The sequence below is a fragment of the Notamacropus eugenii genome, chromosome 1 (assembly GCF_028372415.1).
Source record: "Notamacropus eugenii isolate mMacEug1 chromosome 1, mMacEug1.pri_v2, whole genome shotgun sequence".
NCBI classification, from domain to species: Eukaryota; Metazoa; Chordata; class Mammalia; order Diprotodontia; family Macropodidae; genus Notamacropus; species Notamacropus eugenii.
Genome location: NC_092872.1, coordinates 429835410 through 429899846, shown reverse-complemented (window position 1 = coordinate 429899846; position 64437 = coordinate 429835410). Strand labels below are relative to the sequence as shown.

General features: G+C 38.4%; 1 protein-coding gene across 1 annotated transcript; it reads right to left on the bottom strand.

Moving 5' to 3' along the window:
* Positions 1-36366: 36366 nt before the first annotated feature.
* LOC140526470 (uncharacterized) lies at positions 36367-47798 on the bottom strand. Its single transcript, XM_072642692.1, has 8 exons — positions 46386-47798; positions 44055-44187; positions 42630-42728; positions 40507-40641; positions 38647-38722; positions 38223-38286; positions 37449-37522; positions 36367-36611 (listed from the first exon to the last, which is right to left on the bottom strand). Exons 1-7 carry the CDS (start codon positions 47770-47772, stop codon positions 37488-37490), a joined length of 1929 nt encoding a protein of 642 aa, XP_072498793.1. The 5' UTR covers positions 47773-47798; the 3' UTR covers positions 36367-36611; positions 37449-37487.
* Between the last annotated feature and the right edge of the window lie 16639 nt (positions 47799-64437).

The window sequence follows — 64437 nt, the reverse complement described above, 5'->3', positions numbered from 1 at the left end:
TTAGACAGGAAGGGATCCATTAAGGATTTTACTTTTTGAAAAATAAAAAAAAGATCTAGAGTGAGGATGAGAAATCACTGAAGATAAATTTCAGGGACTTGATCCCATTTCTGCCACTCTATCCTTTCCTCCTTGTTAGTAGATATTCTGTTCTTCTTTGGAATAGTTCCTTCTCCAAAATTGTAATGAAGGTCCTGGACCTGGATTATTTAGGCTCAATACATTTTCTGAGACACTCATCTTGGTGTAGAGAGCTGTATATCTCACAAGGTGGTTGTGAAGAAAGCACTTTGTAAACCTTAAAAGACTACAGAAAAGTGAATTTTTATTATGGATGTTGTTTTAAGAGGAGCAGCTGTGATGGAATAGGAAAAGCCCTTGACTTGGGGTTTTAAACTTCAACTTGACCTCTGCCTCTAACACTGTTTTGCTATGGGTTCTTAACCAAGTCTCTTCTCCTTTTTAATTCACATTTTCTCTCTGTATACAATGATAGTGTTGGACTGGACCAGGGGTCTTTTTTGTGTGATGGAAGCCAGTGGCAGTCTGGTGATGTCTATGGACCCCTTTTCAGAATCATGTCCTTAAATACTTAAAATAAAATACGCAGTATTAAAAAGGAAATCAAATATAATGAAATTGTTATTAAGACACTCTCAAGAAACAAATTTACCTGAGACTAGATGATTCCTGAGAGTCTTTCTAGTTGCAGCATTTTCTAACCTAACACTAATCTTTTTTCAGTTTCATGTTGCTCCCGTCTTCAAATCCTTGTCCTTGAAAAGAAAGACATCTAATGATCTCTGTCTTATCTGTTCAGGGTAAAGGTTCTAGACTCTGAAGTGCTCAAGGTCAAAGCTGAACTGAGTTCTGATGGCAAAAGTATCAACCTCAGAGCGCCCGTCAGTGCGACAGTTGGCTTGAAAGTGTGAGTACACATCGGAGAGCAGGAGAATTCATGGGTGGCAGCACTTTGCAGTGGACAGAATCCTGGGTTGGGGTGAGGGTAGTCAGAGAATCTTGGTCTGAGTCCTTGCTCCATCACTAACTCATTTGTCATCTTAGGGAAATGACTTCTTGTCTCTTGGGCTTAATCTTCCTCCTAAAATGAGGGTACCAGAGTAGATTGGCCTCTCAGATGCCTCCCAGCCTGGCATTCAGTCAAATTTAGGTCTTTTCTTTAAATTGGTCTCATTTGTTCCGGTTGTAATTGAGTTGTTAAAATAATTGTTAATGCTAAGAAATATTTTGATGTGACCTATCCTCATCTGTTCCCATTAAAAAGGATAAATAATGTAAACTTCTGGATTATATAAACTACTGAATAAGGGAAATATCTGGAAGAGGACAATGGGACAATGATAGAAATTATATAAACTTGCGGTTGGAGGAAATATTTCTTCTCTTTAAAATTAGGGTGTTGTATTTGGTGGGTGGCCTTCAAGAAATGCCCTGCCTCTGACATTTTGCGAATTTTGTTCCTTATCAAAAACTAGTCTTATGTGCCTTGGTTATAATTGATATCTCTTTTAACAGTGCATAATGCCATGCAAGATTTTAATGTGACTTTCCCTCTGTTCCCATAAAAGATATGAAGGATGTAAACTTCCCTATTATGTAAACTACTAGATGAGGGAAATATCTGGGTTCAGATGATGGTGTGGTGATGTAAACTTGTGGGGGAAACACTAGAGAAGGTATGAACCTGTGGGTTCTGGGTCTCAATGATTCTATTTCTTCCAGAAATCCTATTCTCCCAAACTTGATCAAAGTTAAGGTTGGTTTGGATATCCTTCTAAACATCAACCTTGGGAATGATGCCGTTTCTGGTGTCTCCAATCTGGTCCTTGGAGATTGTTCCAGTGACTCCGCCACTATCTCTATCTCTCTTTTGGATGGGTGAGCATTAGTTTCCATTTGTTCTGGGCTATTTCTGTCATTTGGGGTCAGAGGAGGAGAAGGACGTAACCTTGTTCATGTTTACAATTCTATTTGTGACTTACTCCCCAACACTGACCTTAGTTTCTCCCACTTTCTGGGTTTTGGCTTTTTTTTGAGAGCAGATTTTGATGGGAGAAGGGAAAGAGCAAGGAGTGAAGACAATAACACAGAACCGAGAGGCATTGACCTCGCCACCCTGCCATGCCGTGTGACCTTGGCCAGTTTGAACTTAATTTGGCTCTGTTCCTTTCCTTGTAATATCATGACAATGATGCTTCCCTCCAAAGATGATGTGAGGATCAAGCAAGATCCTATGTGAAGGCAGAAAAATGAGAACACTCAGAAAATTCAAAGCCATGTGATGCATTTGCTACCTGCTCATATCAGTCAGGCCCAGATGAGATGTGTGGTAGGCCTGGGATGTTCTGGTCCATTTAACGTTTGTAGTCCTGACATCTCTCTTTAAAAGTTCATTTGTGTTGTGGACACTCCTCTTTAAGACCTCAGTCCCTGCACTTTTTGACACTGAGTCTAACTATGGGTATGTTACCCAGCTAACACTCTTATGTCTCATTTTCTCTTCGCTAGCTTGCTAAGGCTTGATAGTTATGTCTTGAGAAGAGTGGACGGTCTTCTAAAGAAATTGCTTCCTATTTCAATAGAGAAACAGGTAGGTCTTAAGTCTGTTATTCTGGGTAGTCAATTCCACAAGCATTTCATTAACTGCTAGCAACCATGCAGAGGGCCTTGTGGTCTGTACCAGGGATACAGAGATTAAAAAAATGACTATCCTTTTCATCAAGAAATTCACAAGCTATTGGGTGGAGGAGATATGCCATGCATATGTATATGTATATATGTTTATCTAGCTATCTAAATATCTTTCTATCACTGTGATGAGAGGTAAAGAAGGATATTTTGGGCAGAAAAGAGGTTCAGGTAAAGTGCTATCTAAAATTTGAGAAGGGAGAGATCACTTTTACCTGAAATGGGTTTGGAAGGAAAAAATACATTCTAGACATGGAAGACAATGTCTTTAATATCAGAGGTTGAAGAGGGTAAGAATAGAATGGGGTTGAACAATACCTGTTACGCCTAGTACAGTTATCCCTTGCCCCTTGCAACTTTCCTCAGGGTGGTTTCAATATATCATGGGTCAGAATAAGAAACTAAAGGGGAATTTTTGAGGAGTTTTGTGGAAGTCACAGATGACACATGAAGACCAACAGATGATACAGAAAAAGTATAGAAACTCAGAAATGAATAAAATATATGTACACTACTAGATAATATCAACAGATGTTGTCTTTTAATAACACAATAATTTAGACTTCTTTGGTATGAAGGAAGGGTCAAAAGCTTTTGTGGATTTTTGCACCCCTAACCCCCTTTATATGTAAGGGAGAACTGTCTATCAGATGGAGTAGTGTGAGTTAAGGCTGAAAAAGTAGATGGGAAAGAGGCTGAGGGATCATTTAAGTTTTATTTTATATGTAATATACCAATTGGTACAGGATAGAGTACTGGGTCTAGGGTCAGGAAGACCTGAGTTCAAAAGTGGCCTTAGATGCTTACTTACCATGTGACCCTGGGAAGGCTACTTAACTTTGTTTGCCTCAGTTCCTCATCTGTAAAATTGATTGGAGAATAAAATGGCAAACCACTCCAGTATCTCTGCCAAGAAAACTCCCCATGGGGTCACAAAAAGACGGATATGCCTGAAATGATTGAACAAAAATAACAAACAGATAAGCACTGAAAATTTTTGAGTAGATGAATGAGAAGATCAGGGTGATAAATTATGAAGATTCTTCTTGAAGGGTGAGCAGAAAGGGTCAGTGAAGGGAAAGCCTGGAGGCAGGAATATGAGTTCAGAGGTTGTCACCATAGCTCATACGAGCAGAACTTAAGGTGGTAGCAACGAAGGTGGAGAGGTGGGGATGAGTGAAAGACATAAAAAAAGGACAGATTTTCTGGGATGTGAAGAGGACAAAGAGAGTAGAATCAAGAATGACTCCAAGGCACAAGTCTGGGAAACTGGGAGAATCATGGTACCTTTGGTAAACAGAAGTTACAGGGAGAAGCAGGTTTATGACTATAGAGAGGGAAAAGGCTTGAGATAGAGACCAATCAGGGATAAGAGCAAAAAGCAAACCCAGGAAGGACTAATCTCTTTGTTTCTGAGTGGATACGTTCAGGGATATCAGCATGCCCCTTTGCTGATTTTGTTTAGCTGCTTTTAGTTGCATCTGGCTCTTTGTGACTCCGTTTGGGGTTTTCTTGGCTCAATACTCAAGATGCTTGAGTGGTTTGCCATTTCCTTCTCCTACTCTATTAATAGATGAGGAAATTGAAGCAAACAGAGGTTAAATGACTTGCCCAGGGTCACATAGCCAGTAAGTGCCTGAGGCCAGATTTGAACTCGGGAATATGAGTCTTCTTGACTCTAGTCCCAGGGCTCTGTGTATTATGGTGCCACTTAGCATGCTCCTTTGGTGACTGTGATTCTAGTACCCTTCTTTACCCCTCATCACAGTGATTCTGTGGCAAGGGAAGGCCCGCCGACTGTGGTCTGTGTGTACTTTTCTTTTGGGTATGGTGAATGCCTTCCGCTTCCAACAACCTTATCATTTGGGACTCAGGTCCCATCTTCTATCTTCTCCATCCAGATCTGAAATTGTCCCTGTTAAAGATATTGCCTACTACTTTCATCCTTTTTATCAGAAAAAGATAAAGATTGCAAGTCACTCCAAAGTCCTAGGAGAGGGACAAACTTGTTCCTACTTAGTATAACTGAAGACTTTGTGTCATATCCTATGCATATATACACACATAAGCACACCTGCAAAGACAAATAAACATATACATGTACATTGGATTTGGAGCCTGGAGATCCTGGTTCAAAGACCAAATCTAATCCTTATTATCTGTGTAACTCAGGGCTAGTCCCTTAACCATTTTACCCTCAATTTTCTTTATAAAATCTTCACAATAATTCTTACACTATCCATTTAAAAGATTGTTTCAAGGAACATGTTTAGTCAACCTTATACTATAAAGTAAGTATATTCTTTTTATCATCAAATTATTACTGCTATTATAATTACTCTCTACCCATGTGGATCACTCACCATATATTCTGCCTTGTAGGCCTGTCCTGTCCTCAAGAATCTGGTAAACCTCTCGGGTGCTAATGTAGCTGGGGACTTGTTAAGTAAGTTTCAGTCTTGGTATTTTTCTTGTCTTCTCCAAAGCTCTGACCAGAAACGATAGAAGCCAAATACTGAAGTTCATTCTAGCTTATCTCTGTCCCCTTTTCCATTGAAGTCTGACCTGTCATCTCACTCTGATCCTGTAGTGGTACCAGTTATCAAAAACCAGGCTAAAGTGTTAATGATGCTGTAATGGAACAATTTGGGAGATTGAGCCTCAGAGTGAGAACTGTCATGTGTGTTTGGTAGTTTTAACTGAAGTATTTATAGGAGGATGGGTAAACTCAGTGTTTAATGAAGAAAAGAAAGGAGAAAAGAAAGGGAAGGATGGAGGAAGGAACAAAAGAAGGAAGGAAAGAAGGAAGGAAGAGAGAGAGAGATTGAGGGAATATATAGATTTGGAATATATAGAGAGGGGGACATTGAAACTCCTATTTTGAGCTATTCATTTTGAGATGGTTGGGAGTGGGCAGAATCTGTGGGACATACACTCCATCCCACATCACTTAGCTTTTTGCTATTTTGTGTTAGATTGCAGTAGCCCCAATCTTGGCCAAAGACAGACAGACCCTCTAACTCCTGTGTTATTGTTAAATGGTGGTAACAACAATGATACTTTGATCTATAGTACTTGAAGATGTACCAAAATGCTGCTTTTAGCAACTATAAGGGTATTATCATCCCCACTTTATAGGTGATGAAACGAAGACAAAGAGAGGTTGGGTTCCTTGCTCAGGTTCCTACAACTTGTCAGCATCAATACTGATGTTTGCCTCTAGACTGGTCCATCATCCAGCCCTCTTTCCACTTCACAGTTGCTTGTTGCTGTCGTCTGTTCTCAGTTATCAAAGTGAATTGGATTTAAGTGAGGCAGGGCTGTACAAAGTCACCAGCCTCACCTTCTCCTCCAGAGCCATCTGGGTCCAGTGGCCAGATATAGATCAGGATGGCTGGAGATGGTCCAGGATGCAGTGAAGGACCTTGGCTTTTTTAAGCTAAGTTCTTGCCCAGGTCTCAGTTCGACTGAGGCAATGCCCATTCAGTGATTAAGGCTAGGTAAGAAATGGGGCAAAGAATGGCCTCTTTTACCTAGTCAAAAAAAATCAATCTGAGTGGGGAAGACCTTCAAGGTTTCTGGATAAAATAGAAACAATTGCTATTTGCACTCACTCTGAGATATCAAAACCCAAACAATGACCACCTGGGGCATGGACTGGGAAAGGTCAAGATATTTTGTGAGATTTCAGTAATAAGGACAAATACGAACCTGTGAGTAGTATGAACTTCCCCAACTGGCCAGTTTCAGTTGGACAATGCAACTCATTCCTTTCTTCCTCCCTCCTTCCTTCCCTCGCTTCCTTCCTTCCTTCCTTCCTTCCTTCTTTCCTTCCTTCCTTCCTTCCTTCCTTCCTTCCTTCCTTCCTTCCTTCCTTCCTTCCTTCCTTCCTTCCTTCCTTCCTTCCTTCCTGCCTGCCTGCCTGCCTGCCTGCCTTCCTGCCTGCCTGCCTTCCTGCCTGCCTTCATTCTTTCTTCTTCATTTTCTTTTCTCTCCTCTCCTCTATTTTCTTCCTTCTCCCTCTGTACATATAGGGTATAATATCCTTACCTGAGGGTGCCCTGCCCAAAGGAATGTAAATTTTGGTCACTGAAACCTTGCAAGATAACTTGGGGGTTACAGGTTAGATTTCTCTCTTAAGGACCATGTCTTAAATCCAAATCACTCCACTCTACAGTACTGCTTCTCTAAAAAGAGGTGTGGATTTAGGATAAGAGACGCTGGATTCAAATCCCAGCCTTGCAACTCTGTGACCTTAGGCAAGACTTTTCCCTGAGACTCAGTATCTTCATTTGTGAAATTAGTGGGCTGAACTCAGTTACAGCCCTCTGACTCCAAATCCTCTTATTGACAATTATGGTTTTGTCCTCACTTAAGTCTCACTAATTGAACTAGGATGTGATCTGTTACTGATTTACATCAGAACTCTTTCCACTTGTGTCAAAACAAAAAGACTTTTCTTACTAGATGAATATGAGTCCCTTCCATTTCTGTAACGACTCATAGGCCTCTAGTCCACACGGGAGAATTATAAAAATCAGTAGAGAGCAAATGAGAGCCAGAGCTAGATAATTGTCTCCTGCCTGATGTTTCTGCCTCCTCTTTCATTGATCTCTACAACCATTGGTGGTTTTCCTTCAGGCCCCTAATATCTAGATTTTGCCTCCAAGGTGGCTCATACTTCTAGGGCTGAGTTTTAACTAGGGCATTGTAACGAGATCTGTTCCTCAGGGCAGTGAAATTTAGACCCTACACGTGGTGAGTCACTGTAGAGAAACACATGAATTTAGCATCTGATTACCAAGAATAAAGAGCTAAAACAGGAAGTTACCAGATGAACCACATACCAGTGAAATCCTCCCTAGCCTAGCCCTAACTTATTCTTCCTCTGAGTGCCAGCCTCCTCAGCAGTAATTTCCCAACATCCCTGTATCTCCATCTTTCACGACAATGGCCTGAATGTCATCCTCTCAAATGATTTTGTCTTAAAAAGTGCTTTGAGGGAGTGATTTATGCCATTTTGCTCCAAGCCTAGTTTATGATGTTTTCTTTCCTTAGGAACAGAAATTACTCTTTTCTGGTGTAATGGGAAGAGCAACGGATTTGAAAGCAGAATGTCTGGCTTCTAATTCTGTCTCTGCTACCTACCTGTCTGTGGCCTTGGGCAAATCTTTTCCCTTTTCTGAACCTTAGTTCAAAATGGAGTTGAACCAGATGGTATTTTAGTTTTCATCTATATCTAACTTCTGTAATCCTAAATCTTCCTTTCTGAGAAAGAAAGAAAGAGAAAGAGAGAGAGAGAGTCCTTTTATTGGTAAAGTTCAAGATCAACTAATCATTTCTCAACTTTGATCCTCTTGCTCTGACTTTCTCCTTAAATCAGCACTTAAATGTAGCACTACTGCAGCTCTGGGATATAATTTGTCAAATAATTTTCTTCTAATATCAGAGATTTAGATCTACACTTTGTGTTTTCTTCCAGACAATCTTCAAACTCAGAATCTGAAATTAGTTTGAATTCACCCTAATGAATACTCTATTCTGTACCATCTAACAAGTAAGAATACTTTTCTATCTTCACAAAGTCCTGAAGAAGAAAGGCCCTTATCTCAAGGGACCACAGAATCTTCATCCCTCATCACAGCAATGGTCAGAACCTCTGACTAGTTGTCCAGTGGTTAGAGCTAATGAGGCCAAGGTTCCATTCTAGTATGAATCTGTTCATGTCTTTGTTTCATAGCTGCAGAATAATTCTTAACCCTAATCACAGACTGGCCTCTGTATCTGGCCCCAGATCTAATCCTAATCTTTGCTGTAGGCTAAGTCTTGAACTTTGTTATAGACTGAGCCTTGAGCCACAGATTAATCCCTGGACCTGGGTCCTCTTTGATCCCAAGCAATGGATATAGATTGAAGATTGAACCTAGGCACAAATAGACTCATGAACCCATGCACAGATTAGGACAGAATGGTGATTTGGATGTCATAATATAATGTGGTTTTTTTTTTCTCATTACAGGTTCATGTTCTATGGTCTTTGATGATTTGCCTTATAACCTAGTCCATGGATGAGATGCCTTTGAGATCACTCAGTTTAACCTAAGATTTGGATTTTCTAATCTATAGGTCTCTCCTGGGGGTCCTCACTCAGGGATTGACTGTCTCCTTCTATTCTGTTTCTAAAACTGGGATCCTCTTTGTGAATGGTAGCTACTGTATTTGTTTTATTTCCCTGACAATAAAAAGATTTGTTTTCAATGAACCTGATCTGTGTCATCTTCTTGAATAGGAATACAGAAGTATAGACTTACTTGGAGGAGAAAGGTTCTTGGGCTCAGAAGTATAGTGGAAGAACACCCAAGCAGAAGTGGAAAAGTCCCACATTTGCCCCTCTCTTCTTGTGAAACTGTGGACAACCCTTTGACTATCTTGGACCTCAATTTCCCCATCTATAAAATGAAGATATTAGCCTAGATAATCTTTTTTAAAAATTAATTTATTTTTAGTATTCAATATACATTTTTATAAGATTTTCACTTCTAAATTTCCCCCTCCCTCCCTTATCCCCTCCCGAAGACACATGCAATCTGATATAGATTATACATGTACAATCATATTAAACATATTTCCACATTAGTCATGTTGTGAAAGAAGAATCAGAGCAAAAGGGGAAAACCATGAGAAAGAAAACAAACAAAAAAGAGAAAACAGTTTGTTTTGATTTCCATGCAGACTCCACAGTTCTTTCTCTGAATGTGGATAGCATTTTCCATCATGTAGACTAGATAATCTTAAAATATAATTCCAACTCTGAAGTTCTGAAACTATTTGAAAGTCTCATAAGTTCAATATCTCAAGAGAGAGAAATATGTGAGTTCCTAAGTTATTTGGAACCTGGAATAGTTGTGGAGCAGACATTAAGTCAAACATAATAATTTCCATGGCCTATGGTACAGAGACTGATTATGGCAAGGATGGGAAGTGAGACTGGCTCTTAAGATTTGTCATCTCAGAAGGAAGACAGTAGCAGTGTTAGATCCACAGAAGGACTCATGTAGAAGGCAGGATTTGAAGTGAATCTTGAAGGAAGGCGAGGAAATTAGGAGGTAGAGGTGTGAAGGGAGAACATTCCAGATGTGAGGGACAGATCCCATGAAATCTCAGAGGCAAAACATGGAATGTCATTTTTGAGGAAATTCCTAGAAGTTTTCCTTTTGGGGTCTCTTTCAGGAGGTGATTGATGGATTCTTTTCATTTCTATTTTACCCCCTGGTTCTAGAACATTAGGGCAGTTTTCCTTGATAATTTCTTGGAAGATGATGTCTAGAACTCTTTTTGATCATGGTTTTCAGGTGAACCAATAGTTTTTAAATTATCTCTCCTGGATCTATTTTCCAGGTCAGTTGTTTTTCCAATGAGATATTTTACATTGTTTTCTATTTTTTTCATTCTTTTGGTTTTGTTTTATAATTTCTTGATTTCTCATAAAAACATTAGCTTCCACCTGCTCCATTCTAATTTTTAAACAACTATTTTCTTCAGTGAGCTTTTGAATCTCCTTTTCCATTTGGTCAATTCTGCTTTTTAAGGCATTCTTCTCATTAGCTTTTTGAACCTTTTTTTCCATTTGGGTTAGTCTATTTTTAAAAGTGTTATTTTTTTCAGCATTTTTGGCCCTCATTTAGCAAGCTGTTGACTTGTTTTTCATTGTTTTCTTGCATCATTCTTATTTCTTTTCCTAATTTTTCCTCCACCTCTCTTACTTGGTTTACAAAATCTTCCATAGTCTGAGATCATTTCATATATTTTTTGGAGTCTTTGGATGTAGGAGCCTTGACCTTGCTGTTTTCCTCTGGTTGTATGCTTTGATCTTCCTCATCCAAAAGGATGGAAGAAAATACCTTTTCACCAAGAAAGTAACCTTTTTGGGCATTTTTCCAACCAATTACTTGACTATTGAGCCCTTTGTGAAATGGAGGGTATATTCCCCCAGGCTTCAGAGGTTTTATGCAGCTGTTCTCCAAGATATCTCTAGGAATCTGTAAGTTCTCAGTTCTTCCAAAGTGAAATAATCAAGCGAAATGTATTTACTCTTCTCCTGTCCTACTTTATGTTTTGTGAGCAATCACAAACACTCTTTTCTGCCCTGGAACTGTAAGTAGGATTCCCTCTCCACAGCTGCCACCAACTTTGCCATGCCAGTGCTCCTCCTTATCCCAGGACTTCCACTCAGGACTGAGACCCAGAGTAGCTGCTCGATTCCCTCACCATCTGTAGGCAGAGAGCTCCAGAAGCAATTGCTGCTATGGCAATGGTTGCCACTGCCCTGGGGCTGGGGCTGGGCCTGGAGCCTAATCATATACTCCTTTCACTCAGATTAAAGAGCTTTATCACTGATCCTTGAAGCTGTCTTTGGCATTTGTGGATTGAGAAATCTGGAAACTACAGTAGCTGCCAATGACTCAGTGCCCTAAAGCCTGCTCCAGTCCTGCCTATGTCAGCACAGTCCACACTTGGCTGTGCTCTGCTCTGGACCCAGTGCAATAGACCCTTTCTGCTGGTCTTCCGGGTTGGCTTGGGTTAGAAATCTGTTTCACCCTGTATTTTTGTGACTTCAGTTGTTCTAGAATTTGTTGTCATTTTTTTTACAGCATTTTAAGGGCTTTGAGGGGAGAGCTTGAGCAGGTCCATGCTTCTACTCCACCATCTTTGCTCTACTCCCTTAAAAGCTAATTTTTATGCTTCTAGATTTACAGTCAGTTTTTCTGGATAATTTATTCTTGATGGCATCAAGCTTATATCTTTTGCTTTTTGGATCACTGAGTGATAGCTGCTAAATATTATGTAATTCTGATTGTTGTTTCTTAGTGCTTAAATTTTCTGTGAGAAATTTTTGACATTTTTTTTTTAAACTTGGAAGGTTTGGATATATTGACTATGATGATCTTTGGAACTTTCATTTTGGAGTTTGTTTGAAGATGTGACTGATGGAATCTTCCCATTTTCACTTTACCCATTGGTTCTAAGAGATTTGATCAGGTTTTTTTTATAATTTCTTGAAATATGATGCTTGATCTTTTGGGGCTGGGTGATGGTGGTGGTAATATCATAGCTTTTAGGTACTAGTTCAATAATTCTTAAAATTCTCCACTCTTAGCACCAGAGGTCTCAAGCGAAAGCCCCATGTTTTTCAGGACAGATGTTTCTGATATGAGATAATTTATATTTTCTTTTTTTGAATCTTTCCACTTTGTTTTAATATTTCTTTTTTATTCATGGAGTCATTAACTTTTGTTTGGTCCAATTTAATTTTCAGGAAGTCTGTTGCTTGGGTAAGACTTTGTCCTTCTAAGGGCTAAGCTATTAATTCCTTTTACAAGTCTCTCTTCCAGCACTTTCATTTTTTCTAATTCATTCCTTCATCACTCTCATTTCATTTATAATATAATTTCAAACTCTGCAAAGAAATTCTCGTCTCATTTATTCTAAAAATTCTGATTGATCTTGTGAGTAAGGTCTGTTGTGTTTTGGAATTGTTCTTCTCTTATTAATTTGTGTCTTGAGCATCTCTGGCCCCATAATAACTCTTTATCTCTTTGTTTGTTTTGCTTTGGGAAACCCAGATGGCCTTGCTGGGAATTCTCAGTATTGAGTCTGAAATTTTGGCTCCTATGAGAGAAGTCTGAATCCATGATATGTTCTGGACACTGAATTCATGCTACTGGTCTGAGCAGGGGGTCAAGTCCATGGTCATCTCTGGATATCCCTGAATTAGTGACTTTACTTGACACTCTAGGTACTGAGTCCATATTAATCCCATCCCATAGATTCTGCTCTTTTCACTTGCCTATAAGTCACTTAGGCTGGAAAGATGATCTTCAGTAAATTCTCCTTTGATTCCCCAATAACTACATGATCCAGCATTCTTCCTGAGGTGTTATTACTATTATTATTTTTGAACAATTATTGGGGCAGCTGGGCTTCTTTCTGTTTCTATGTCTTACTGTTTCTGTACTTGCAGTATTTTTTCTTTAACTTGGAAGCTTCTTATTACAACATTACTAGTTGTTTCCAATCTGCAGTTTCTTTTAGGGGTTGATCAGTAGTTTCTTTCTATTTTCTTTCTATTCTTTCTATTTTCCTATTTTTCTCTGGTTCTTATATTTCTGGGAAATTTTTCTTTTATGATTTCTTGAAGTACAGTATCCAGAAGTTTCTTTTAGGGTCATGGTTTTCAGTTTGATGATTCTGAATCCATCTCTTTTCCAATTGTTTTCCAGATGAATTGTCTTGGATAACTTACATTATTTTTAAAAATTGTTGAATTTTAACATTTAACATTTCTTATTGTCTCATGGAGTCATTGAGTTTTGTTTCCTTGTTTCTGTTTCTCCAGGAGTTTACTACTTCAAGAAGTTTTTCCACCTTTTGTTTTGAGTTATTTATTTTCCTTTTCCTTAAGAGTTCTAATTCCATTTCTTAATCCTTCTTGAACTAGAGATCATGCCATATTAGGGCAGCTTGGAAGAATTGAGGATATTTAGCCTGAAGAAGAGGAGATATGGGGGAGAGCAGGGGGAAGTTGGGAGAGATCTTATTTCACATTTTCCTCCTTCATGATACAAATATCTGGAGGTCCCTGTTCACACATGGCATTCTGCCTCCCAAATTCATGCTTTTGCACAAGTGAGCCTCATATCTTCCTCTTCACCTTTGCTCATAACACTTCTAACTTCTTTCATAGAAAGTTTGGCTGCAGCCTCCCACATGAGGCCTTTCCTGCTATTTATCCCCTTCCTCCCCCCACTGCCCAGGCACTCTTTTCCCTTCACATTACTTTGTTTATATTCTTTCTTTCATACTTGTAGGTATGGTATATCCTCCAGTAGAATGTGGGCTTTTAGAGAGTGAGCCTGTTTCATTTTTTTTCTTCTTTGTATCTCTAGGATCTAGCACAATGCATTTCATTTAAAAGGCCCTTAATGGATGTTTGATGAACTGAATGAGTGAAATTAGAAGATAAAACTAGATGCAATTGAAGGAAGCCACAAACAGGTAGATTTTTACTTCATGTAAGGAAAAGTGTCCTAATTACACACAGTTCTCACATGATGCAAATTTGACTTTACATAAAGAATTCTGAAAGAAATACACGTTTTACTAAAATAACACCTATGTGAACTCTACTGTACAGTACTATGTTTTCTCTCTCTGCTCCAGCCCCTCAGCACTTTGTGACCTCCTCCTCTCCCCACTAAAAAAAAAACAAAACAAACCACTGAGCAAAAAACAACAAAAAAATCCTAAAAAAGATAATAAAAAACCTCTCCAAGTGAAAGCAGAAGAACAGATTCAAAGAGACTGCCACTGGCTCTAGATGGGGGTTTGACTTGAGACCTCTGGTGCTGAGAGAGGAAACCTATGTCCCCTGTACGCCATAGGCTGCCCCTCCTCTTCTGCCTGGATCTGATCTCCACATATCTGCCATCCTCCTTCTTCCTCTCCGTTCTGGTCAGGCCCGCATGTGAATGCTCCCCATTCATTCTACTGCTCTGGTTTCTCTGTTCCAGGTCCCCACCTATCCTTGAACCATGGGCCAGCATCTTCCTTCAAGGTGACTCTCTGCTTACCTCCCTCTGTCCCTCCCTCCCATCCTAACTTCTGAGGGGAAATTTGCATTACATAGTGCTTTACATAGAGGTCTGTGGAATGATCCATTTACATAAAGCAAGAACTGTCACTATTAGAGCCTTCCAAAAGGATATAGGCAACTTTAGGAGAGAATCTGTGTCCTGTCACAGGAAGTCTTCAGACACGTTGGGGATGATGACTTCTTTGACCTCTGAGACTTAATCATTTGAGGATTTTCAGTCATCATAAGAAGGGAGTAGTGGGAGAATGATTGTCCCTTCTAGAGGCAGCACCATATGCTGAAAAGAGTGTTGGAGAGGTGGACCCAGACCACAGGATAGCAGAAAACAGTACAGTTGAGTTTCACTCCATACAATTCCTCCAAACAGATCTAGGAAATCTGGCCCATTTCTGGATAGGGAGAGTCAGAGTGAATTATTTGTTCAGTTCAGTTTAGTATACCAGTCTGCACACACTGGGACAGGGTTAGGCCAAGATGTCACTACACAGAACACTCTAGTGCTCAGGGAGAGGCCATGCACCAGGGAAAAAGGAAGTCCCAGATGTATACTGTGGGGCAGTTGTTTTTGTCTGAGAATGGCATTCCTGAGTAGGAAGACGCTAGAGGTGGTACACTGAGAAAGAAATAAATTCAGAAGCAAGCATCAGTCTTGTGGATCAGACCTCAGGGGCAGAGCAGGGTCTTAGTTCCACCATCGAGGCCAGCCTTCAGAGGAATATCCAGAGCAGGTATTCTATAGCAAAGGAGAGCCCACAGGTCTGTTACTCTGAACTAGCAGAACTTCCTAGCTGGTAGAGAGGTATTGAATCCAGTATCAGTCTATTGTTACTCTGACCCAAACCCAGATCAGAAACTTGTAGAGGTCAAATGTGGGGGGCGTAATGATTGGAATTTGCTCTCAATCAGATCCTTTTGGGAGCATTGAAATCTTCTAGGTTCCCTTACTGTCCCTGAGATCTTAGACTCATAACAGTTAATACCACAAGAAAGTGGCAACAAGACAAGTCTAGACCTTTCCTTCAAAAGTACAGCAAAGTGCAACCTTAACTTTAAACCTGAAGTAAGGAAATAAGCTGGAAGAATGAACAAACAAACCAAAAATATCTTCATAAAGAGTTTTTATTGTGGCAGGGAAGCTCAAGACAAAACTGAAAAATATGACTCTAAAATATCTACAAGCAACACCTCAAGAAAAGTACAGCTTGGCCAAAAAAGCAACTAGAATTCCTGGAAGAAATGAAGAGTTAAAATAAAGGTTAGAAATATTTTTATAAATGAAATGAGGACATTTGGAAAAAAAGTGGAAAGGAAATGAGCACTATGGAGGAAAGAATTAGAAAAGGAATTAATAGCTTGTCATGAGAGATACAAAACCTTCCCTGAGAAAAGGAATGTACTAAATAGAAAAACTCTCCAAGACAACAAGAAATATTAAGACAAATTCAAGACTGACAAAAAATAGAAGAAAATTAAGGCATCTCACAGCAAGAGCAACTAACCAAACAAATCAAGGAGAAATATTTTTTAAAGAATCATTGGGCTCTCTGAAAGCCATGATAAAAAAAATAAAACACCCTAGAGGCCATATTTCAAGATATCTTTTAAGAAAATTGCCCAGATTTCTTAGAATCAGAAAACAAAAATGTATCAATCATCTCCTAAATCAAACCTCTAAATAAAACTCCCAGGAACATCATAGCCAAAATTCAGAACTTCCAGGCCAAAGAAGAAGTATTGCAAGCAGCCAGATAGAAAGAATTCAAGTAGTGAGGAATCAAGGTCATGTTAACATATTATTTAGCAGTCACTACTTCAAAGGAGTGTAGTATTTGGAATGCAGTATTACAGAAGGCAAAGGATATGGAATTACAGACAAGAATAACTTACCAAGGAAGGCTGAGTATAATGCTACATGGGGAAAAATGGATCTTTAATGAAATAGAGGGCTTCCAAACATTCCTGGTAAAAAAAACTCAGAGGTATACAGAAGCTTTGAAATTTAAGCACAGAGGTAAAAGAGAAATATAAAAAGGTAAATATGAATGAACAATGAAAAGGGACTAACCAAGTAAAAATTGCTTGTATTCAAATATAGGGAGATGGTATATGTCCATAAACTGACATATGGATGATCAAGTTATGATATATAAATATTATGGAATACTATTGTGCTTTAAGAAGTTATGAAGGGAATGGTTTTAGGAAAACATAGGAAGACTTATGTGAACTGATGCAGAGTGAAGTGAGCAGAATCTAGGAGAACAGTGTATATAATAACAATAATATCATAAAGGCAATACACTTTGAAAGAATTAGAAACTTATCAGCATAATGACCAATCACACTTCCAAAAGACTAATGATAACATATGCTACTCATTTTTTAATAGAAAGGTTATGACTCAGGGTACAGAATGAATTATATACATATATATGTATATGTATGTGTATATGTATATGTATATGTATATGTATATGTATATGTATATGTATATGTATATGTATATGTGTGTGTGTGTGTGCATTTTGGACATGGCCAATGTGGAAATTTATTTTGATTGACTATACATGTTTGTAATAGTTCTTTTTTTTTGTTATTGTTCTCAATGTGTATGTGGAGGGGAAATTGTTGGAGCGGGAGACTCAGGAGGCAAAATGTTTGCTGATTGAAAAAATGCAATTAAAAAAGAAAAGCTTGGACTGAAAATCATGAGAACGTGGGTTAAAATTTGATATTTCTTCATTGTGTGATTTTGGGCAAGTATCTCTGATCCTCAATGTTCTCCTCTACAAAATGAGGATAATAACACTTGCAATTTATATAATTCTTGTTCTTGGAATACTTTATAGAATTATTATGAGGACAATTCTTTGTAAACCTTAAAGTGCCATAAAATGTGAGTCATTATTAATTGATAAGAAAAATGAAACTGAGAGAAAGAAAGCTAAAACTTCAATTCAGTTCTCTTGAATCTGTCTAGGAATCTTCTTCATATGTTACATTCCAAAATGTTTGTCTTTTCTTCCCTTAATGAATATTTAATTTTAAATGTAATATTTTATTTTTCCCCAATTATTTGTAAAAGCAATTTTTAATATTAAAAATTTAGAGTTCTAAATCTCTCCCTCCCTTCCCAACTCCCTCCCCAATCAATTTGATATAGGCTATAGATGGGGAATCATGAAAAATATTTTCTGTGTTAGTCATGTTGTGAAAGAAGACACAAACACTGTCCCCCTATAAAGAAAGTAAAGAAAAAGTATTCTTTGCATTCATATTCCATCAATTCTTTCTCTGAAGATGTATAGCATTTTTAATTTTCCTTCAGAATAGTCTTAGATTGTTGTATTGCTGGGAACAGCTAAGTCATTCACAGTCAAACATCATATAATGTTACCATTACTGTAAACAGTGTTCTCCTGATTCTGCTCATTTCACTTTGCCCCAGTTCATATGAGTCTTTCCAGGATTTTCTGAGAGCATCCTGCTCATGATTTCTTATAGCACAGTGGTATTCCATCACAATCATATGAAAAAACTTGTTTAGTTATTCCTTAATTGATGAACATCTCCTCAATTTTTTAGTTCTTTGTCACCATTAAAAGTTGCTATAAATATTTTTGTACATACAGGCCTTTTTACTTTTTGATTTTCCTCTCTTTAAGGTACAGGCATAGTAGTGTATTGCTTGATCAAAGGATATACATGCTTTTATAGCTCCTTGGGCATAGTTCCAAATTGTTCTACAGAATGGTTGGATTAAAATACAACTTTACCAACAGTGCATGGTGTCTCAATTTTCCCACATACCCTTCAACATTTGTCATTTACTTTTTCTATCATATTGATCACTTTGATAGGTATGAGTAGTAGCTGCTAGTTGTTTTAATTTTCATTTCTCTAATCAATAGTAATTTAGAGCATTTTCCAATCACTACAGGTAGTTTTGATTACTTCATCTGAAAACTTCAGGTTCATATCATTTGACCATTTGAAGTTGATGAATGGCTCTTATTTCTGTAAATTTGACTAAGTTCTCTATATATGTGAGAAATGATATCTTCCTCAGAGAAATTTCTTGTATTTTTTCCAGTTATGAATACTATGTATTTTCCTACATCCTATTTCCCCAGTGTTTATCCTACTCTCTCTCTTCTTTCACCCTGTTCTTTCTGAAAAGTGTTTTGTTTCTGACTTTTGCCTCCCCCAATCTACCCTCCCTTTTATCACCAACCCCTTCTTATCCACTTTCCCTCCCACTTCCCTGCATGGTAAGATAGATTTCTATACCCAATTGAGCGTGTATGTTATTCTCTCTTTGAGCCAATTCTGATGAGAGTAAGGTTCATGCACTCCCTCCTCCCATCTTCCCCATCTTCCCCACCACTGAAAAAGCACTTTTTATATCAGATAATTTACCCCATTCTACCTCTCCCTTTCCCCTTCTCCCAGTGCATTCCTCTTTCTCACCCTTAAATTCTATTTTTAAAATAATCATCCCATTACATTCAACTCATAACCATGTCCTCTGTCTATGTATATTCCTTCTGAAAGTGACTTAGGGTAAGGAGTTAAGAGAGATGGTAGAATACCTAAAAAGAAATGGTTAATGTTAAGAGAAATTTTCCCCCAATGTGGTTCTTCTCCTTTTCCACATCATATCCTTCACTTCCTCCAAACTCCAACTTTAGAACTCAATATTTCAGGGGTAGCATAATCTGAGAAGAGTGGAGCCATCTCCAGCAGTCCTGATCTATATCTTGCTACTGGACCCAGATAGGTTTGGAGGAGAGAGTAAGGCTGGTGGTTTTGCATAGCCCTCCCTCACTTAAATCCAATTCACTTGCAAGTTATGCCACCCTCTTCCTGATGTCATGGTCCTCTTTGACAATGAAAGACAAACAATAAGCGAATAATGAGAAAGATTTTAGGAGTGATAAGTATCAATTTCCATGTAGGAATGTAAACAGTTTAACCTTATTGAATCCCTTATGATTTATCTTTCCTGTTTACCTTTTTATGCTCCTCTTCAGACTTGTATTTGTAAGTCAAATTTTCTATTTGACTCTGGTCTTTTCATTAAGAATGCTTTTAAGTTCTCTTATATCATTAAGTACCCATTTTCCCCCTGAAGGATTATATTCAGTTTTGCTGGGTAGGTGATTCTTGCTTGTAATCCTAATTCTTTTGCCCTCTGGAACATAATATTTCAAGATCTCTGATTTTTTGATGGAGAAAGTGCTAAATGTTATGTTATACTGACTGTGACTTCACCATACTTGAATGATTTCTTTTTGTTTGCTTGTAATATTTTCTCTTTTACCTGAGAACTCTGGAATTTGGCTACCATATTACTGGGACCTTTCATTTTGGGATTGCTTTCAAGAGGTGATTGGTGGATTCTTTCAGTTTCCATTTTATCCACTGACTCTAGAATATCAGGGCAATTTTCCTTGATAATTTCATGAAAGATGATGCTCAGGTTCTGTTTCAATCCTGGCTTTCAGGTAGCCCAATAATTCTTACATTATTTCTCCTGGATCGATTTTCATGATCAGTTTTTCCAATGAGATATTGTACATTTTTTTCTATTTTTTCATTATTTTGGTTTTCTTTTATTGTTTTTTTTATCTCTCATAAAGTCATTAGCTTTCACCTGTCCAATTCTCACTTTTAAGAAGTTCTTTTCCTCAGTGAATTTTTTCCTCAGTTTGTCCAATTCTGCTTTTCAAGGCATTCTTCTATTCATTGGATTTTTGTGCCTCATTTACCAAGCTACTGACTCTTTTTTCATGATTTTCTTGCACATTTGGGCAATGCAATAGAGTTCTGTCCCTGGCGCCAACAAAGAGACCACTGTAATATCCTTCTGATCAGTTGTCTGAGTCCCTTACCATCTGTGAGTTAAGAAGTACAGAAATTGCCACTGTTACATAGATTTAGTCACTTCCAATGCTTTCTGCTAGGTTTGCTAGGGTGTGGCCTGTGCTGGACTGCATTCTATTCTTACCCTGGTACCACAGACCTTTCCTGGTGACCTTCTAAGTTGCATTGTGTTGGAAAATTGTGTCACCCCATCACCTTGTGGGTTCTGTTGATCCAGAATTTGTTTTGAAGTATTATTTAAAAGTTGTTGGAGGGGTTTTGGGGGGAGCTCAGGAAAGTTCCTCCTTTTTCTCTCACCTGTTTTTTTTTTAAAGACATATTTCAGTATTTCAGTCAATCTCTATTATAACAAACTCCAAGAAGACTGCCTAAATTCTTTACTGTATGGGAACTCACAGGGAACTCATCTCAGAGGGGGAGGGTTGAGATTAAAGAGGTCTGCCAAAGACTTGCCTTCAGCTGATTCTTAAAGAAAGCCAAGGAAGCCTTCTGGTGAAGATGAGGAGGGAGAGGGTTCCAGGCATGGGAGCCACCAATGAAATCACTCAGAACCAGGAGACAGCATGTCTTGCTGAAGGAACAGCTTGGATGTCAGTGTTATTGGATCAAATGATATGCAGATGGGAGTACAGGAAAGGTAGGTAGGAGTTAGGTTAAGAAAGAATTTAAATCCTAATTTCCAAGTTTTTCTTTACCTTAAACAAGCAGTGACTTCCTGAACATGTTGAAGTGAATTAAACCCTATTTCAAAGAGAATCTTTCAAATGGACAGTTTTTTGACAAATGCATCAATTCAAATGCCAGTGGCTAAATGACAGCCTTTGTGGAGAATATCCTAGGGAAATGTCAGGAACAAGAGTTTGCTTATGGGAGATCAGGAGGCCCAAAGGGAGGGATATTTCTATCTCATTTGTTCTAATGCAGTTAGGTTATCCCCATAATTTCAAACTGTCAAGCTCATCTTGGACTCTGATATTGTCATCTAGCATATGAATAATTCTTTCCAGCTTGATTCACCTTCAAATATGTTAGGCATCCCCTTAGGTCTTTTCCTAGATCAGAGGTCAGCAAACTATGTCCCAGAGGTCAAATCCTGCCAGTAGCCTGTTTATTTATGGCCCTAAGTAAACAAACAAAGAAATAATGAATGAACTAATGAATGAATGCATGAATAAAATAATTTGCATATTAATATAAAGCGTTATTCTATTTAATAATGTAAAAACTACTCAGCTCATATGCCTTATAAAACAGGCTATGAGGAATAATTGTCAATAGGGATAGTGAACTCACTATGAATTTTAGATCGATAATGATAATAATGTTGAATAGAACTGGGGTGGGGGCACAAAGTTCTCTAGTTATCAATAGAGAGTGCCCTTCAGGTGGGTATTGGCTCCCTCATTTGTTTGGCTATTGGACTAGTTCTGAATCCACTAGCCATGTAGTTATGGATCATGTTTATCTTGTCCTTAAGAGTATTGTAATAAATCTTGTCAAATAGTAGAGTTAGTTCTGCTATAGCATGTCTTTCAAAGGAGTGAATTTTTTCTAACACATTTGATACTTTCAGGGAATATTTTGAGCATAACATGAATTTCTAGATTGCTTCTGTTTGATTTCTTCCCTGAGAAACAGTGAGAAAGTAGAAAATTGCATCACTTCACAATAACTCAAAAGCTACAGCCTTTCTGGTGCCTCCTTCCATAAGCCAGCTTCATGTCTTCTTTTAAGCAAAGTGCAAATTTGTTGTATACTTTCTGGAGCTGTGAGCTAAGGGCTCCTCTGTACCACCCCAATTCCTGCTCTTATTTTCTCTGCTCCCTTTGTCCATGGCTTCTGGTCAGGAGTTATGTATGGCCTGTCCACCTTGCTCCTGTAGTTTTGGGCAAAGGTCAGGATATGGCCAGTATTTATTGTAGCAGTTATATGTTTCTTAATCACTGCTTTTATCAGATTCGTTTCTTTTTAAAACTTATTTTCTGTTGCAAATTCTCTACCTCTCTCCCATTCCTCTTCCACTGAGAAGCAAGAGATATCCATTATCCATAAGAAGTCATGCAAAACATTTTTATGTTAGCCATGTTGCCAAAAAAAAGCAAGAAAAATAAAGTGAAAACATATACTTCAATCTACATTCAGACTTCATCAGTCTGATCAGACTTCATTCAGTTCTTTCTCTAGAGGTGGATAGCATTGTTGGTCATAAGTCTTTCAGAACTGCTATGGGTCATTATTTTGATCAAAGCAACTAAATCTTGCATTTGAATATTCTTACAACATTGCTGTCATTGTGTACAATGTTCTCCTAGTTCTTCTCACTTCACTTTGCATCAGCTCATTTAAGTCTTCCCAGGTTTTTCTGAAGCCATCTCATTTGTCATTTCTTATAGCACAATAATATTTCATAAAAACATGTCACAACTTATTTATTCATCATCCAGTTAATGATCATCACCTCAATTTCCAATTCATTGCCACTACAAAAAGAGAGTTTATAAATATTTTTGTGCTTACAATTCCTTATCCTTTTTTTTTCTCTTTGGGATATAGACCTAGTAGTATATAGTGTCAGAGGGTACACTCAGTTTTATAGGCCTTTGGGATGAATTGAATTAATAAATTTCAAAGTAATTCTTAAAATGTCTAAGGTTCACAAGGTAATCTGGGGTCCATTTTTATCTTCCATCAGCCAATGATGTTGTGTCTTCCTTTGAAAGAGAGAGAGAGACAGAGAGAGAGGTATTCACATTTCTTAAAGGAATCACTGGATGAACACCTTATTAATGCATTAACATCTTGTCTTTTGTGATTAACTTACCTGGGGGAAATCGCTTTTCTTATGCTATATTTATGGTTACCCTTAATAATAAACAATAATCATAATAATCAAAGAAACCAAGTCAGTCTGACTAAACATTTTTCTTTTTTAAAATAAATTTTTATTATATCTATTCTTATGTCACTTACATTTCCTGAAATAGCTAAGCCTCCTCTTTCTCCCAGAGAGCCACCTCTGGTAACAAAGAATAGAAAAGAAGGAAAAATATAGTTCAGCAAATATAATCAACCTGTTAAAAAAGTTTTGTGTGAGACAAGAAGCAGTGTTCTACATTGATTGTCTTCTCTCCACTGCAAAGAATCAAGGGGGAGGTGCCATTTAATTTTTTCTCTTTGAAGCCAAGATCAACCATTACAATTCCACAGAATTCAGTTTTGATGGTTGTTGACATTCGTTACTTTAATATATAGCTTATTCATATGCAGTAGTTTGTAGGTTTTCTCCCTCTATCTATAATTACTCTATGAGTTTCTTGAGGACAGGGACTGTCTTTTGCTTTTCTTTGTGTCCTTGGCTAGTTAGAAGAAGAGGTTGGCACAGAGTTGGCATTTAATAATATTGATTTTCCTGGTTTTGTTTATTTCATAATTTCATGTAAATCTGCCCATGGAACTCTGTTTTTATCATGTTACTCATTTCCTATGGCACAGTAATACTCCATTAATTCATATATTGCAACTTATTTAGTTATTCCCCAAACGATGGGCATTTATTTGTATTTAATTCATTCCTGCTAGAAAAAAGGATTGTTATAGATACTTAAGTTTCTATGGTGTCTTTTGCCCCCTTTGGCCTCTTGGGCTATATGCCAAGCAGTGAAATCTCTATGACAAGGACTAACTTTTCTTCTTTTATAAAAGAAAAAAATTATGATAATCAGAAGCCAGTGTAGCTTCGCTAAGAAGAAGTCAGTTCATGTCTTATTACATAAGAGCACCTACTTAGAATTTATATAGTGTCTAAAGGTTTGCAAGGGGCTTTACATATAGCATTTTTTTGAGCCTCTCAACAACTTGGGTGATTGGTGCTATTATTATCCTCATTTTATAGATGAGGAAACTGAGGCTGAGAGATGACTTGTCTAGGGTCACTCATATAGTAAATGCTCAAGGCATTTGAACTGTTGAATAACCTAGTACCTCTTCTTTGACCCTGTGTTCCCTTATGAAGCCTGAATGAATTTTTGCAGGCCACAGTCTAATATAAATACCCTAGTGTGCTATTTCTAATGAGTTATTATGTTTATAAAATAAGAATTGGTTACTGAAACCGTGGCATAATGGGTTATGACAATTCTGAGAGCAACCTCTTGTAGGACTATGGATGAATCCCCTCCTTCCTGCTATAGTCTGAAGATTATTGGATCTCTCTTTTCTATGATGAGACTAGTCAACTTCTCCCTTGACCACCATTCCCAGCAATTGAGGCTTGATGTAATTTTTTGTCTTGAATCTCTTTCCTTCATTCTTATTCTATCAAAACCCTATCACTGCTGTCTCAAGTTAGGCCTTATGCAATCCTCAGTGTGAGTTAATATGGACCATGATAAAAACAAAAACAAAAACTTTTAGCTTTGTGCATTATTGGTGTGTGTGATTCTTTCTTGAAATATCTCAAAGTTCCCAAACTACCGTAATTGACAGAGGCATCAACATTACTTTAAATAAGTTCTTTCATTAATCCTTAATATTCTGCAGGCCTCACTTCGTTCTGGGATTCAGCTGTCTTGACTCTGATCTTACAATAGCGTGCTCTTTTGCCAACTTCCTTGATTGCATATCCTTACTCCTTACTTCTGTCTTCTGTCTATATTGTTTTTGGACATGCTTATTACCGCCCTCCTGGATTATTACATCAGCTTCCTTACAGATTTTTCTATTTCTACTCTCTCCCAGATCCGATTTGTCTTCCAAAGACGGCCAGATGACTGTTTCTTAACTTATCAGTATTCTCATACCACTTCCCCTAACCCCTGTCAATAGTTTTCTATTTCCTTTCCTATGAAGTCCAAATTGCTTTGCTGGTTTTCCAGGCCTTCTACAATCTGGTGCCATCCTTTCTCTCCACCCTTATCACTTATTTTTCCCCTCTAAGATCTCTGTAGTCCAGCCAAACTGGAAGAATCTGCCTCCTAAAAAAGCTCTGTTCCCTCTTGCCTTCCTACTCTTACTCTTGATTTTCACATTTTCTTCTCATGATTTCTTACCCAGTCTTTAAAACTCAGTCTACAAGCCATCTTCTTCATGAAGCCTCCTTCAGTGACAACCCCAATCCATCTCAGGTGGTAATGATCTCTTAGTAACCTTGGAACTCACATAGCACTTGTCTTAACCCATTCTTTAATAAGCTAATCATGTAATTTGTGTATATATTTATTAGTCTATGAGGGCAGGGTCTATCTTATCTAAATTGACTGTATAATATTCCAGAGTTTCATGATCCCCACAGTGGGATACCTAGAATCCCATTCATGTAGTAAAATTGAGTACATGGAGAAGGTACTGTCTAATTGAGTTCACTAGATATTTAAAAAAATTATTTTAGCTTCAGTTCCTAATTATCTCTCTCACCCCAATCCTCCCCACCCATTGAGAAGGCAAGAAAAAAATGACAATTATGTGTGCATGTATGTATATACACATATATTTATATATTTTTTTCAATTGTGCCCACAGACTGTTTATTAAAAGTCTACTGTTTTGAGAGCACTGTGATAAGAAGTGGTTGAAACATTTAAACAAGTCACAATCCCTATTCTTATGGAACCTAGAGTCTATTAGGAAGCTAAGGTATCAGCACAGATAAAGAAAATATACAATAGCACTTTATGGGTACAAAAAGCTATGTGAAGCCCAAGGTGGAAAGTAATTTCCAAGAGGAGATGGGTATAGTGAGTATGATTACAGATAAGTCTTCTTGGAGGATGCATCTGAGTCAGCTTTTGAAAGCTGGGTAGGAGATCAACAGGTGACTGTGGTACAGAACCTGGAGCAAGGAAAAACAGAGTTAAAATCCAGTTTCCAATACTTCTTAGCTGTGGAACCCTGTGCAAGTCAATAGATAGAGATCTGCCTCAGTTTTCTCAACTGTAAAATGGTGTCAAGTGTTGTTGTAAGAATCAAATGAGATAATATTTGTAAAGTACTTAAGCATGATGCCAATTACATAATAGGCTCTTTTAATAAATGTCTTTCTATAGGAGATATAAATTTCCTTTCTATAAATTCCTTTCTATAGGAAAAAGCATGAGCAATGTCACAGGTGTGAGGGAAGGAGAAGGAAATTTTCAATTTACCTAGAGCATAGAGAGTATGAAAGGGTTATAAGAGATAAAGCTGAAAAGGTAGGGTGGCACTAGATTTTGGAGGAAGGTGGATGACATATTGAGGAGTTTGAATTTTACTTGGTGAGCCATAGAGAATCACTGAATATTTTTGAGCAGAGGAATGACATAACCAGATACATACACAAATAAAAAAAACTTACCCCCACTGAGGAAATGCAAAGGAGACTATGTTTTTGTATGGGTCATGACAGTTCAAATAAGGCTTTCAGGGTCCTGACAGCTAGTCAGCTGCAGTCGGCAGGCCTGGTATTTTAAGACTGATCCAGAGGCTGTAGCTGCTCTCTTCAGTCACTGGAAAGGAGAGGAAACACTGGCAAGAATGAGTGATGCTCCCGGGGACACAAAGATCTGGGTTCAATCCCATCTTGCACTCACCAGCTTTATGACTTTGGATAAGACATTTAAAATCTCTGAGTCTTAATTTCATCATCTGTAAAATGGGGATGACAATATCTGTAGCACTTTATCGCATAGGAATGTTGTGATGCTCAAATGAGGTGCTCAAATGAGATGCTCAAATGTAAAGTGCTATAAATGGTGTTGGCTGGGCATGCCATTAAATAGACCCCAATGTGATGCTTAGGACAGTGATTGCAGTGGCCAAATAATCCTTGTCACATCTTCTTCCCCAAACCAATGAAAAGGCAGGGTATCATTGAATTAACTGGCAAAGGGATGTAGTATTTAAATAATCCACCAGGTGGTGTGCAAATACAGCCACTTGCCAGGTGTTTTTCTTGAGGTGCTCTGGCTCACGTACAGGATGCACCTTCCTGGGATAAGACATCCTGGCTGGATTCGGAAATAGGCTAAATACGAAATGTTGTTCAGAAATGTTTTAAAAAACATTGAGAAAGTTATGGCTTGCCTACTTTGTCTCTGGAATTTCTTTCATCTACCTCAATGATCCTCTGTATTTATAGTATGTATGGTCAGTGGGCCACCTATGGTGACATATTTTATTCTACATAACAAAAATACAAGGGAAGAGGATGAAATATGATTTTCTATATGGAAAGGGACTAAAGGGAGAGGTCCTTGAGGCTGGGACCCATCTCTGGATCCTGAATTGAAATAATCAAAACAAGGGAAAAATAGGGAGTTCTGGGAGTTGGCTCAGCTTTTCCGTTAGACTAGGTTTTTTCAAAAGCTGCCAGTCTTGGAACATGGTCAAGCCTCTTTTTTTTCTATTCATCCATGATTGTCTACTCTTTGACCCTAGACTGCCCTAGTCCCTACTTCTGACCTGAGTCTGGAGTCAGTTCTCTTACTTATCTTACCTTTGCCTAACTGGCTTTCCTCAGGCAGATTTATTATGAAGACTGATTGAATAAAGTCAAAACTCCTTTGCCCCTCTTGTTCCTTGCATCTGTAGCAGGGAATCTATCTGGACCATTCCTGCATTGGATCAGAAAAGCACCAGAAATTAAGAGCCACTCTCTGTCACAACTGCTCTCATTCTCTAGGGAAAGGGCCTGAATATCAAAGGGGCAGACATAGGGCTGTGTGCCTACATACAAAATCCTGCCATGTTTCTCTGTCCTCTTGCACAGCTTTGCCCTCTCACCATAATCCTGATATTTACTCAGAGAGGGAAACTGAAACCATGGCAATTATTAGAAGCATGGTTCTTTTTCTCTCTGTCCCCCAAATTGCCATTACCTTGGGCCTAGGTAGGGGTATTGAGAGGCTCAAATGAGGTAATGGTTGTAAAGCAATTTGCAAACCTTAAAATGCTATATAAATGACAGTTATTATTATTATTAACCTCTAGGGTGAGGATGACTTCATTCTCTGAGTACCCTACTGTACTCCTGTTGAGCTCAAGTAATGTTTATAAAACATTAGAAAGGAGTGCTAAGAAATATTTAACAACTGGCTGGGAAAATGCATATGCAGCACACTTTTAAGTTTAATCTCCATTATTTACACTATCTTAAATCCACGTAATAAACAGAATAGCAAATTAAATCCTGATTGGGTATTCATTGATGGTTTCTGAGGTACAAATGCTCACACTGAAAATTTATCAAGAGCTGGGTCCAGCACACACCTGGTCCTAAAGTAGATAAAAATTCAAGAGGAATAAGAAGGCATGGCATGAACACTGATTACATATAGAAATGGCAGTTATTCTTAAAGGTCTGGAGTTTTCCCTCTCTTCTTCTGACCAAATTGTAGAATTTAATTAATTTCCAAATAAGAAAAAATGAGTCACTCAGGCTATTGCCATCAGGGAGTGTGTGTGTGTGTGTGTGTGTGTGTGTGTAAATAACCTTTTAGTATTAAAGAAACCTTCTTGGCAACCCTTTTCTCAGAGCTAAGTTGTGGGATGAATTAAATAAAGAGAATCTATTTCTTACTAATCCAATGTGATTAGGAGAGTAAATAGTCATATTCAATCATACTGGCTTTCCTCAGGCAGGTCAATTATGGTGATTGATAGAGTAAAATCAAAACTCCTCTGGCAAAAGTCATTCAAGAAGCAAAAAATAAAGTTAGAAGCAAGGAACAAAGCCAGGATTCAGTTTCAGGGCCTGTGGTGGGGCATTTTTTTCATATGGCTAGAGATAACTTTGATTACTTCATCTGAAAAGAGTTCATATCTTTTGATCATTTAGGGAGTGGATTTTATTATTTGTGAATTTGACTGAGTTCTGTATACATTTGAGAAATGAGGCTTATATCCGAAAAAAAAAAACTTCCTTCAAAATTTTTTTTGCAATTTCTATTGCTAATTGTATTTCCCTCCATCCTTCTCCCCTATTTATTCTATTCTCTTTCCTTTCACTCTGTCACTACTCAAAAGTGTTTTGCTTCTGACTATCCCCTCTCCCAATTTTCCCTCCTTTCTATCACCACCCTCACTTCTCTGATTCTCTTACCCTCCTAGTTTTCTGTAGGATAAGTAAAACTTCTCTACCCAATTGAGTGTGCATGTTATTTCCTCTTTGAGTCAATTCTGATGAGAGTAAGGTTCACTCACTTCCCCTTACCTTCTCCTCTTCTCCTACATTGTAAAAGCTTTTCCTTATCTCTTTTATGTGAGATAATTTACCCATTCTACCTTTCCCTTTTTGCCTCCATCCTCAATTACCTCTTAATTTTATTTTTTTTAGATATCATCCCTTCATATTCGACTCACACCTGTGTCCTCTGTTAATATATGCTCCATCTAATGGCCCTAATAATGAGAAAGTTCTTATGAGCTATCGGTATCATCTTCCCATGTAGGAAGGAAAACAATTTAACCTATGATGCCCCTTATGATTTCCCTTTCCTTTTATGTTTCTCTTGATTTGTGTATTTGAAAGCCAAATTTTCTATTTAGTTCTTGTCTTTTAATTAAGAATGCTTGAAAGTCCTCTCTCTTACTGAATGTCCAATTTTTCTCCTTAAGGATTATACTCAGTTTTGCTGGGTAGGTGATTCTTGATTGTAATTCTAGCTCCTTTGCCCTCCAGAATATCAGATTCCAAGCCCTCTGATCATTTAATGTAGAAGCTGCTGAATCTTATATTATCATGATTCTGGTTCCCTGTCACTTGAATTGTTTCTTTGTGGATGCTTGCAATATTTTCTTCTTGATCTGAGAACTTTGGAATTTGACTATCATATTCCTGGGAGTTTTCATTTTGGGATCTTTTTCAGAAGGTGATCAGTGAATTCTTTCAATTTTTATTTTACTCTCTGGTTCTAGAATATCAGGACAATTTTCCTTGATAATTTCTTGAAATATGATGTCTAGGCTCTTTTTTATTACAGTTTTCAGGTTGTCAAATCATTTTTAAATGCTCTCTCCTGGATGTATTTTCCAGGACAGTTGTTTTTCCAATGAGATATTTCACATTGTTTTCTAGTTTTTCATTCTTTTGATTTTGTTTTATTGTTTCTTGATTTCTCATAAAGATATTAGCTTCCATTTGCTCCATCATAATTTTTAAGGAATTATTTTCTTCAGTGAACTTTTGGACTTCCTTTTCCATTTGGCCAATTCTGCTTTTTAAGGCATTCTTCTTCTCTTTGGTTTTTTGGACCTCTTTTCCTATTTGGCCTAGTCTGGTTTTTTTAAATTGTTACTCTCTTCAGAATTTTTTTGGTGTCTCCTTTACCAATCTGTTGACATATTTTTCATGATTTTCTTGTATCATTCTCATTTCTCTTCCCAGTTTTTCCCTGATTCTTTTGTTTGATTTTAGGTTTTTTGAGCTCTACTGCGGCCTGAGACAATTCATATTTTTCTTGGAGGCTTTGGGTGTAGGAGCTTTGACTTTGTTATCTTCTTCTGAGTATGTATTTTGATTTTCCTTATTATCATAGTAACCTTCTGTGGTTAGAATTTTTTTTTTTGCTCATTTTTCCTGCTTATTTCTTGGATTTTAACTCTTTGTTAAAGTAAAACTCTGTTTCCAGAGTGGAGGTTGCACTGTCCCCTTCATATATTAAATATGTTTAACAAATATACTTTTTTTTTCAGAAATTCATCAATCTGGTTCACTTTTAAAACAGCTTCACTAAAATTTATTAAGTAATTTCCAAAAATTCATGAAAGACTAATCTCAAGAATTTTAGGAGATCTCTTTAGGAGATCTTTAGGAGATCTGCCTGATTCAGTCTGAAGCTCCAATCTAGGAGCAGAGGCCTCAGGAGTTTGTGGGAGGGAAGTCTCTACAAGTTCCTCAAGGTGTTGGAGCCACAAAGAGACTTTGTACTTTAGCTTTGGAGTCTCTGGAAATGGCCAAGTTGCAACAGATTGTCTCACCTGAATTTCTTATAGGTAGATCATCAGGAATTCAAGCTCTCTTCCTCTCCTTTTTTCTTCTAGTCTCTTTCCCAGAGAAGGCCCTTATAAATTTAGGTTGATCAGAAGAATCGGGAAGAATAGGATCTGGTGATCAAGAAAACAGACTGGATGGCATAATGCCAGAGTAGAGAAGTACTAAACTTAGCTCCTCCAAATTCCCCTCAAAACAACTCTAAAATAATATCTCACATCAAATTCTAGAGTAACAAAAGGTTGGGTGAGGCAATTTCATAGTTCATGGCAACTTAAGAGGTCAGCAGGAAAGGTCTGTTTCACTAGGGTGGTGGTTGAACCTGGAATAGGATGTTTTCAGAAAAACCTGGGAAGACATAATAACTGATGCAAAGTGAAGTGAGCAGAACCAGGAGAGCGTTGTACACAGAAATAGAGATATTGCACAATGATCAACTCTGAATGACTTAGCTATTGTCAGGAATATGATAATCTAAGACTCATGATGAAAAATGCTATCTGCCTCGAGAGAAAGAATTGATGGAGTGTGAATGCAGATTGAAAGATACATTTTAAACTTTGTTGTTCTTGGAGTATTTTGTTTTATTTGTGTTTTCTTTTGCAACATGGCTAATATGAAAATGCTTTGCACACTCCACATATCTAATCTGCATCAAATTGCTTGTTTTCTCAAGGAGGAAGAAGGAGTGAAAGGGAGGCAGAGGGTAAGAAACTGAAAATTTAAAAAATGTTAAATTTTTTGTTTACATGTAATTAAGAAAAAACAAAATAAAAATTTAATGAAAACAGATTGGAGTGTTGTGCTTGAGTTATCTTTTAGCATCCTCCAAAGTCAATAGTTCCTGGTTACTCTTCCAGCAGAGTCACTAATAATCCAAATGAGAGATAAATAAAAGAAAGACACTGCAGCCTGTCTGTCACACAAGAATTAAAGATTTAAGGAATAGAGTTAAACTGAGGAATCCTATTCTGTGTAAGCTTCCTCCAGCTGAAAAGATTGATTTCAGGTTATAAGGATAGAGAAGGGTTGGGAGTTAGAGGGAAGATCTCACACCAGGAATAAAAGTCTCATTTTAGATTCCTCATTATCTTGCAGAATGGGGACCTTTCCTAATCATTGTTAGGACAGGTGAACTGCTTCTAGGTCTGATGACTTAGTCTTCCAAGAGTAAGAGGACCTGAATTCAAGTCTTGACAATTAGGTTGATCTGTTTCACTGCTGATCTCTGTCCCTCACAACACTTCCATCAAAACTGGAAATCATGCCTCCTTTAAGAGGTGAGTTATTCCACGCAATCTGAAACTCTGCCCTGGGGCTCAGTTTGATTGGCCAAGAGTGAGTGAAAAGTGGGCTATAGAATGACATCTAGCTGGTCCCATAACATGTTTTGTTTCAATACAATTCAACATCTTGAGATATGTTGCTCTCTTTTCTGCTGAGAAACATTCCACCCCCCACTTTCTTCTCACTTTTTACCTCTGATTTTGGAAACAGTAAGTCAGTTCTATCATTTCTGCTAGAAAAGTCAGCAATTGATTGCCCTATGGCCTCCTTTTTGAAGACTTCAGAGTTGAAAGGGAGAACCAATCTAGTAATTCTCACTTGAATGTTTCTGAAGACTTTTAGTAATTACCAAGGTTTCCTTTTCTTGAGGGCCCAACTAAATTACAACCAGGCTGCCCGAGGCTTGAATTCTGAGTCCTGAAGTGGTTGGCCACTTTTTAGAGGGCCTACAGAATCTATGATCTTAGGATTCCATGTGTCTCTTTATCCCATATATACTTCTTTTTAAAAGATTTTAAGACATATTTTTTTTTGATGAACAAAAATCTATTTTCTCTTCTTTTTAGTCATCCCTCCCAAAAAATAATACAAAGCCTTTGCAATACATATACATAGTCAGGCAGAACAATCCCCATACTGTCCTTGTCCACAAAATAAACCAATATACATTTCTAATGGGAGATTTCCAGGAATCAGTTAAGTGAATTTGATAATTTTTGGAAGGAGATGGGAAGGTAGGGATAGTTAGCACAGATGGGAAATCTGAAGACTAGGGAGACTAAATGATTGGCCCCAGATCATGAAGGCAGTAAGTAGCAGCACCAGAATATGAATATAGGTCTCTCAACTGAATCCAACAATTTTTCCATCAGGAAAGTTACGCTGGATCAGGAAAGTATAGAGCTGCTTCATGGGTATGTGCGTGTGTGTGTGCGTGTGTGTGTGTGTGTGTGTGTGTGTGTGTGTGTGTGTGTGTGTGTCCTGAGGAACCTCTTCTTATTTGGGCATTTCTGTGCATAACTATCTCCCCCAATACCCCAATCTCCCTTCTAAGTCACAAGAAGGCAAAGATGGGACCTGGGGAATAATGCTGCATTGGGATATGTTCCTTGAACTCTCTTATGTGTTATGGTTATACTTTATTCTTCCCAATTCTTTCCTCTTTAAGGGATCAATTTATAGGAAATTCCACTGTTGCCACAATAACCTCTTCACCTTCCAATTCAATCCAACCCAATCCAAGAAACATTTGGCAAGTATCATGCATTGAGTCTCCAGGGAGTATGAGACAAGTTGTTCATAGATTCACATGCTAGTTTCATAGCTTGTAGGCTCTAACTTCTAAGGTAACCAGTCAACAGACATTTATTAAATGCCTACTATGTACTAGCCATTATGGTAGTTTTTAGTTCTTGTTCAATATTAATAGCCAACGTGTGAATGTTAGCATATGCAAAAAGGTGCCAAGAAATTTTTCCCCCACTTAATATGTACAGTATTTTATTTCTTCCCAATTACATGTTAAAACAATTTTAACATTTTTTAAGAAAAGTTTTGAGTTCTAATGCCAAGAAATTCTAATAATCTTTGAAATTATTTGGCTATAATTATCCTTTGGGTCTCTATATTTTGCAACATCTTTTTTTCATTCTGGAGTCCTTGAAGATAAATTTTACTGACTTGTCTTGATGCAAGACCACAAATGTTATCTTTTCCTTTTTACTCCATGAGATAATTTCTCTGTCCTTGACTTGGAGCTTTAATGTGAGTCTTGTAACCCAAATAAATTTCTTAGAATACTCTAGAAACTCCTTGGTAACGTTTATGAGCTTTGCGACTTTCTTTTTTCAAGTGGACACTCCTGGCTGGTAGGGAGCATCTTCACCACACAGCTGTCCTCTAGCAACTTCTTGATCTGATTAACAAGTGTGTTTCTAATGGACCTTATAATGAAATAGTGATTCATTTTATTCTCTAAAAGTATCAAAGTATAACCCAAGTAGATGAAGTATTAAAGTATAACCCAAGTCACTTTGCATTTGGTGGTTTGATAATCATCCCCACCCTATTCTCCCTACTCTTTTGGTCTTTAGAGGTTTAAACAGTTATATCCTATCATAACACTCATCTTTTTTTTTAATTCTAAGAGTAATGTAATAGACCCTGTGGTCCCAGCAGTTCCTTCATCTGCTGTTTATATTAAATAACAAAGTTGTGAGTTATTTCATAATTTCTTAGAGCCTTCAGTTTGGAAAATTCCTAACTTTTAAGCAGAGGCTTGACTCCTGGCCTCCATTTAAACCTATAACACATACGAATTAAAGGATCAATTGAGAAGAGTTAGGGAGAGATCAGACATCAAGGCACTAAGTGCAAGCTTCCGTCCTCATTTATCTCATAGCAAATATTCCTAACTATGGCAATTGAGTAAAGTACACTGATTCTATCTTGTGACTCAATTCTAAATCTAGTCCAGTTTCCTTTCTATTTAATTATGGGTCTAATACAATTTCTGTCTCATGATAAAACTTTAATCAATTGTGGGAATTGTAAGAGGACTTTATTGTCTTGTTTGAACCTAGTCCTGTATGACTAGGAAGCTAGACTACCTCTGTCTGCTACTTAGAGACTCAATTAAGGACCTAGGTGATGCTGACCAGAAACTGGGTCAGATCCAAAGACTGATGCAAAACATTTCCTCACAATTATACATCTCACACACCCCACATGTCTGATCTGGAAAACTGGTCCCATATGGGTCAGTTATTGTTTCCATTTTGGGGAGAGTAAGGTACCTCTTTTTCTGATTTTAGGGAATTGTACCTGCTTGTTCTCTCTCTCCCAACATGAATAATTCTGATTTTTCCTCCAATTAGAAATTAGATTCCCTAATTTTATATCCTGGTTAAATATTTTCTTTTAATTGATTGTTCTTATCTGATTAATTGTTTTAATACATAAAAATCTGTTTCTGTATTCAAGGGTCTTTGGACTGTCTGAGGAGTCCATTGACCTGTTTATTATGCCTATTTTGCTAATAAATAACATACCTCAGATTTTTTTCCTTACTTATTATTAATTATCCACCATAAAACCTTCCCCTGTATTTATGCTCCTCTTTCCATTCTAAGAGAACAGTGTCCTCAGGAACCATACTCTGCAGTATACACATCCCCTTTCATCATAGATCTCATCTTTTCACATCTCTCTTCCAGCGCTCACTAAAGCTTAGCTTTTTTTCTGAAGATCCTATACCTTTTGACGCCCTCTGCCAGTATGGTTATTTATTCCTCCATGAACAAAACACAAGTAGCGTCAGGGCAGAGAATTAGCATGCTCCTTATTCCTTACTGCCACTTTTCTCTCTGGCATAATCACTTTTTTCTCTACAATTCACTTGATGTTTTCCAGTTTTGTGTTGCTATAATTATTGGATTTTTAGGTTACTTTCCCTTTCCTCCAATAAATCCAGTCTCTGACTCAATGTCTTTTTTCTCCACTTCTACTATTATGACCTCTGAAACCACTTAGTTTCCTCCCAGTTTCTCAGCCTCCTCAAATTACTTCTTGATCGCCAGATTATCTGAACTCTACTTATAGTCAATATGCTCTTCACCAAGTGAATTTGACTGTAGGGCTATTATTCTTAGTTATTAGTCTACATTGTCTAATATCCATAACTTACAAATGAAGTCCTACAAGGAGAGATGAACTAGGCACATTCTGTGAACTCCTCCCTGGGCTCACAACCTACTCTCAGGAGCTTCAACATGACAAACACACATGCATACCCATACCTAACTATTATTAACTTGAGGGAAATACACCAGTGTCAGGGAGAACAAGCAATGACCACTCCACTAATGTTGAGAGAGCAAGGAGTTTATTATAAGAGAAATCAGGAGGAAGTAACATGCTATCCAGAGAAAAACTTCATGTGTAGAGAGTATTTCCAAACCCAGGAAAAGAAAGCCTGGAAGATCCCTGCACAGTGAAAACATTTCATCTCATTTGACACTGAATCCAGCAATTTGTCCTCTGGTCTTGAGATTCTTCAAGGAGGAGGAGAGGAGCAGGAGAGAATTCATCACAGGAGATTGCCATCTTCTTCCTCTGGCCAAGAACCAAAAGTAGGGGAAGTCTTGATTTTCTGTCACATTCTCCACCACCTCACCCACCATTCCTGCCTGATTTCCACCCAGATATCTCCCACCTGTCCTCAAACTGAGGATAGAACCTACTGAGTTAGGGATCCGAATTAGAGCAGACACACATACATACTAAGGACACTTTATTAGAATGGTAGAACTAGTCAAAGCCTCAGAAAACAGTATGGGAAATGACCTTAGAACATAGAGCATGAGAGTTGGAAGACCCTTTGAGACCATCAAAGTTCAGCCCGCTCAATTTACTGGGGAAGAAATTGAGATACAGAGTAGAAAAGGCACTTCCCCAAAATCACATAGCCAGGAAGGAACAGGGATAGAGTTAGAACCAAGGCTTCCTGAGCCCCACTTCAGAGCTCTTTCCACCCTGAATTCTTGAATGGCTTTTTTTTGTGTGCTTTTTTGCCATTGGTCTAAAAGCTTCCCAGATGAGCAATATAATATTGTAAAGGAAAACTGGGGTCAAGGGGAATGTGGAATCTCCATGTTTTTATAAAAAAAATATTTGATCTTGTCCTTTATTCCATTTCTCTCTCTCTTCCTTCCACTCTCCCCCAACATCCTAAATCTCAAGTTTTCATCAGTTGGAGATACTGTAGAGCATGAGATTCCTGCTTCAGGTGAATGTTGGTCTGGCACCTTTTTTTGAGATCCTCAGTGGCTTTGAAATTCTGGGATGCTTTAATCCAGATTCTAGGATTTGATATTTTAGGTTCTAGGATTCTCCTATTACAGAAAAAAATTTCGGCAAACTTGGTAAATCAAAGGAAAATATAGCACCTACCTGTTTTAAAGGGGGAAAACTTGTCCTTTCGTTGAAGGTTTAGGAAGAAATCACATTTCCCAAATATAGCTGCCCTGAAAGAAAGAACATGTGTCTCAATGTTGGTAGTTAAGAAAAATTTGAGGTCCTGGTTGTGACTTCCACCAAATTCTAACATTAGAAGATGAAGAACAGGACTGAGTGGCACTAGAAGATAGGACTGAGGGACTCCAAAGAGCCACTATTCATCCACTTCTATGTCTGGTGGTTCTGATGAAATATAGCTTGGCTTCACAAGAGAAGAAATGCACATGATATGATTGGACAGACTTCTATCTGGTTGAGGCAGTAGCATCTCTCCAATGTATTCATTCACTTATTTCATTGATTGATTCATTCATTTATTTGTGTCATCACTCATTCAATTTTGGGAAAGGCGTAATACTGGAGAGCAAGTGATAACCTAGCACCATAGCATAGGGTACCACTGAATACCACAGACTGTGACCAGACCATTGGATCTGAGAAGAGTAGTACCTCTGATGTGGGAAATTCCAAGCAAGCTTAAGATCAATTATGTAGCAATAGCTTTGACTTAGCACTTAGTTATTCCATAAGGGATGGTCCCAGATTAGAACTAGAAGCAGAATTTAACATTTAGCAGCCAAGATATCTATTTTTTTCTTCTTGTGAAATACTTAAACCTCCAGTTTAAGAATGGGAAAAAAACAAATGGTCTTGGAAACTTAGTCATTTATGGATGGAAGGAAAAGATTGCTGTGAGCACATACTTACTGGCTAAGAAATTTTTCAATGTAGTATCTCCTGATTTTAACGAAGTTTTCATCAATCGGTGGAGCTGAAACATAAGCATGAGGGGATGGATAAATGTGAGGTGATCAGATGAAGATCCCAAGAGGGGCCACCACCAGACATACCTGATTTGGGAGTTGACCTATGGTCCTAGCATACCTAGGAATGCTTGGCTTAACCCACAGGGTGTATGCCAGAACTGGAAGGAATCATAAATATATTTTCAACCCTCCACAATTTTAGAGAGGGAAAAGTGTTCACACAGATTTACACTTGGTATCAAGCTAGATACCAGGCATAAGTCAGTTCCCCAAACTTTGAACTGCTAGTCTAGGCACTCTTTGGACTTTTGAGATCTAGCAGTCTGACTTTCTATACCCAGAAGGAATTGTATCTTCACACTTACTATTTGATTTGCCACAGAAGGAAGAGTCAGTTTCAGGGCATTTGGTATTCGATTAAAAGGGTTTTTCCTGTTTGTCCTGAAAGAAAGAGGAAAAAAACCCATATGTACAAAAATATTTATAGCAGTTCTTTTTGTGGTGGCAAAGAATTGGAAACTGAGGGGATGTCCATCAATTGAGGAAGGGCTGAACAAGTTATGGTATCTGAATGTGACAGAATACTAATGTGCTGTAAGAAATGATGAAGGGGTTGGTTCCAGAAAAACCTTGGAAGACTTGTATGAACTTATGCAAAATGACATGAGCAGAACTGAGAGAGCAATTTGTCTTTAAATAGAGAGACAGTCCTCTTAAAAGACAGAGGGCAGACCGAAGCCATTTTTCTCTTTATTTCTCTTAGATTCTTTATGAACATGGCTAATGAGGAAAACTGTTTTGCATGACTAGAAATATTTGTAATAGGGATTAAAATTTTAAAGGACAGGTAATATTATTTAGTCCAAACCAAGCCCTGACATATAAGGAAGAGCCTAATGAGTGACTGCTGACTTAAATTGAATTCAATCAATTCCCTTTTATTTTACAGATGAAGAAAATGAGATTTCTCAGCTCATCCATGGGCACACAGTTAGTAAACAGGAGAACCAGGACTGAACCCACCTCATGAGATGCTGGATCTAGTACCCTTTCTATTCTTGCTCAGTGTTTCCCTGAAAGGAGTGATCTGCATGTGGTGGGAGTGGAGACAGTGTGATGGTATTTTCCATGCTGTCTTTGGGGCTGAGTGGTTTGAAGAGCTGGACCTTCCATCAAGGTCTCCTCAGATACAACAAAATAATTGTCCCAGAAGTCTAAAACTCCAGTCCCAGAGGCCCAGATAAACTTTGTGTTCAATAAATGTTTACAAAATGTCTACTGTGTTCAGAGAGCTCTTCTGGGTCCTGTACCTACAGAGCTCACAGTCTAATAGGGCGCCGCTCATATCCATGTCTCATACTGAAGAAGAAAATAAGGAAGAGAAATCCATGTATGCTAAGACCAATCTCTCAGTTTAGAAAGGTCTTGATAGTGATAAAGCACTTTCTTCTCTATGAAAATTCAGAATGTTCACAACAGTTGTGTGGCAGGGAGGAAATTGTCATTATTTTAAAGACATATGATCAGACTTGCAAAGATGTGAGGTCCAATAGAAAGGAAATAATAGAGCTGTGAGGAAGAATTCAATGCTTGTGACTTTCAATTCATCATCTTTTCCCACCATCCCAGAGCTTTCTATCAATTCAAAGAACAGTTGCTGTTGTTCAGCTCCCCCCTCCCCACCTTACACTAGTCTTCCTTATGTTGGTTTTTAGTCTCTTGCAGACATAAATATCTCATTTGAATTATAAATTCTCCATCCCAACATTGAAATCTATCTTCTTAGTTCTTGTCCAGTAGCCTGGCCCATGTCTTTTCCTCAGCCATGTCCCTATACCTAATACATCCCACTCCTTCCCCTAATTCTCCCATTCCATAATTCATAGTAAATACTTGTTGCTGGAAGCCAAGTTGCCAAGATCTAGCACTCTAACTTTCTGTACCCAGAAAGTATTGCATCTCCACACTTACTGCTTGATTTGCCACAGAAGAAAGAGTTTGTATGAAGTAGGAGAGACCTATCTCCCCAGTTATACATTGAGGCCTTCCATGATTCTAAGTGACAGACAGCAAGGAAACCCAGGTCTGTTGTGATCCAGGGCAGTGTTCCATCCTCTTTTTAACAATGAGCTGGAGTAGGTCAAAAGAGTAGTAATAAATAACTATCCCTGACAAGCATGGGAATTTACTACTACCATAGGAACCTTAGAACTCTGGTTACTCACATTTGCTTAACTTTAATAAATCCAAGTTTAGTTTCACAATGCTGAAGAGCTAGATAAGGCTTTCTTTTCTTCATCAATGATCCAAAGACACATCTGTTTATTAGGTTTACCTCAGCAGTACATGTTCCAGGAGATCTAAAGAAAAAAGACATGGGTAGGAAAAAAATCTCATTGTTTTCAGAGTCCTCCCATCATGGAAATGGATGGCAAATGCATTTTTTTACATGTATTCTGTGAAACAGCTCAGACAAATATGATTATTCATATTTGCTAGAATAAGAAACTGAGGCTTAGCCACTTCTGCATCAAAATTTTGTAAATGAGCCTCTGGGAAAGTCCTAAGGACTAAAAAGTCAGAAAAGGGCTGTGGCCTCAGGCTGTAACCAGGAGATTCTTGTCACAAAGAAGGTTGTAAACAATAAGCAAGGAGAGTAAATGGAAAACTGAAACCCAGCAATGCAGTAATGAACAGTGACCATACCCACATTTACTCATAGTGAAATTTGGTCTTTCTAAGCACCTCATGCTTTCCAAAATACTTTCATGCACATTGTTTCATTTGCTTTTCATAAGTGACCTGAATACTTAACAGGCCTGGCATTATTGCCATTTTGCTAAATGAAATAGGGTCACAGAAAGGGTAAACGTATTGTCCAGTATTGCAGAGTAAACATTTTTCTGTATCATACTTCCTCCCCTTCACTGGGGCAAGAAAGATAAAAAGCCAATCCCAAACCCTGCTGCATAATACAAGCCAGAAGATGGATTGTCATCAGGAAAATAGTAGCAATAATGATAATAAGAGAATGAGATAAGAGGAAACTAACAGTCTTATTCGATTACAAAGAAAGTCACTTATCCTCCTAAACAACAGTCTTCAGAATGTTAAGTATAAAAGAAGAAATGCAGGAAAGCAGCTTGATCATTTTCATCTGAATCTCATCCAAAACCATGAGAAGAGAGAATGTAGAAGGAGTCAATTATTTTTTGACATGGTCAATGTGAAAATTTGCTTCTATTGGATGTACATGTTTATAATTGCTTTTTCTTGCATTCTCAGTTGGGGGTGTGGGAATTGAGGTGGAAGAGAGGGTGGATACTGGCTAATTAAAAGAAAGAAAAAATTACAAAAAAAATAAAGATCAAGAGAGCAAGTGATTTGGAATCCTAGACTCCAGGAGTCTGGAATTCGATGAGTCTGGATATTAAATCCATGTTGGGTTGTGAAGTCAGCTCAGAGTCAATGCCCCAAGGAACATGGAGCAACTTTTGGAACCCCGTTCAGTCATAGCTGAGAATGAGATTCATCTGGAAGCAACATCACATTTGGATATGAACTTTATGACATTAGAAACCTTCCAGAATATGAGCTCACTTTTGGTTGAATTAGTATAGGGAAGTGTGTGCTACCAAGGTTTTTTTGGGTGGGAAATGTTAGTACATCTGTTCTAGAGTAAATATCAAAGTTAAGAATCACTTTGTAAAAGTTTTTTAAAAGATGAGAAGAATGAACTCCCAGGAATAATATTAATAATTATAATTCTTTATTCTTCCCCAGTGATTCTCAATTTATAAAACATTTCCCTCCCAATAACTCTGTGAAGAAGGTGAGATGATTATGATTATTCATATATGCCAGAACTAGTAGACTGGAAACTGAGGCTCAGACAGTCCTGTGTCAGAGTTGGGTTGAATGGGCCTGTGGGAGTGCCCTAAAGGACTGGAAAGTCAGAAAGGGCTGTGGCCTCAGGTTGTAACCAGGAGATTCTAGTCATAAAGAGGGTTGTAATCTAGGCAGGAAGAGACTAGAAGGAACACTGTGTTCAGAAAAGGAAGGAGGAGACTAGAAGAAGGAACACTGTGTCCAGAAAAGGAAGGAAGAGACTTTTACTTATCTCAAGGCTGTCCATGTCATTAAGGGTTGGATCTATGTTCCCAGTGTGTCAAAGGCCCAGGGGAGCTACAATGAGGCAAAGCATGTCCTTCCTTTTCCCTTGACTACTCATCAGCTCCCTCATATTGGATAAGCTCAGGAAACATTGGAATTATGGGGATCTGGCTCCCTCATTTGATACAATACCTCCCCCCACCCCCATCTTGCCAAAGGTTCATGGATGACTCACGTTTTCACGTTTACATCAAAAGCCATTCTGGTATATGTGTTTTGCTGATGCCTATCTTTACTTTGGTCAGCGACAACACTGAGGGTGCGAAGTTTTATCCTGCACAGAGAAATTACATTAAAGGAGAGATGTCAACAAGTGATATTGTTTCAAGACCCTAAACTTGGGTTAATATATCTTGAACCCCAAACTAAACTACCCCCAAACACCACTCCTCTTTACTCAGGGAAAGGTACTGTGAGAACAAGGAAGAAGTTTTTCATTTAAATGACCCATAGATTTTGAACCTTCACATTGGTCTTCAGTTTGATTGGCCCTTCTCACTCCACGGTTTGATGTCTAATCCGGAGGATTCTGACAACTATGGGCATGATCTGATACAATCAGAAGGTCCTTGCCTCCACTTCCTCTGTGGTCTGCAACACTGTCCCATGGAGATGTGGTCAGATAGTCATGAAATCTTATTCTAGGCACATGGATCAGTGAGAGGCATGAAGGACAAGTCACCTGTCTTCCCATCTGGTCCTTTACATGGCAAGGGACACAGGTTTCTGGTTTAGGTTTACAGAGATTTTAAGAATTCAGCTGATCCCCCAGGTTATCTCTTCCCCTTTACTATTGACTCCTACTTATATTTTTGTTATCAATGAATCCATCAGTTTCATGCTTATTGATCTTTTGCTCTGGGTCTAGTTCCTAGGGAGGCACTGTGGGGGTTGGGCATAGCCAAGAATATCAAGACTCATATCCTGCCTTTGGGGAGCTCATGGTGTGTATTTGTGAGTGGAGGAGGCGTTGGAACCAAGGCAGTCCTGCCCAGGGCAGGAGGAACTCAGTATGCTCAACAGTAATGTCAGCTAAGTGACAAGAAAATTCTGTGCCTCTGGACAAGGATCCAGGTGGGATCTCTTAGATGAGGGTCTAACTTGACTCTGAAGGAGCCAGATTTGTCCAGGTGATGGACAAGAAGCCACAGAAGATTCAAAAGAATCATTGTCTTTCCTCCATTGTTGCTCTGTGTTCATCTCCAGGCTATGATTTCACTCTAGGTTACATTACATTCTTCATCCTAGCTTCAGTACAATGCATAAAGGTATTTGGTATTTTTTTAAGTGTAACATTCCTTTTCTACTCTTATATGAAGCTTTAAACCTTTGTTTGGAGCCCCCTACATTGGCTGCTATCTCTTCCACCTCATCATTCCCTTTTCCCTTCCACCTCTGCATTCCAACTTATGTGGACTTCACTGGAGAAGCAGAAAGGTCCTCCCTCCAGCTCTCTTTCCTACAAAGTTCCCAGCATATATCCCCCTCAGCTCTGTTCATCCGGTCTTTTATAGACTCCACTGACATTATCCAAATCTTTGACACTGCCAGGGATGGTCTGATTCTTGCATTTCAGTTTGAGACCAACTTTATTACTCACGAGGTAGAAGGTAACACTTTTTGCAGTGATTTTAGTAGGCTTTTTAGATTTGCTGGTGGTTGTTTCACGGTTTTTATGAAAAGTTTCCGCATAGCACCTGGAATATTCGCTTTCAACAAGAAACTTCGTATAGCTGTGGGGGGAGAAAAGAATCTTTGAGACTTTGGTTTGACTCTTGTTTGCAATGAGGAAGATGGAAAGTTTGACGTTGTGACATTGCTCTGGATTTGGAGTCAGAGGACCTGGGTTTGAATCATAGGTTTGCTTGCTTTTTCCTACCCACCTGATAAGTTCCCTCTCTGGGCTCTAGTTTTCTGGGTGGGGTTGGACTAATAATTTACAAATAGGTTGGTCTCATCCATTTAGGAGTGTGGTAACCTGCCAAGAGTTATCTTTGTGGTCTTGGAATATCATTCTTGCCTGCAGAGAACTCCAACCTAAGGGCCACGACACCCCCAATTCCTGTATTAAGTTCCTTCCTTTTCCTAAATCCCACCTCCCTTCATCCCAAACATTCCAAATTTGAACCATTGTCTCAAATGTCATCCTTTGAAATGTAAATGAATAAGGGAAGATCAAATCTCAATATCAAGAAATCTGTCAAGTTGATTTCCTCCAGATAATCTGAAGGCTCAGAATATCTAGGAGGCTACAAAGAGGAGACTATTCCTTAAAGAGAGGTTTAGAAAGAGGATGGAGCTTCACGCACTTCTCAGAATTGCCAACAGTTGTCCCAGTGCTTACCCTTCCCAGTGTCATCTCTTCAACTTGGCTGAGATGACCCCTTTATTAAGGGAAAGAGAATGGTCAATAGAAAGAGCACAGACTTGGGAGTCAGAAGACCTGGTTCCAATCTCACCTGGGATACTTGCTACATGTGAATCAGGGCGTCTTTATGCATCTCTAATGCCTGAGTTTCCTCATCTCTATAATGATGGACTTGGACTCTAATGCCTCTCTTGTGTCTTCCAGCTCAATAGCCATTACTGGAATGGACTTTTCCCCCAGCCCTGCCTCCAGTTGTCTCCATTTCCTGTACAGTTAGTGGTTCATTCTCTTTCTTCAAGTCTTACCTTAATGAAAGTCTTTCCTGTTCTGCCCAGGTGAAGGTGATGTTCAACTCCAGTATTTCCCAGAGCCCCTTGTCTGGATCTCAGTTTTACCCTCATTATATCCTATTTTGTATGCTCTTTTTTTCACATTTGAGTATGATTCTTCCTAGCAGGTGGTGAGCTCCAAGAGGGGAGGGGCTGCCTCAGTTTGGTAACCCCAGCACTGAACACAGAACCTTACTCAGAGCTGATACTTAGTATCTGTTTGTTGAGTTGCCTTGCTAACTACCTGCTACAGGTGAACCTGTTGCACTTGCCCCCTGTGAAGCTGAACTAGGAATCATTCCTTTCAAAGCTGCTGTTGTCCTGGGGGAGACTGATAGTTCAGAGTGAGGAAAGAAAAGTGATTAAAATGAGGAAGACATAGAAATTAACGGTGTCAACACCTTTCTTCTAATAGTTGAGGCAAATACTAAAATATTAGAGAATGCTTGACCTTCAAGTTTGATGAGGGGAGAAAGGAGAGTAAAGTAGAACTAAGTTTCAAGAATACTATAGATTTCTCTGAGAGAGAGGTTGTGGCATCTGGTGGCAGCCAAGGGTTATCAAGCATCAGCCAGCCTTCACCTCCAGGTGAATGTGACCAAATGCAATTTTAGAAAGGACCTTTGAGACATCTTATCCAATCCTTTTAGCATACAGATGAGGAACTGATGTTCCCTGACTTGCTCAAGATCTCACAGTAAGGTATAATAGCAAGATTTGAACTCAGATTTTATCCATTGATCCAAATATACTGGACTTTCCATTTCAACAAATTGGCTCCATTACACAACTCTCACATGTATGATGAGGTATTGAGGTCCAAGTGGGAAGGAACTTAAATAATTTAAAAACACGTAAGTCCTAATTAGCACAATCAAAAATTGAACCTAGATTATGTGAGTCCAAACCTATGGTAGCAGCTACTATCCTGTCATGGCTTGGTGGCTGTAGGCACCCTCCTGGGCATTATTGGTGGGCATGGTCTCACCTCCCTCCCTACTGGAAATGCTTATAAAAGTTGCGGGAGAGGCTTTATTCCCACATTCTAGATAGGTATCCTTTCTTTCTCTGCCTAAATGACAAAGAGGTCCCACACCAGATCTCAACACTTATGCCACACATAATCACTTCCCACTGTCCAGTACCTACTACTACCCTTCCTCCTAGTAACACTTCTACTTCAGGTTAGGGATCTCCTGGAAAAGCTTGGAGTTTGAGTCGGGGAAGGTCTTACCATTAGCAAAATGTATCATTGGTTTTGAAGGAGGAACTTTCCTAGTTGTTGTCTGTTTTGTCTTTGTTGTTTGAGTTGGTTTTGTCTGAGTTGGCTGAGCTGTTGTCTGTGCTGTCCCAGCTGCTGCTGAGGTTTCTGTTGGTGCCTCTGTTGGTGCTTCTGTTGGTGCCTCAGTTTCTGCCGCTGTTGGTGCTTGTGTTAGTGCTTGTGTTGGTGCCTCTGTTGGTGCTTCTGTTGGGGCCTCAGTTTCTGCCTCTGTTGGTGCTTCTGTTGACACCTCAGTTTCTGGCTCTGTTGGTTCTTCTGTTGGCACCTCAGTTTCTGTCTCTGTTGGTTCTTCTGTTGGCACCTCAGTTTCTGTCTCTGTTGGTTCTTCTGCTGGCACCTCAGTTTCTGTCTCTGTTGGTTCTTCTGTTGGCACCTCAGTTTCTGGCTCTGTTGGTTCTTCTGTTGGCACCTCAGTTTCTGTCTCTGTTGGTGCTTCTGTTGGTTCTTCTGTTGGCACCTCAGTTTCTGTCTCTGTTGGTGCTTCTGTTGGTTCTTCTGTTGGCACCTCAGTTTCTGTCTCTGTTGGTGCTTCTGTTGGTTCTTCTGTTGGCATCTCAGTTTCTGTCTCTGTTGGTGCTTCTGTTGGTTCTTCTGTTGGCACCTCAGTTTCTGCCTCTGTTGGTGCTTGTGTTGGTGCCTCTGTTGGTGCTTCTGTTGGTGCCTCAGTTTCTGCCTCTGTTGGTGCCTCTGTTGGCGCCTCAGTTTCTGTCTCTGTTGGTGCTTCTGTTGGTTCTTCTGTTGGCACCTCAGTTTCTGTCTCTGTTGGTGCTTCTGTTGGTTCTTCTGTTGGCACCTCAGTTTCTGGCTCTGATGGTTCTTCTGCTGGCACCTCAGTTTCTGTCTCTGTTGGTGCTTCTGTTGGTTCTTCTGTTGGCACCTCAGTTTCTGCCTCTGTTGGTGCTTCTGTTGGTTCTTCTGTTGGCACCTCAGTTTCTGCCTCTGTTGGTGCTTGTGTTGGTGCTTGTGTTGGTGCCTCTGTTGGTGCTTCTGTTGGTGCCTCTGTTGGTGCCTCAGTTTCTGCCTCTGTTGGTGCTTCTGTTGGTGCCTCTGTTGGTGCTTCTGTTGGTGCCTCAGTTTCTGTCTCTGATGGTGCTTCTGTTGGTGCCTCAGTTTCTGCCTCTGTTGGTGCTTCTGTTGGTGCCTCAGTTTCTGCCTCTGTTGGTGCTTCTGTTGTGGCTACTGTTTGACTTGCCTGAAGTATTATATTTCTTAATGCTTTTACCAATAATTCAAGGAATGAGGCAACATTTTGTAAAAGTGAAGCATATTCTGAGACTGCTGCTGACTGGCTGTTTTCCTGCTGGGCCAAGCTCTGTGTGAACAGGCCACAAAAGAGCATGAGGCCCAAAATTAAAAGGACCTTCATACCTGATGTGAAAAAAACAAATCAACATTTCAGATAATCTTTATTTTTTATTTTGTAAATGTTTTAATTTACTTTAATTTTATTTTTCAAACTTATTTATTTGTTTTCAATTTTCAGCAATCACTTCCATAAGTTTTAAATTTTCTCTCCCTCCCTCCACCTCCCTACCCTAGACAGCATGCAATCGTTATTTTTTTTTGTATTTAAATTTATTTATTTAAGTTTTCAACATTCATTTCCACAAAATTTTGGGTTCCAGATTTTCTCCCCATTTCTCTTCTCTCCCACCCCAAAACACCAAGCATTCTAATTGCCCCTATCACCAATCTGCCCTCCCTTCTAACATCCCTCCCTTCCCTTATCCCCATCTTCTCTTTTGTCCTGTAGGGCAAGATAACTTTCTATACCCCATTATCTGTATTTCTTATTTCCTAGTTGTATGCAAGAACAATACTCAACAGTTGTTCCTAAAACTTTGAATTCCAACTTCTCTTCCTCCCTCCCTCCCCACCCATCCCCTTTGGGAAGGCAATCAATTCAATATAGGCCATATCTGTGTGGTTTTGCAAATGACTTCCATAATAGTCATGTTGTGTAAGACTAGCTACATTACCCTCCATCCTATCCTGCCCCTCATTGTTTCTATTCTTTCTTTTGATCCTGTCCCTCCCCAAAAGTGTTGACTTCTAATTGCTTCCTCCTCCCACTACCCTCCCTTCTATCATCCCCCTCACCCTGCTTATCCCCTTCTCCCCCACTTTCCCATATTGTAAGATAGGTTTTCATACCAAAATGAGTGTGCATTTTATTCCTTCCTTGAGTCAAATATGATGAGAGTAAGCTTCATGTTTTTCTCTCACCTCCCCCCTTTTTCCCTCCACTGAAAAGACATTACTTGCCTCTTTTATGAGAGATAATTTGCCCTATTCCATTTCCCCCTTTCTCCTCCCAATATATTTCTCTCTCACCCCTTAATTTCATTTTTTAAAGATATGATCCTATCCTATTCAATTCACCCTGTGCTCTCTGTCTCTCTGTCTGTCTCTCTCTCTCTCTGTATGTGTGTATGTGTGTGTGTGTGTAATCCCCCCAACTACCCAGATACTGAAAAAGTTTCAAGAGTTACAAATATTGTCTTTCCATATAGGAATGTAAACAGTTCAACTTTAGTAAGTCCCTTATGATTTCTCTTTGCTGTTTACCTTTTCATGCTTCTCTTAGTTCTTGTGTTTGAAAGTCAAATTTTCTTTTCAGCTCTGGTCTTTTCATCAAGAATGCTTGAAAGTCTTCTATTTAATTGAAAGACCATTTTTCCCCCTGAAGCACGCGATCTTACATGGGCTCTACACATACGTTCTTATCAAATAAATTTTCACATTAGTCATGTTGCATAGATGAATTAAAACAAATGGGAGAAAGCATGAGTAAAACTAAACAAAATTAAACATAAGAAAAGAGAAAATAGTCTGCTTCATTCTGCATTTCTGACTCCATAATTCTTTCTGTGGATGTGGATGGCATTTTGCATCATGAGTCCTTTGGCAATGTTTTTGGTCCTTGCATTGCTGTGAAGGACTAAGTCTATCAAAACAGTCTTCCAACACTGTGGCTGTCACTGTGTATGATATTCTCCTGGTTCTGCTCACTTTACTCAGCATCAGTTCATATAAGTCTATCCATGTATTTCTGAAGTCCATCTGTTCATAATTTCTTATAGCATGATAATATTCCATTACATTCACATACCACAACTTGCTCAGCCATTCCCCAGCTGATGGGCATTCCCTCCATTTCCAGTTCTTGGCCACCACAAAAAGAGCTGCTATAAATACTTTTTGTGCATGTGGGTCCTTTTCCCATTTTGATGATCTCTTTGGGCTACAACCCTAAAAATGGTATTGCTGGGTCAAAGGGTATACATATTTTTATAGCCCTTTGGTCATAGTACCAAATCACTCTCCAGAATGCATGAATCAGCTCACAGCTCCACCATCAATGAACTAATGTTCCAGCTTTCCCACATGTTTTCCAACTTTTATAGTTTTTGTGTTTTGTCATGTTAGCCAACTTGATAGGTGGCACCTCAGAGTTGTTTTGATTTGCATCTCTCTAATCAATAGTAATTTAGCGCATTTTTTTCATATGACTAGAGAGCTTTAATTTCTTCCTCTGAAAACTGCCTGTTCATATCCTTTGACCATTTACGGACTGGGAAATGACCTGTACTCTTGCAAATTTGACTCAGTTCCCTACATATTTTAGAAATGAGGCCTTTATCACAGACACTAGTTGCAAAAATTCTTTCTCAGTTTTCTGCTTCCCTCCTAATCTTAGTTGCATTGACTTTGTGCAAAAACTTTTTAATTTAATGTAATCAAAAATTACCCATTTTGCATTTTATAATGTTCTGTATCTCTTGTTTGGTCATAAATTCCTCCATTCTCCATAAATCTGACAAATAAAACATTCCTTGCTTCCTTAATTTGTTTGTAGTACCAGCGTTTATAACTAGATTATGTACCCATTTGGGCTTTATTCTGGTATACAGCATCAGATGTTGGTCTACTCCCAGTTTCTGCCACACTATTATCCAGTTTTCCCAGCAGTTTTTGTCAAATAGTGAGTTCTTTCTTATCCCAGAAGCTGGGATCCTTGGGTTTATCAAACAGTGGACTGCTATTGTCATTGACTACTGTGTCATGTGTACCTGATCTATTCCACTGATGTACTCCTCTATTTCTTAGCCAGTATCAAGTGGTTTTGATGACTGCTACTTTACAATACAATTTACGATTTGGTATGGCTAGGTCACTTTCCCTAGGATTTCTTTTCATTAGTTTCCTTGATATTTTGGACCATTATTCTTCCAGATAAATATTGATATTATTTTTTCTAGATCTATAAAATAGTTTTTTAATAGTTTGATTGGTATGGTATTGAATAAGCAAATTAATTTAGATAGAATTGTCATTTTTATTATATTAGTTTGGCCTACCCATGAGCAACTGGCGTTTATCCAATTATTTCTACCTGACTTTATTTTTGTGAAAAGTGTTTTGTAATTGTGTTCATATAGTCCCTGGGTGTGTTTTGGCAGGTTGACTCCCAAATATTTTACAGTGTCTACAGTAAGTTTAAATGGGAATTCTCCTTCTATCGCTTGCTGTTGGACTTTGTTAGTAATATATAGAAGTGCAGATGCTTTATGTGGGTTTATTTTGTATCCTGCTACTTTCAGATAATCTTTTAAATAAAGTATGAAGGAAAAGTAAAATGCTCTTTCTAGACATACTTGTGATGGTTACTATTACCTAAACATCCTCACTTTTTCTACTTTTCAGAAAAAGGAAAATTTAAAGTCTAGTGAATAAGTAAGAGAAGAAATTTGACACTCGGCCTCATGGGCTCTCCAGCTCAGGATTTTTTTTTCTTCTGGGTTTTCCAAATATATGTTTGAACTATTGTGGGGGACAGGATATTATTTACACTTAGGTTAGATCTGAGTCTCACGTGTGCCCAACTTGTGGAAACCGTGGAATTTATCTCTTGAATTTTTATTTCTTCTAAAATTCTTTGAGATTGTAATTCTAAATGCTTGTTATTTATGGTAGAAGATACTACTTCTTTTGCTTTTTTCCCTAAAACTACATTTTGCAAATTTCCTGAGAGTACCCTCAAGAATTCTGGGTACCTGTCTCCCTTAGACCTCTAGCTCCCCTGAGAGGACATTATACTCAGAGATGTGCATCCAGAAATATGTTTACAGCATAATGTGGACAAAGAACATTGGAATGGGAGTCAGGGGATCTGGCTTCTAGCCCTAGCTCTGCTATTCATTTTGCTGTCTGTTCTGTAGTTCTAAGACCCCTTCCAGCTCTGACATTCGCTATTCTACTTACAAGGTCCCTTCTAGCCCTAGCATTCTCTGATTCCTAAAGTAGACCCACTAAGGTCTCAGCCAAGTGTCTGGAAAACAATATAGCCTAATGTTTTTGTTTTTATTTTTGGTAATAGTCAGCAAGTAGTCAGGCTTCAGTCAAAACAGTCACTTGAGTGCTGTGAATAGACGTAAAACATAAAATGTAGTTTATATTGGAAAAAAACACATTGAGTCAATTCTAAACTTAGCAGCTTCATGATGTTTTGATTGGATATGCAATTTCAGTACCAAGTTGGTCACCACCTACAACACAGCTAGTAGAAATAAGGAGTTGCCTAGGGACACTGAGAGGGCAAATAACTTGTCCAGGGTCACATAGCCAGAATAAGTCAGAGGCAGGTCTTGAATTCAGGTCTTCCTGACTCCCAGGCCAGCTCTATCCAACTACACCAAGCTGTCTCTTTCCAAAATTTATCTTTACTATAAAATGATTTTAGTATCTTAAAATTCTCCATTTCAAAAATTAATAAATATCTGAAGGGAACCATAAAGACCTTCTAGTGGGAGAGGAAAGGAAGAGAAGCAAATTAGCATTTATTTAGGACCTACTATGTACCAGGCACAGTATTAAATGCTGTGTAAATATTATCTCTTTTGATATTCACAGCAACCCTGTGAGGTAGGTGCTAGTACTATTCCAATTTTACAACTGAGGAAGGTGAGGCAAACAGATGTTAAGTGACTTTCCCAGAGTCACACAGCTAGTAAGTGTCTGAGGCTGGATTTGAACTCAGGTCTTCTTGACTCCAGCTTTGGCACTCTTTGTACTGTACCACCCAGCTTCTTGGTCTCTACACTAACGACCTCCTTTTGCAGGGGAAGAAAAGGGCTCAGAGAGATTAAGGAACCTGATTAAGGTCACACTACCTGTTAGTAGGAGAGTTTATATAATTTATAAAGCAAAATACAAATGGTCTATTGAACAAATTAAATTTTTGGTTTTTAAATGGTCTCACTAAAGAATACAGAAAGGCAGGTGCATTAGCACATTTTTGATAGTGATATGGATTGGTTCAGCCATTTTGAAAATTAACTAGAAATTAGGCTAACAAAGGGACTCAAATGTCTACACCCTCTGATATAGAGGTTCCATGATTCAATGTTTCCTCTGGTGTGAGGACAGAGCCAGGAAGGGAGAAATCTTTCTTTCCCTTGATAGCATGGAGGCCTTCAGGTTGAGTCCTTCTGAGCCCAGAGCAGATCCCCTTGTGGGAAGGGGCCCTCTAGACTGTGGAATCACATCTTGTGGGGCTCGACCCTTCAAAACTCTCCTCTTTCCAAACGTCGCCATTTCTGCCAAGTGCATCACAACCCAGTTTCCTGTTCACCTGAAGTTTAAAATCTTGCTGTTTTCTTCATCTCTTCATGCTCTCTCACTATACAAGCCAAGAGGCTATCAAATCTTATGTCTTCTAACTTCTCTCCCATCCGTCAGCTGCTTTAGATGCACATAGCCACTGCCTTAGGTCATCCCCTAATCACCTCTTACCTGGACTATTGTGATAGTCTCTTAACAGATCTTCTCTCCAATCCAACCTTTTATACAACTTCCAAAGGCCAAACTCTTCTAGACCCCAGACTCTTCTGACCATATCACTGATCTTCTTAATGAACTTCATTGCCTCCTAATACTTCTCGAAGAAAATGGAAACTTACTTAAAACCCTTTATAACCTTGCCCCAATCAATTGTTTTCAGCCTTATCACATACTATTGCTCTTCATATACTCTATGGTCCCTTCAAACTGCTCTTCTTCACTTTATTCTTCCTTTGTTTTTCATTTCTGTACTTTTACAATGGTTCTCCCCTGTTCCTCTTCATCTCTACCTCTTAGAAGCCCTAGTTTTCTTCAAGCCTCACATCAAGCATCAGCTTTGATATAAAGCCCTTCCTAATACTCATCTCCCAAGCAGCCAATCTACACTCCCCCAGAACTGTCAGGCATCTATTTTATATATTCCTATGAATTGAAATTCCACATCCAAACAAAACATCATGAAACTGCTGAGTTTAAAATTGACTAAATGTGTTTTTCCCCCAATATAAACATCCTATCTAGGATGGTTATGTTCCTATATTCCTATCCTACATATCCTATCAGGGCATTTAGGGTACTCAGTAATGTGCTAGGCCTGGAGTCAGGAAGACTTCTCTTTCCAAATTCAAACCCAGCCTCAGACAGTTGTGTGATCCCAGGCAAGTCCCTTAACCTTTTGCCTCAGTTTCCTCATCTGCAAAATGAGCTGGAGAAGGAAATGTTAAACCACTCCAGTATATTTGCCAAGAAAACCCCCAATGGGGTCATGAAGAGTTGGACATGACTGAAACTGCTGAACAACAAATCTCTCTATGTTGCTGTTATCTTTTCCAATAGAGAGCATACTCCCTGAGAATGGGCACTATCTCACTTTTGTTTCCATATCGCTAGCACTTAGCACAGTGTCTGGTACCTTAATAGATGCTATTTATTAATTTACTTAGACTAGAGATAGAAATAGATAGAGATAGAAAGAAATGTCTCAGATACAATGAAATATTTATAGTGATACTTTTCATAGCAGTCAAGAACTGGAAATGAAGTCAATGCCCATCAGGTGGGGAATGATTAAACTGATTGTGGTAATTGTATGTAATGCAATGCTACTGTATCATAAAAACTGATGAACATGAAGGATGCAGAGAAGCATGGAAAGACATAAATTGCTGTAAAGTGAAGTAAGCAGAATCGGGAAAATAATGTACATAATGCCTAAAACTATGTAAATGACAACAACTATAATAATAAAACAACTCTTAAATCTGAATACTGTGTGATTATAATGATCAAGCTAGGACATGAAGAAGAGTATGTATGTACGGATATGCACATATATAAAACTATATGTGCATGTGTATCCATATAAATATATATGTATATCCAGGTGCATGTATGCATATGTAACAATATATGTATGTACTATATATGTATACAATTAGGTGACTGTATATATGTACCTATATATGCATATATCTACGTGTATGTATGTACCCATTTATATATGTAGCACTAAGACTATGGAACATGGTATATTCTATCCAACTTGGTTAATAGACTTGCTGAACTTATTTCTTATTCTCTCCCCATCCCCTTGTTCTTTGTTACAAGGGATAGCTCCCTAGGTAGGAGAGAAGAGAGGTACTTACCTGGAAAATGAAGACAATGTAACAATTTAAAGAAAAATTCTAACTAAAATTATTTGCTTTAGAAACTTGGTCAAAGTAGAGTTCTCTAAAACACCTGACGGATACAGCCTGATTATGCAACCTAGGAACAAGGGTCTGTAGGAGTTTGGGGAAAGGAAGTTTCTGAAAAGTGCCATGGGGATGTGAACAACTAAGAAGCTTGTTACTCTAGCCCTGGAATCCCAGGGGAGAGTAAAACGTGGCTGGTGAGTCTTACCTGGATCTCTTGGAGGAATCGCAGCAGGAATGCAAGCTCTCTTTCTCCTCCTATTAACATCTGCAGAGGAGTGATCCTTTTGTAGCAAAACCAGCCAGCGGAGGCAGGAAACTCAGAATTGATGATAGATTTTAAGAAAATCGTTTGGAAGATGTTACTTGTAATGCCACCAAGCATCCTCCAAAGTCAATAATTGATAATCCCATTGCCAGAAGGGAGAGGGAAACAAGTGATAGGCAAGTTAAACAGATGTTTATGTCAGTCTATCATTCAAGAAATGAAGCTTTAATGAAGAGGGCCAAGCTGAGGGATCCCTAATATGAGTGAGTTTCTTTCAGTGAGAGGGACCAGGCTTGGGACATGAAGAAAGGGATTGTGAAGGAGCTGGTCAGGGAGGTCTCTCTGAGATATTACAGATACATTTTGACTCATATCATTGCAGCAGTGATAGGATGAAAATTCATCATGGAGATAAGGCATTTCACATTGGTTAGAATGGTTAAGCGGCTTGAGCCAGGGATAGGGCATCAGGGGAACTGGGTACAACTTCTGGCCCTGACCACTTTGTTGTTTAACTTGATCCTGACTGATTTTGTAGACAGGGTAGTAAGAAGGGGCATTAGAAAGGTGACCAGGTGACTGAATAGTGACCAGGGGGTGATTCCTGTGGCAAGGAACCTGCCTCCTTTTTGTATTTTCCAGAGTTGAGAGAGGAGAACAGTTATTCTCACCAAATATCTTAGGATTCTCTGTATCTAACCAACATCTCCTTTGCTCCAAGACCACTCTTTACTCTAGAATTCAAACAACCCCAGAATCTGAGTGTTGGAAGGGACCTGAGAGGCCATTTAGGCCAACCCATACCTTGCAGGAATCCCATATATAATTATGGCAAGTGGTTTTCCAGCCTTTTCTTGAAGGTCTCAAAAGAGGGGAAAGCTACTCTTTCATGAAGCAAAGAATGGTACATTTGGACAGTTCTATTCTTTTCCCTGACATCAGGACATTCGTATTGACCTCAGGACATTCATATTGCCTCTTTGCAACTTCCATGGCTATTGGTTCTGCTCTCTGAGACCCAGTTTACTCATCTGAAAATTCAAGGTGTTTAACTCTATGACCTTTTGAGGTCTTTTTGAAATTTATGGTCCTCTAATCTAGCTTGATGAGTAGCTAGACAGATGAGTTTCTCCTTCCCTTTTTCTTCTTCGTGTTAAATCCTTTAGATGATTAACCCAAGCTTCTCTGCTTATGGACAGTTCTAACATGGAGATGTACTTGAGGGGCCTTTGGAGCATTGGAGGTTGCCTAAAATGGAGGCCCCCCCCCTCACCCTTTTACATTGGTGGAGTGGTAGCCTACTTTGTCCTTCTCCATATTTAAAACTAGGAAGGTTGAGTTATTTTTTCCTTTTAGACTGTGCTCATTTTTGTCATCTCTTTTGGGCAATCCTTTCCTGCCATGCTGTGTTGCTGCTGTGCTTTTCTCTTTTGGGGGGGGGAGCCCTTATCTGCTGCATCTAGCATGAATGCCATTAGTTCAATGGATGAGAGTTTGGAATGAAAGAGAAGGAAAATTATTCCCTTCTCCCTCTCTTTTACCCTGGTTCTGAGAAATGAAAAATGAGAAAAAATTGTTTCTGTTCTGTGTGGTTTGCCATCAGTTTTAGGTGATGGAGATAATCTCCACAGACCCAGGCAGCCATGATGACCTGGGAACCAGGATTGCAGGTTTCTTGGTGCAACCAGCCAGCCCAGCATGGAAATCCTGAGAAGACTGGGTGGCTGGGACTCAAGCACAAACTGGGTTTTGGGCTTGGAACAGGGACTGTACTTTATGAGAACCAAGCTAAACTACAAAGTTAATTCTCTTCCCCTCTCCAGAGACCAAGATGGTTCAGTGGGAAAAAGAATTATGTTTCCTACATGTTGGAGGAATACTTGTATACTTTAAAAAATAGTCTTTTATTATCATACTTTTAGTATTAATTAGCCAGTCCAGGAAGGGTTGGAATTACATTTGTGAAACTCCTATAAAATTAATTTTTATCATCCTATGTTATCTGTACTCTATCTCTGTCTACTTGTGTCCTAAAAGTCCTTAATTTAAATGTATACGGTTCAAGAATCAGGGTAATGCTTCTGCTACTTATATGAGCTTAAGATATGCTATGATTTTAGGTTGTAGAAGTTTCCTCTGTGAGTAGGAGAATCAGAATTTGAACCAGAGTCCTTACTGTGCAATGGTAAGAAGCATTTATGCTTTTAGAAAGATCTTTTAGAGTCTAGGAGAGTTTGAGGTTTTAACTCAAGAGTTAAGGTTTAACATCAAAGTGCAAGGGGAAAGGTTAGGAAATACAAGATTTATTTTCTACCTGTGTGACTTTGTATGAGTCTTTTAAACTCATTGGGTCCCACTTTCCTCATCTTTAAACAAAAAGTTTGGATTATTTTCAATATCTGTTGCAGCTCTAAATACTATAGACTTTAATTATCACTGAGAAGTTCAAGTATTAACGATTTATCACATTCTTACATGTCTCCTCTACATTTTGTTATAATTACTTCTGTATCTTTTCAACTCCCTGCTAGTTAGGCTCCTGGGACCAGGGATCCTCCCTTCCTCCTTCCTTCCCTTCCTTCCTTCCTTCCTTCCTTCCTTCCTTCCTTCCTTCCTTCCTTCCTTCCTTCCTTCCTTCCTTCCTTCCTTCCTTCCTTCCTTCTCTTTCCTTCTTTCTCTTTCTGTCTTCCCTTTTTCTTTCACCCTTCAGTTATTTTTGCTTTAAGTAATCTAAAACCACGCTATCTCATAAACTCTCTTCTCCTCACCTTCAATTCCCTTTCCCTAGTTTTAGAATTTTATTTAACTTACTCCTTTTTCATTTATCTAATTATCTAAATCTTCCCCCATTTTTTCTTCTAAGTAGTTAAATAAAATCCCCTTTCCTCTCTTTTTCTTCAGCTTTTTTAAATTTTTTTCATGCATTTTTTTCAAAAGAATTTCCCCCCTTCATTTTCTTCATGAATTCTTTTCCCTTCCTGTCTATTTGAAACTTTTATTCTTTGATTCACGGACTTTATACTTACTTGGTCTCTACTTTTCCATGGAATTGTGGCATCTAAAGTATCCATTTTGAGTTCTCCATTTGAATTTTTAATGAAAATGACTTGAAGATTTTTCTGCCTCCTGCTTCCCTCCCTTATTGTGTCTCCCTTACTTATATGAGCATCAACTCGTTCAGCAGACCTGGTAAAAGTATTGCACTATGATAGAAATGTTCTTGTATTTCTGGTTGTGCAGCTCATTTCAGTGTTCCTGCCCTCCTAATGATTACTTTCTTTCCCATTCCCCATGAAATATATCTTTTCTGTGTCCATGCTGTACCACCCTTCTCAATGTTGGTTGACCTCTGAATTTTCAATTCCATTCCTCTTGAGATAGAATGCTATCCATGGAGGCACAACACTTTTTTCAGATGCACTGTTCTCTCTAAGCACATAATCCCAGCTGATATTTTTTGCCACTGTAAAATTACAGAATATTTCTTTCCTATTATAGGAGTACCTCTCAATGAGATCTTCTTGAACAATTGAATTGAGATCACCCCTGTTTTTACTTAATTTGCATAATCTTACAGACCCTCTTGTTCCAGAGGGACTAGAGGAGTAATTTTCCCTTCAGTGTTTAACAATTGACTTAATTAGAGTGGATCACACATGACCTTCTATCTTCTTCCTTCCCTCTTTCCTTTTATTCACCCTCCCATTCTGCAGTTTAGTTCCCCACCAAAAAATAAAGGAGAAAAACCTCATGATTTTACTTACAGGTTGATTATGAAATTAATTTCATGGTGTTTTAGGTCTGTTCCTCCATCATCATGCTTTCTGTTTGAGATCCGCTTTCATCTTTATCTTTTTTGTACTTTTTAGAGAAAAATATCATCATGCCCTTAAGTTGTTATTTTGTTATTTATGGCTTCACTTCCACAGCAGGGTCTCTCTCTCACTCTCAGAATAGGTTATTTATTTAACTACTTGTGCTTTTCTTGGTAACTGTATGTATTTATTTTACTTGCATTTCTGTTTTCTGGGGTGTTTGCACAACAAATGATCCCAATCTTTTTAGTTATTTTTTATAGAACTGCCTTAAATGCTCTCTTTTATGGAACATTCATTTATTTTCATTGATGATTAGGCTTAGATGTTCAGGATGTGTCTTGAGTTGTGCCTTGAGCTCCTTTGCTTTTTGGAACATATTATTCCATTTCTTCTGTAATTTCTGGGGTGTTTCATGTTATTCAAATTTCTATTCCTTTATATTTGAAAGTCTTCTTCCTGGCCACTTGTAGAATTCTTTTTTTCTAGTGGAATTACTAAATCTAACCATTATGGTATCTTAGACTTTGCAGTACAGGCTGTTTAAAATTATTTTTTCTTGAGGCAATCTGCTAATGCTTTCAATGGACTTTCTTTTGTATGTGTGTGTTCAGAAATTCTAGAGAGTTTAAAAACATTTCTTTCATTATAGTGTCCATGTTTTTTTACTTGTTTTATTCCATGAGATCTATGATACTTAGTTTGTTTCTATGTATCCCATCTTTATGATCAATAAATTTTGTTTATATAGAGATAATATTTTTTACACATGATTTTTACACATGTGCTTCCAAATTGTCCTTCATTTCTGAATATTTGCGTTCTCAATCAGTTGTTCACTTTTTCATTTCTTTGGAGAGACTCATTACCAAGGGTTTAACTCTTTTTTCTATTCTGCCAATTACTTCTTGTATTCAGGCTACAAATTCTGTTTTCAGGATTCTTATTTCTCTTATAAACCATTTGGAACATTCTGCTATGATTTCATACTCTCTTGAAATCCATGGGGATTTCTGCCTCCTGAGGTACTGACTTGTATTCTTTTGTCTTACATATTTATTGTGTTTTGCTTGGACTCATTTAGATGTGCCAGAGGTCCTCAACCTTTTATTTTAACATTTTCCTTATTGCTTATGCTTAAGATTTTTAATTGAGTTTTCTTCTGCCCGAAATTTTTTTATTATTTTAGTTTTTCCTCCCTTATATCCTTCTATTACTCACTTCCTGACTCCTTCCATTTGGATAACAAGTCCCCCCCAAGGGTAGACCTCAAAACTATCTCAACCAGGATGAGGAATTAACTTTTTGCCAATCAGAGTTCCTGCCTTAATTGGTTACTGGGGAGGCAATGTTGAACCCAGTTGGATGCTAGTCATCTTTCCTTCAGATATGGTCCAGTTCCTCTCCCCATTGTCATCCTGTCAATTTGATTCTCTCTTCTTTATTTCTCTAAGAGAGTACTGATGTAGGATAGCATGATAATACTCAGGCAGAACATACTTCTATTCTGTTATAACCCAACATCTTCACATGGTGGATAGAATTGAGTCCTACTGCAAGTTGTCACACAATAAAGGGGTGAATTTAAGGGCAGTGTGTGCTGTCAACAATGACATTGCTGAGTGAGTTCTAGGGCACAACGTGTGCCCTCCTGTCAGATTATTGGGGTGATAGAGGAGAAAGTACTGATTGAGTATGTGGGATATTAGAGAACGACTTCTTCTGCAGTTAATTCCTCAGGTCATTATCTTTTTATACTCCTTGATGTCTGTGCCTGAGGAAACAGCTGCAATTAGTTTACCCTCTACTGCATAATTCTTTTTTGGGGAAGCTTTAAAAGTTTTGGAGAGTCAGAGAAAAATCTAGTTCTCCATCTTCTTGGTCATTTTTTCTTGGTACTTAGTCAAATTAATTTCTAAAACTTTCTTCCTCATTGTTCTCATTTTTCTCATTTTTCTTTTGATAATGATAATGATAAAAAATTCTCATTTTTTTTGATAATGGAAAATTAGTCTTCCTTTCCTTTAAAAGATTGGTAAATATTTTGTGTACCAGTTAAGAACTAAATGTTTTTGGTTGTTTTCAATTTTGTCTTTCTTTCCTTTCATTTTGAGAATTTCTAATTTTGCTTTTGTGTTTTTGTATTTCATGTTTTTCTAATTTTTTAGTTCCAGGTCCAATCCATTGATTTGTTCTTTTTTCTTTGTTTGTTTCTGAGAATATTTTAAGATGTAATTCTTCATAGGATTCTCTTTTGGTTGCATTTCAAAAGTTTTGGTATATTGCCTTATTTTTGTAATTTTCATTGATAAAATGCATTATTTCTAATTCTTTGAAATACCAATTCTCATGCATTCAATTATTTAGTCTTCACTTAAGTTTTAATATTTTCACTTAATTTTTTCAAGTAAAAAATATTTTTAAAGTTAATAGATCACTCACACTACTTTCTTTGGCTGAATTTAAAATCAGGTCTTCCTAAGTCCAGGCCCAGTACCTTTTTCACAATGTCACTTAGCTACTTAGGAAGAACTGATTTCAAATGTAGCTTCAGACTCTTGCTAACTTTGTGAACTTCAACAAATCACTTAATCTCTGTCTCTGTTTCCTCAGATATAAAATAGGCATAATAATGACACTTACCTCATAGAATTGTTGTCAGATAATATTTATAAAACACAGCACAGTGCCTGGCACACTCATAGGAACTTAGTAAGTGCTTCCTTTTCTTCCTCCCTCATTCCCCTTTTCCCTCACTCCCTCCCTTCTTTCTTTCTTTCTTTCTTTCTTTCTTTCTTTCTTTCTTTCTTTCTTTCTTTCTTTCTTTCTTTCTTTCTTCCTTCCTTCCTTCCTTCCTTGCTTTCTTTCTCTTTCCTTCCTTCCTTCCTTCCTTCCTTCCTTCCTTCCTTCCTTCCTTCCTTCCTTCCTTCCTTCCTTCGGTAATTTTCGCATTTTCATTTCTGTGTATGTGGGAGAGCTGGGACTTTTAAAAAAATCATGTATCATGCCACCATCTTAATCAGAAGATTAGCATGCTATTTCTTATACTTGGAACATAACAGGAAAAATATTTTAAAATCAAGGTGATTGATGAGTGGAGTAGGTATTTCATCAACTTTGGTCTTATCTGAGCTGAATAAGGGAAAGTTATGGGGAAAAGACCATAGTATACAATTGCAATAGAGAAAGCAATGACTTGGGTATGGATAAGGAGAAGAAAGCCTGGGTCACAAGATGGCAGGATGAGGAAGAGAATACTCACAAGTAAAACAAACTTCTACCATATAGTTATGATTATGAAGTGGATATTTAAAAGCTATAATAGGAAGAGCTGTGCTTAGAGCTTGAGCACAAATAAAATCAATGAAATTAACATGAGAAGAAAGGCAATTAATTGGGATGACATTTGCAGATCTTCTTTTGATTTACAGTGAGTGCCCATACTTGCTCTCATAGTGTATTAATGAATTCTACCATTTTGCCCATAGGGCAACAGATACTAGTATCTTTCAGTGCTATTCTATGTCTTTGTTTATTCTCTTACTTGCTCACTTTTCCTTCTTTCTGCCTCTAGTGTAGTATACTCTCTCTCTGTTTATCCAAATTCTACTCAGTTCCAATCTTCTACTTTTCTTTATTGCTCAACTAAAAATATAGGCAATGTAGGGGCAGATCCAAGATGGAAGAGTGAGAGCAACTACTCACCTAAGCTCCTAGACAAACTCTGTCAGATACCTCTAAAAAGAGAATCTGACCAAATTTTGGAGGCACAGAATCCAATAGGAGACAGACTGGCAGATTCACAGCTCAGGAAAGACTGGAAGTTCGATGGGAAGGATCTGTTCCATGGGGATGGAGGAGTATGTAGTGCACAGCTCAGTGCATCCCAGCTCTGGCAGGGCTGAGGAGGAAAGCGTCATGGTGGTCTGAGGCAACAGCAGCATGGAGGAATCTCAAGCAAAACACCCCAGGATGGGAGTCCAGCAGAACAGAGCAAGTGAGAGCCGTGGAGCCCCAAGTGCCCCAGCAGCAGCTGCTCCTGAGGTATCAGCCAGAAGATTAAATGTCTGTAAGTCACCTATTTGAACTTTTGGGAAACAAAATGGTAGAGTGATTGGTAAATGCTCTCTCCTCCACCCCTTGTTGACCTTGAAAATACCATAAAATATTTCCCCAGAAAAATCATGGAACAGTGGATCAGCAGAAGGGGCAAACAGTCTCTTAGCACGTGAGGCTAGGAAAACCACTAAGGAGTATTTCTTTTGCTGTGGCAGAGAGCTGAAGCTGTCCCAGACAGCCTCACCCAAGGAGGAGATCCCGAGTTCCAGGGGAGTGGAGCCTTGCAACCACCAACACCAGGATCCCAGGTGTACCTCAGCACTCCAAGGTAAACTAGAAGACAGTAAGGCAGTCAGGATCACCAACCACTGAGGTTGCCTTTGTTCTAGCTCAGCTGAGGAGATCTCCAGTGACCAGATCACCCTTCCCCCACACTTAGCAAGTGTGCTCCAAGGCTAATCCTGGGAAACACAAAAAGAAAAAAATTCACCTGGCCTCTGCTTTCTCACACCAGTCAACCCAGCATCAGGTTCTTTAGCTTCTAGCTGAAACAACCAGAGGCCACCATGCACAAAGTGTCATCATCATGAGCAAAAAGCAAAGTGGGAAGGAAAAGACCATAGCATCTTTCTGTGGGGACAAGGACCAAAACATGAATACGAAAGAGATCAGTATTGAGACTGTTTCCATCTGAAACTTCAGAAGGGACCATGAACTGGTCACATGCACAAAGAGCACTCTCGGAAGAGCTTGGAAGAAGGAAACAGGAGAAAAACTGGCCAATGATTTTAAAAGTAAGAACAAAAAGAATTCACTTAAGAGAACAGGCCTTTAAAAAGGAAAATTGAACAAATGGAAAAAGAAACACAAAACCTAATTGCAAAACTGGACAAATGGAAAAGGAGGTACAAAAACTAACTGGACAAAATAATTCCTTGAAAGGAATAACTGGACAGATGGAAAAGGAGAGCCAAAAGATAACTGAAGAAAACAATTTGATAAAAATTAGAATTGGGCAAGTAGATAACTCTATAGATGACTCTATGAGACATCAAGAATCAGTCAAACAAAATCTAAAGAATGAAAAGATAGAAGAAAAGTGAAAAATATCTAATGGAAAAAGCAAGTGACCTGGAAAATAGATCCAGGAGAGAAAATTTAAGAATTATTGGCCTACCAGAACGCCATGATGAAAAAAAAAAGAGCCTAGACAATATCTTTCAAGAAATCATCAAGGAGAACTGCCCAGAAGTCCTAGAACCAGAGAGCAAAATAGTCATTAAAAGAATCTACCATTCACCTCCCAAAAGGGATCCCAAACTAAA

Bases quoted from the DNA above. Each gene is read 5' to 3' on its own strand.
- LOC140526470 (XM_072642692.1), bottom strand. From the start codon at position 47,772: ATGCTCTTTTGTGGCCTGTTCACACAGAGCTTGGCCCAGCAGGAAAAC. The intron at 42,729-44,054 runs GTGAGTAATAAA...TTCTCTGTGCAG, and splicing joins AAAGTGTTACCTTCTACCTC to GATAAAACTTCGCACCCTCA. The intron at 40,642-42,629 runs GTGAGTCATCCA...TTTTTTCTTTAG, and splicing joins TTTGATGTAAACGTGAAAAC to ATCTCCTGGAACATGTACTG.